This window comes from Solanum dulcamara, chromosome 8 (genome assembly GCF_947179165.1).
Source record: "Solanum dulcamara chromosome 8, daSolDulc1.2, whole genome shotgun sequence".
Lineage (NCBI taxonomy): Eukaryota > Viridiplantae > Streptophyta > Magnoliopsida > Solanales > Solanaceae > Solanum > Solanum dulcamara.
This window is the reverse complement of record NC_077244.1, coordinates 43,331,063-43,403,151: the sequence shown is the minus strand read 5'-3', so window position 1 is coordinate 43,403,151 and position 72,089 is coordinate 43,331,063. Positions and strand designations below refer to the sequence as shown.

At 34.9% G+C, this 72,089-nt stretch overlaps 1 protein-coding gene and 1 long non-coding RNA gene across 3 annotated transcripts; one reads left to right on the top strand and one right to left on the bottom strand.

The window, feature by feature from the left end:
• Window positions 1-36,544: 36,544 nt before the first annotated feature.
• LOC129900865 (protein NRT1/ PTR FAMILY 5.1) lies at window positions 36,545-42,250 on the bottom strand. The gene is made up of 4 exons (XM_055975942.1): window positions 41,997-42,250; window positions 41,388-41,605; window positions 39,242-39,798; window positions 36,545-37,604 (listed from the first exon to the last, which is right to left on the bottom strand). The coding sequence occupies exons 1-4, from the start codon at window positions 42,100-42,102 to the stop codon at window positions 36,740-36,742; spliced, it is 1,746 nt and encodes a 581-aa protein (XP_055831917.1). The 5' UTR covers window positions 42,103-42,250; the 3' UTR covers window positions 36,545-36,739.
• An 11,240-nt stretch (window positions 42,251-53,490) lies between these two features.
• LOC129901012 (uncharacterized) lies at window positions 53,491-55,140 on the top strand. Of its 2 annotated transcripts, none has more exons than XR_008769740.1 (3): window positions 53,491-53,830; window positions 53,928-54,004; window positions 54,606-55,140. It is a non-coding gene; the product is annotated as an uncharacterized LOC129901012 (long non-coding RNA). The 2 variants fall into 2 exon arrangements; XR_008769739.1 differs by having other exon boundaries at window positions 53,496-53,830; window positions 54,656-55,140.
• Window positions 55,141-72,089: the final 16,949 nt, after the last annotated feature.

The window sequence follows — 72,089 nt, the reverse complement described above, 5'->3', positions numbered from 1 at the left end:
GCCATATTGGCATCTTTGAACCTACGTGGACAACATAGTTGGAGACTAGAGGTTGCTATTAGGATTTCTTTGGATATCTACAATATCATACCGGACCTAACTCCACCTTAAAGTCCACTTGGTACTTAGTTATTATCCCAACAGAACCTTCATGAAAACAAAGTTAATTACATCATAAGGAAAGATAATAATAGTATAAATCCATCTTTATAAATATAACATAAGAGTAGCTCATCTATCATCAACATAGTAAAATCATAAGATTAGTTAATCTATCATATGATTCACATAATATGGGTGTAGACCTTTCATCATTACAAATCCTTGTTCATAAAACATCCTTAGGATCTTAGGTCACTCTATCATTAACTAGATTGAAACATCATAGAATCATCATTCAAAACCTTTAATAAATCATTCATAAACCTTGAAGATCATTCAATAAAGCTTTCATTGAGTATAACTTGAAAATCATGATCATAACTCATAAATCATAATTGAAATTTTCATATATCATGAATCCTTTAAATTCATCTTAAAATCATGCAATATGATGTGAATTATGCATAATAAGGCTAATAGCATTGAAATATATCGTAATTAAGAAGACCCAATTCAAATCATAAAATTAGAGCATTTTGATTGAAGAAATTTGAGAGAAAACTTGGGATTCCAGGGGTGAAAAGTGCCCTTGGATGAAGTCCCACACACCTTGACCATTAAGAGCCCAAACTGAAGTGAATTAAAGCTTGACCTTAAAGAAATCCTTCGAAATTTCTTAGAAAAGAAGAAGATTCTTGAGAGGAACCTTAAGAGATAAGATTTTGAGATTTGGGGGAGTTAATGAGAGAATGACAAGGTTAAGGGTACTTTAGGATAGTTAATAGGTATGAATCTAGTCACAAAAATTGTTCCTATTTATTAATAAAATATATAGAATGACAGAAATGACCGTCATTAAAACTCAAATTCAGCACCTGGATGGGACCTCACCATGGACTGTGATGAGAAATATGGTATGTGGTCACCATTGTGGTGAGGGACTTAAACTTCTGAAAAAGGGTCGAGAAAAGTGTGCCCACCACAAGAAAGGTGTGCCCACCACTAAACATTGTCCCCATTTATTAATAAAATATATAGAACGACAGAAATGACCGTCATTAAAACTTAAATTGAGCACCTGGATGGGACCTCACCATGGACTGTGATGAGCAATATGGTCTGTGGTTACCATCGCGGTGAGGGACTTAAACTTCTGGAAAAAAGTCGAGAAAAGTGTGCCCACCACGAGAAAGGTGTGCCCACCACTAAATATTGTCCCCATTTATTAATAAAATATATAGAACGACATAAATGACCATCATTAAAACTTAAATTGAGCACCTGGATGGGACCTCACCACGGACTGTGATGAGCAATACGGTCTGTGGTCACCAACATGGTGAGGGACTTAAACTTCTGAAAAAGGGTTGAGAAAGGTGTGCCCACCATGAGACATAACATGGTCCTTTATGGGCACTACGATGAGGTGGTCATCCGTGATGGTATACTTGAGCTATGGACAAGGTCCTTGCAAGGGCTTCCCACCACAATACCAACCATGTCCAGTGATGGGCAATACGGCTCGTGGTGGCCTAGCATGGTGAGGATATCCTAAGTTTCAGAACTTTCATTACGGTGGCCACTACGGTCCGTACTGAGGATCACAGCTCGTGGTCAGAGACCGTGGTGTCTACCTGGTGCAAAAAGCTGAGAGTTTTTCCTTGGAACCTCCTTTTAACCTCATGTTAAGACTTTTCAACTTCCGGGGTCTTACAATGCATGAATATACTATTGGAATTAAGTAAAAGCATAATTGAATTGACCAAATACAAATTGATCAAACCTAGGATTTAGGAGAAATTCATAAACGAGATTATTGAGAAATCTTTGGGACTCCATGGATGGAAGAGGATCCATGGATGAATTCACACATACCTTAACGGATTCTAGTCCTTAAATTTGAAAGAGGAGACTTGAAGCTTGAATAACCCTAATTCACATTGAGAGGATCCTTGGAGAAGAAGACTTGAGTTTTTTGGGGGTTTTAAGTGAATGAGAGGGAATGGGAGAATTTTGAAGGAATTGGGTACTTCTAGGCTTAGCAAAATACCCCTAAAATGACATATCTTAGGCATTGACAGGGCCCAACTCATACGACCACAACTCTATGGATCGTAGGAGATCCTACGGGTCATAAGAACCCTTTGTAGGTTTTAGTGCACCAAAACTTGAGCTACTGGAATTGCATATTTAACCCTATAAGTCAAGTCTATGGGTTATTTAAAGAGTTACATTTCATAGACCCTCTTCATCAAAAGGGTCCATACATATCAAAATTCTCAGACATCAATACCTATCCTACGAGTCCACTATATGGTTCATCAAATCTTCTACGGGTTGTAGGACTCCCTCATCCTGTCAAATTTTCCAAAACCTAAAATACTTAGTCATGAACTCATTCTACGGGTCCTTCTTATGGGTTGTAAGACTTTCTACAGTCCGTAGGAACCCCTTGTAGAGTTAGTTCACACTTAGACAAATTTCAGACCCTCAATGCCTTTCCTATGAAACCTTTCTATGATCTGTAGGTTGTCTTGTAAGAAGTGGCACCAGCAACTTTCTGTAACATTTACTTCTTGTTTTGGATTTCAAACTCTGGGTTCTTACATTTGGAACCACTCAAGTTCCCTTAAAACTTTTCTTCAACTAATAACTAAAAATACACAACCTTTCTTAATACATAAAACAATGCATAATGAATTGTAAAGTTGCAGCCTTCAACAATACTTAGCAAGTTGGAGTTCATTTGATAAAATAAGCATGAATAATAAATTCAAGAATCATGAATACATAAAGAATCATAATATAAAAGGATAGAGATAGATTGAATATCATGAAGAACATATATCCTATAGTCTATCTCCCTATCGATAGGAACTCCAGGTAGATCATCATAGAAGACTTTAGAAAATTCATTCACAACTAGAACTGACAGAACGAATGGTGTCTCAAAACTAGAGTCTCTAACTCGGACAATGTGATAGACACATCCCTTAGAAACTAACTTTCTGGCCTTAAGGAGATGAAATGACCTTTAGGCACTACTAGACTACCTGTCAACTTTATAAATGGCTCATTTGAAAACTAAAACTTAACAACTCAAGTTCTATAATCGATTGAGGCATAATAAGCATAACGATAATCCATGCCTAGAATGACATTAAAATTCAAAATATCCAACTCAACTAAGTTGGTTGTGGGGTCTTTATGATAGATTAAGATGGTGCAATCTATACAGACTCTCTTAGTAAGAATAGACATATCAACAAGAGTAGAAACATTGAAAGGCTCTCGAAGTCATTTGAGATAGATCCCAAGCTTCATAGCTGTATAAGGAGTCACAAAAACGAAATTTTCACTAAGATCAAACAGGCATAAACATAAAAAGAGAGCACTTTAAGAATACCAGTGATGATTATCTGGCGAATTATCCTATCTTGGCGACTAGAAATAGGATATAGATAGTTTGAACCTACTCTTGTCCCTAAAGTAGAACCCTATTATGCGAATCTACCTCATGGAGTCGTAGCTTATGATTGAGCATTATTTATCCCATTACCTTGTTTCCATATCAAGCAGTTGATGTACCATAGATTTATGGTACTTATAATGCTTTAAACTTAAGAAATTGCATATCTTTTAAGCCTTTGTTAGTAGATTTAATGTTGTTTATTATTGTTTTGCAGGAAATAGGTTATGGTGTTAAAAGATGAGAACATAGTGAATTGCTACTATAAGTTAGCAAGTCTGGAGTTACGATAGGTGTCCATGTGCGGTAGAAGTTTCTACGAGCCATAGAACGAACTGTAGAAGCTGAGCAGTGACTAAAAACAAGGACTTGACCAATGATTGGAAGTTACGAGCTGTAGAAAGTAGTTCATAGAAAAGAGATGAGATGCTAAACTAAATATTGTGACTATGATGGGGTCTACGACTTGTAAACTGTCCTACGATCCGTAGAAAAGAGTCAGAGAACCCTAACCGACCTAGTTTTCCTGCTTTTTCTAGATTCGTTTTATTTAGGATTAGTTGTCTATAAATACAGTTTTGGGGTTTCTATTATATTATGCATATTTTTGGAGTTATAAATTAAGAATAAACTACTTTGGGCTTTAATTTTGGAACTCTTGGATTTTTACTATCGAAGTTTACTTTCTGACTCAATTAAAGATTTTGGTTTTTCATACTCGTTTTGTAAGTGCATGAGTTATTTAGACCAAAATTATTACGAATTGTGATCATCAAATTAGGAGTAGTTAATTCCATAGCTAGGGTTGTGGGATCCATAAATAATTAATGACGTAGACCTAATAAAACATAATTTATGAATAGTGTGCATACATGTATTATTTTTCCCTTCACTTTGATTTCATTTAAACAAGTGCACGCATTAGAACTTGCCTATCCTTACTTGCTGGACCAAGGAGGTAACAAATAAGAAAATGGATTATATAACAAGATTTGAGGCTATCAATCCTCATCTAATAACTTGAACGGATCAAGAGATAGCTAATCCAGGATCACTGATAAGGGTTAATAAAGCATACACCCATAGACGGACCAAGTTGAATGGTGATAATCACTTATTTTCTTGATCAAGGACCTAGATAAAATTAACTTTACGATTCTACATGTAACACACTAGATAGAGATTACTAGTATAACATTCTACGTAGTAAAGAATTCGTGGGTAATACACATATATTAGTTTTATCTCTCATTGAATCAAATCACATGAAATTGTTAATTGTTACTTAATAATTATGATCAAATGTAAGACCCTGAAAGTCAAAAAGTTGGAATGAAGAAAGAATCTTAAGAAACTGAGACTAACCTTAGATCTGCGACTCCATCTATGGATTGTAGCAATCTCTATGACTCGTAGGGATGAGTCGTAGAGGGATAACTTAAGCCTATATAAGACCAATCTCAGAAGAGGTCCCTATGACTCAACATGACTAGTCATCATCTAGTTGACGAGTCACAATAATGACTCATAATAAAATTTTAGAGGCTCAAACTTTACCGGTTTTCAAGCCTACAGAATGAGTTGGGTCTACGACTCATAAACCCATTGATGATTCATAAGAACGACTAGTAAATATAAATTCAGATACTTAAGATATCACGGATTCTCATACTTGCAGGACGACTCAAGATGATAAGATGTCGAAGTTGTTATGACTCATAGAGTCCAATTTGTGGTTCACAAATCCAAGTTTAATGAAGGGAAATATTTTCTTTTCCCCTAGTTTGGTTCAATGTATCTATAAACTTGTATGGCCAAGTTTAAAGCCTATAAACACCCATTCCTTCAAATTTCCCTCCTATTCTAAATTATTCTCCTAAATTTTCTAATGCAAGACTGAGGAATTCTCTCAAGGTTCTTCTCCAAATTACAAGCCAGGGTTACAAGTTTATCAAGTTTATTCTTTAATTTTAGATTGATTTTCAGATGTTTTCTTCAAAGATGTCCTTAAATTTCATTGGTTTCTAAACCTAATTTTTATGAATTGCATTGAGCTATTTCAATTTTATTTTTAACTATTATCAATGATTATTCTAAGTATGGTTTTACATTAATTGCATTATTTCAAGTTGAATTATGAATTGTCATGTATTTAGCTATTTCAATTAGGATTATGAAGCTCAATGATGATTTACATGAATTATGATTATGAAGTTTAGTGATTTTCAAAGAAAGTTTTTATGAATAAAGTTGAGACTTATGAATGAATGATGAAAGTTATGATGATGATCAATGATGATACAAAAAAATTATTATGGTGTGATAAGTACAATTCTCACACAAATTATGATTTAAGATGGTGATAAGAACAATTCTCACCAAAGTTTATGGATTCCTATGAATCACTAAAGTTAATAAGCTACTCTAATGATTATTTTCATGATGAAGTTAATGATGATGTTTTGATATTTTTAATGAATTCCATTGGGATATTGACTAAGCATAGAGAGGAATTTTAGGTGGATTTCAGTCTGATAACGTAGTTAGTTATCCAAGGGAATCCTAGTAGCAACCTAAAGTCCCAAACTACATTGCCCTTGTAGGTTGCCTTTATGGCCTAGCTAGTGGATCCACGTAGTTCTCATGGAGTCTACCTTCGCAAGTAGACTCTCTCTTCTCGATTTGGTAGGTACATTAGATTCCATATTAGAGCTCGCATGATCATAATATGTCGGTTAAAAGTCTTATCCCACACAATTTATATGCAAAGATGTAAGTTCTACTACGAAGTTTTATGATCCATTGACCATAAGTCTCCATGTGCTTTCAAATGCCTTTAAGCCTTATTCATGTTCATTTATAATTGCTCATGCATCTTATGTCATATTGCTCACGTTCTATTACTTTTTATGCATATATCACATACTTAGTACCATTTATGTACTAATGCACATTTTTCCAACATTGTCTCATAATGTAGGGATGGATGATACTCACGCTCCTCACATTTGTGGCTAGAGTTGACATAGCATTCTTGAGTTATGATTGGTGAGTCCTTATTCATCGAGGACCTGATTTCCTTTCTTATGTTTGTTGGAGTTTCTTCTATGATTCGGGTGAGCTAGGAGATTATCCTAAGACCTCACCAAAGTCTAGTATAAAGACATATTTAGACATTGAAAACTTGATGTAGCCCATTTTGGACATTTAGATTGAATTTGCTTTCCTCGAACTTCTATGTTAAGGTGATTCTTCTGCATATTTCTTTATATGTTTATTTACCTTACGTTGCGATGTATGCTAAGATAGATTGGTTGAGATCCTTTGAGTTTTTGATCATGGTGTCACGGCTTGGCCCTATTTCAGGGTGTGATAAACTTGGTATCAGAGCACAATACTTTGGAGTGTCCTAGAGAATCTAACATGCCGCATCAAGTAGAGTCTTGTTCATTAGTATGAAGCGCACAATATATATGAATAGGAGGCTATGAAGCATCTTAGGAAAATCTCACCTCTTTCATGATCTATGACATGCGGTAGAATGGTACTCTAAGCCTTTCCCTCTGACCTTTGTTCTTTGTTAATTTTAGAAAATGCCTCCACAAAGATACCCCACTCGAAGGAATGTTTTTGAAGAGGAGCAACAAGCTCCAAATGACCCCTTGAATGACCAAGCGACTAATGCTTAGTTCTGAACAGGCTTTCAAGTACTTGCTCAAGCCATAACGACACAAGCTAATCGTGAGGTGGTTTCTCCAACAAACCCAAGTGTGGGTACAATAGCTATAAGTGTTCATGACTTCATGAAGATGAATCCTCTGGAGTTTTAGGTTCTAAGGTAGAAGAGGATCCACACGAGTTTGTTGATAGCATTCACAAGATTGTAGAGATCATGGGGATTAACCTAGTAGAGAGGGAGTAGTTGGCTACTAATCAATTGAAGGATGTAGCTAGAATTTCATTTGATTAATAGAATAGTGAGAGGCCTAGAGAGGCATATCCCGTGACTTGGGAAGGATGCAAAGGAGTATTATCACGACTTAACCTATGGCCTAGTCATAACACGGCGATCAGAACCCCAAAGGACTCCAACCAAGCCTCTTGTATATATCATAAGCATACACAAGGTCAAATAAAAGTGAAAATATCATAAGAGAGTCTAAACCATGAATAGTAATCTGAAAATGTCTTATGACAACATAGACTCGTACAGAAGTAGAACTAGATATCTCAAAACATGAGTATGGGCGGGGAATAATACATGTTCCTAGCTTACCCGCAATATACAACGTAAACAAAAGTCTTTTGAAAAGAAAACATAAACCAACTTGAAAACTACTCCTTGATCAATGAGGACTCACCACAATACATTTGGATTGAGAACGCCTACTAGTTACATGGACATTAGGATCTTCAACCTCAACTCCTACAATATGAGACAATGTAGGCAAAAAATATACATTAGTATATTGGAATATACTAAGTATGAGGGCGTGACATGCAACAAAAATCATGGAATGCAAAGGTCAAGTAAAACACATGATAAGATGGAATAAGTAAAGTCATGAGAAAATCATAATTCATATAAATAATATCTTTTGGAAGTATAATTCAAAATACTTATAATTTACATTATGAACCCTAGAGATCAAAATAGGAGAATTCATGGAAAACTCTTCAATTCAATGTAATAACCATCAATTTATATCAAAATAGACTCATGATCATACTTTGAATCATAATTTATGCAATAGGAATAGAGATCATAAAACCCATAAAATATCATATTTTAATTTGATAGAAAATCTTGAGAAATTGATTGAGCTTCATGGATAAAAGGATCCATGAATCAATACCCACATACCTTATGTGAGAACACCAAATAATTGGAAGAACTTGAGAGTTTGATGGAGAAATTGAGTAGATTACTTGAATTATTCAATTGAAATCCTTGAGAGCCTTTTTTATAGAGAGAGATATTTGACAGATGAATTTTAGAAGAATGAATAGAATTAGGGGTTTAGGTGAATTTATAGAGTCGGATTAGGCCTTAAAACATCTAGGTTCATTGAATAATAATTTGGGAAAGGTATAAAATGCCCTTCAAAAAACCTCAACTCGGCTAGAAAACTATCCCAAGTCCGCGACGCGGACCTGTCGCGGATCCTACTATTTTGTGAATTTCTTTGAAAATCTATCTTCTGAAATACGGGTCCTAAAAATCCACCGAGACTATTTTCCTGCAGGTTTTGACCTCCTAATCAATATTTCGAACACGGATTTTCCAACAAGGTTAAGGATGATGCATTACTTGAGAGGCCTATTACTAAGGCATTTCTTAAGGCACTTGTGCATTTTTTTAGAAACGTTACAAGTATTTATTTATCGCTTTTTTCCATTGAAGTTGAGGGAGGCCAAGATACAAGAGTTCATCAATCATGAGCAAGGAGGTATAAGGGTGAGGGAGCATGCCCTCAAGTTCACCCAATTGCCAAAATATACTCCATCCATGGTTGCCGGAGCTCGTATAAGCAAGTTTGTGTGAGGTATGTCAAATTTAGTTTCTAAGGAATGTAAGACGGCCACGTTAATTAAGTAAATGGACATCTCTAGTTTTGTGACCCATGCGGAGCAAATAGAAGGTGAGAAGCTAAGAGAGAAAAATAGGGAGTCCAAGAGGGAAAGGACCATGGTAGTGATTCTTCTCGTGCTAGGTACGGAAGTAGTGGGCATCCACATTTTTGCCAAAGGTATTACGGCTAAGGTTTTTCAAATGTTACTATTCCAAGGTTTGACAAAGATAGGTTTCCCAACCCTAAGCCTCAAGGAGGTTCCCCAATTTCCCAAGTTACTCCGCATTCAAGAAGTGTGGGAAGAACCACAAGGAAGAATATCTAGCGGGTTTGAATGTGCGCTAACAAAATGGCAAGTTGGGTCATCATGATAAGGAGTGTAGGATTAAGGATGGTCGTCCTTAAGGTCAAGTTGCTCATGGAGGTTAAGTTCAACAAGGTGCTCAAGATCAACCAAAAGGTGGTCAATGCAACAACTAATTTTATATTCCTCATGGTATGCAAGGGGTGGAAGAGACTCCCAATATTGTTACTAGTATGTTACGGGTCTTTCACTATGATGTTTATGCCTTACTTAATCCGGGTGTAAATATGTCCTTTATTACTCCTTATATAACCATGAGATTTGATGTTTTCCCCGAAATATTGTTAGAGCCTTTTTTCGTTTATACTTTTGTAGGTGAGTCAATTATGGCTAAAAGAATCTATAGAAGTTGTCCGATTTCGGTTTTGCATAATGTTATTCTATGTGATTTAGTTGAGCTTGATATGACTGATTTTGATGTTATCCTTTGTATGGATTGGCTAGATGCATGCTATGCTTCTATTGATTGTAGAACCCGAGTGGTTAAGTTTTAATTTCCAAATGAGCTAGTCCTAAAATGAAAGGATAGTAATTCCGTGTTAAAGGGTCAATTCATTTTATGCCTTAAAGCTCCAAAAATGATTTCGAAGGATGCATCTACCATCTTGTGAGGATTAGGGATACAAATTATGAAGCCCCTACTCTAGAGTCGGTCCCTATTGTTAATGCATTTCTGGATTGGCTTTGGCATAGACCTTCTTCTAGGTACTCAACCCATTTCTATTCCTCCTTACTAAATGACTCTGGTGAAACTAAAAGAGTTAAAGGATCAATTAAAAGACTATATCCCCATGGGGGACTCCCATTTTGTTTGTTAGAAAGAAAGATAGTTCGCTTCATATGTGTATTGACCACCGGCAATTGAACAAAGTAATCATCAAGAATAAATACCCAATTCTGAGGATAGATGGTTTACTTGATCAACTATAAGGGAGAAGTTACTTCTCTAAGATTGACCTCTGATCTGGGTATCACTAATTAAGGGTGAGGAAGTGTGATATTTCCAAGAAGGCATTTTGAACAAGGTATGGTCATTATGAGTTCTTTGATATGTCATTTGGATTGACCAATGCTCCCACAGTATTTATGGATTTTATGAATAGGGTGTTTAAATAATATTTGGATATGTTCATAATTGTGTTTATTGATGATATATTGGTTTACTCTCAGAATGTGGAGGAACATACCAAATATTTGAGTATTGTATTGCAAACTCTAAGGGAAAAGCGATTATTTGCCAAGTTCAATAGTGTGAGTTTTAGCTAAGGGAGGTTGCATTCCATGACCATGTGGTGTCCGCTGATGAAATTAAGGTAGATACAAAGAAAATGGAAGCAGTGAAGAATTGGACTAGACCATAGTCTCCATCAGATATTAGAAGTTTCTTGGGTCTATCCGGATATTATAGAAGGTTTGTAGACGGGTTTTCCTCGATTTCATCACCTGTGACTAAGTTGACCAAAAATAAAGTGAAGTTCCAATGGTCAGAAGCTTGTGAGAAGAGTTTCCAAGAGATGAAAGATCATCTTACTACCACTCATATATTGACCTTATTGGAAGGGCCTGATGGTTTTGTTGTGCTTTATGATGCTTCAAGGGTAGGAATTGATTTTGTCTTAATGCAACATGGTAAAGTGATAGCCTATGCTTCTAGATAACTTAAGGAGCGTAAAACGAATTATCTGACTCACGACATGGAATTAGCGATGATGGTATTTGCTTTGAAGATTTGGAGACACTATCTTTATGGTGTCCATGTGGATATGTGCGCCGATCACAAGAGTTTACAATATGTGCTTAGGAAAAGGGATTTGAACCTTCATCAAAGGAGATAACATGAATTGTTAAAGGACTATGATATGAGTGTGATGTACCATCCAGGTAAAGCTAATATGGTTGCCGATGCAATGAATAGATTATCCATGAATAGTGTTGCATATGTTGAGGAAGGTAAGAAAGAATTGGTTAAGGATGTGCATAGATTGGCTCATTTAGGAGTTTGTTTGGCTGATTCCAATAATGGAGGTACTCTTGTTCAACATAGTTTTGAATTATCTCTTGCAGCGGATATCAAGGCTAAGCAAGATAATGATCTAGTGATGGTAGAATTGAAGAAGTCGATTGTTGAAAAAGCCATTGAGGCTTTCTCCCAAGGGAAAGATGGTGTGATTCGTTATCAAGGCCGAGTGTGTGTGCCTAATATTGATGGTTTGAGAGAATTGATATTAGAAAAGGCCCATAATTCTCGGTATTTAATTTATCTAGGATCCACCAAGATATATCATAATTTGAAATAAGTGTATTGGTGAAATGGCATAAAGAAGGACATAGCGGATTATGTGGTTAGGTGTCCAAATTGTCAACAAGTTAAAGTTGAGCATCAAAAATCCAAGAGGTTTAGCTCAAGACATTGATATTCCTACTTGAAAGTCGGAAGATGTGAACATGGACTTTATGAAGGGTTTTCCCCGTACTAAGAAACAATATGATTCCATTTGGGTTGTTGTTGATCGAATGACTAAATCAGGTCATTTCTCATTTTCTACCTATTAAAACTTCTTACTGTGCTGAAGACTATGCTAAGTTGTACATTTATGAATTGGTAAAACTTTATGATGTTCCCTTTTCTATTATATCGAACCGAGGTACTCAATTCACTTTGCATTTTTTGAGGTTGTTTCAAAAGGGTCTTAGTACAAAAGTTAAGCTAAGTACCGTTTTCCACCCTTAAACTGATGGTCAAGCCAAAAGGATGATTCAAAATTTTGAGGACATATTGAGAGCATGTGTCATTGATTTCGAAGGGATTTGGGGTGATAATCTACCATTGATTGAGTTTGCCTACAACAATAGTTATCACTCTAGCATCCAAATGGCTACTTTTGAAGGCTTCTATGGGAGAAGGTATAGGTCCCCGATGGGATGGTTTGATGTAGGAAAGATGGTATTGATTGGTCCAGATTTGTTGTTAGATATTATTGAAAAGGGGAGAGTCCTAAGGGAGAGATTGAAGACAGCTCAAAGTCATCAAAATTCCTATACTGATGTTAGAAAAAGAGAGCTCGAATTTCATGTGAATGATTGGGCCTACTTGAAGGTTCTGCCCATGAAGGGTGTTATGCTTTTTGGTAAGAAAGGGAAATTGATTCCTAGGTATGTTGAACCTTATTAGATAGTGAGACGTATTGGAAAGGTGACATATGAGTTAGATTTACCATTTGACTTAGCCATGGTTCATTCGGTATTTCATGTGTCCATGTTAAGGAAGTTTGTGGGTGATCCGAATTCTATTGTACCACTGGAAGACATGAGGAAAATTTAACATATGAGGAGGTTTCGATGGAAACATTAGATTGGCAAGCAAAAAGGTTAACGAACAAAGATGTTACATCTGTCAAAGTGTTGTGGAGAAATCAACAAAAAGAGAGTGTTACATAGGAAGCAGATGCTGACATGATAAAGCATTATATGTATCTCTTTCCTCCCACTCAAGCCTAAAGTAGTAAGTTATTCCTATTCAATCGATTGAATTCCCACGTATTAAGTTCTCCCTATATCATTCATATGAATGCATGTTCATGAAGAATTATTTTTCAATTATGTTTTATGTTTAAGTTTGAAAATCTCATGTTCTATGCATTTTAAGGTGTCATTATATTCACGTTGAGATGATAGTCCTCTTTCAGTGTCTTTTCTATGCTAGTTAGAAAGTTAACTAGCATAGAAAGTTGGAACAAAGAAACAATCTCAAGAAAATGGGGCTAACCTCAGGTCTATGACTCCATCTACTAATTGTAGTAATGTCTACAACTCATAGGGACGAGTCGTAAAGGGAGATTTTGAACCTATTTAAGACCAAACTCGGAAGAGGTCCTACGACTCAACAAGAAGGGTTGTAATAATAACTCATAAAAAGAACTTCAGAGGCTCAAAATTTGTAGGGTTTCAAGCCTGCAAAATGAATTAGGTCTATGGCCCGTAAACCCATTATCAAGACACAAACCTAGGGCCTAGACGTAACACGGTGAATGAGACACCCAGAGGTGCCTCACCCAAGCTGCTTAGAATTCATTAAGCATTTCATTGGTAATGATAAACAAAATAAGAGGAAAATATAAGGGACGTAGGGTCTAAGGGACTTCATGTTAATAAGAGTCAAAACAACATAACATCCTTTACTATGACCAATAATACCTTCTACATTAAGACTTGGTGGGAGCTAAGACATGTCCCTAGCTCACCCTCAAGAATTAGTCAAAAATACCAAACTTAATTTAAATGTCTAAACATAACATAAGCTAGATAAGATAGGAGTGTCGTTCCCAGAATATGGGAACTCACCAAAATAGTAGCCTTCAACGCTCAACATAGCCACAAGGAGAAGAGTGTCCAGCAACGTCGGTCCCTACATAGTGATATTATGTAGGAGAAAGTATGCATTCGTACTTTGAATATACTACGTATGTGACTATGCTATGCAATGAAGAACATAGTATAGAGACATATATAGGACATATGCATGTGTATGCATGCATGAGAAATCAGCATAAAAATCCTTAAAACAATTATTTTGTGAAAAAACAACCTAAACCGACATTACATGGAATCCAACATAACCCCCTACATTGGCATGAGGAGACTACTTACTGGATAGAACTCCTTCAACTTCAATCATTTATTTAACTTTAACTTTAATGGCTAATTCTGGTCCACTAGCCTAAAATACCCGACAAGGGCCCCTATGGTGGCACATAGTTAATGCAACATGAGAATTTACTTAAGGACCCCTTCGGTCGAGCCCCCATCTACATGCTACATTTGGTACTAGGTCAAGTCCCACAGAATGACATTTAAACATCAATATAGCATAAGCATTATGTAAATTTAACATTAAAACATAAATCGGTGGAATAGCTCATTAAAACCTTTTGTTTGATTCAATGCGAGAATTGTCCTTTCACATTGAAACCTTACTTGGCTAAGAAGAGCTTCATCAATCAATCATTTTATAAATACTCCCATTCATAATCATTTACTTCATAACATTCATTAGATTCAAACTTCATTTCAACTTTACTTCATCATAAGAAATAAGGTGGGTTCATTTCGTAAAAAACACTATTCAATGCCTTTAATGAATTCTTGCATGCATGAGAGTAATAGAAATGCATAAAAGATACCTTCTTAAAACAACCCACCATATATATCTTAAAACTCTTTTCAAGCCTTCATATAGGCACTTAAATAATATCATAACTTCATGAAATCAAGAGTCAACATCCATCAATATATGTAAAGAAACCTCAAATATATCATAATCTATGCATTTAAAGTCATCATGTAAAGCCTATAAGATTTCATCATTTCGAATTGAGGTACTAGATTGAGAAAACATTTGGGCTCCAGGGGTGGAAGGACCCATGGATGAAAACCCACATACCTTGCTTGAATTCACTAGGAATTGAACAAAAACCTTGAAGAAGTTGGAAACCCTAGCTTGAATTTAGAGAGGAATCTTCAAGAGACTTGTGAGTTCTTGCCTCGAAAGTTTTGAGAGAATGAATTTAATAGGAGGGGGTCTTTAAGAGAACGGTGTTTTCAGAATTTGAACTTGGACATAAAAATGTCTAGGTTCATTGAACTGAACTTTGGAAAAGACACAATTTCCCTTCATTAAATCTGGAAAATTGGCCCTACAGGATCCTTATACGGGTCGTCATCATAACGATGAGTCGTGGAAATGACCCGTCTTGCAGGCCTGAGAAAAGGGCCTAAAATATAGTCTTTGAAGTTTGGGAACGAGTCATGTAAATGACTCGGTCTCAAGGCAATAACCCATTTCTTTGGCTCGTCCTGTAGATCCCCAAAGCCTGCAAAAGTCAAGCCTACGAAGTTTATGAACAATCGTTACATACGACATGTCCTCTCAGGAATGGTATATTCTTAAGGCTCATTTGGCATAGCCTAAAATATAGTCTCTGAAGTTTATGAATGACCATGGTATACGACCCATTCTCGAGGAAACGACCCATTCTTGGGCTCATAGACTTGGCCCTGAGAGGTCCTTGAAACTTCACCTCTGAACTTAGCTTACGAAAGGTTTCTACGACCCATCTTCTAGAGGACGACTCATAGTGGAAGGTCGTAGAACCTCTCCTGAGGGGAACTCCAATTTTCTTCTCGAATGGTCTCTCTATGACCCAACCTTATGAGCCATCGAAGGACCTACGAGCCGTATAGGGGTTCGTTCACATAGATAGGTTCAAAATTTTGAGACTTTCATCTTTGGTTCCAAATTTCCGACTTACGGGTATTACAATATCTCCTCCTTGGAAACATTCATCCTTGAATAACATTAACTTATCTTGGGAAGGACACAGAAAGAGGACTAGCAACCCAACATGAATAAAATGACACATGTCGTGCATAAAACATGAGATCTTTAAACTTAGCATAAAATATGACTTTAAAATTTAACTTCTTGAACATGCATGCATATGAAGACGTAAGAAAACTGAAACATAGGAGTCGTAAACATTAGGCATGAGTAACTCAGTAACTTAGACTTGAGTAGAATGAAAACGATGAGGGTGATGTTTCATCATATCCGTTTCCATTTCCCATGTAGCACTTTCAACTTGTTGATTCCTCCAAAAGACTTTAATAGATGTAATTTCTTTGTTCCTCAACCTCCTAACTTTCCGGTCTAAAATTTCAATCGGGACTTCTTCATAGGTCAAGTTTTTTCAACATTCACTACTTCCAAAGGGACAATACAACTAGGATCACCCATACATTTTCTCAACATAGACACATGGAACACCGGGTGAAACAAGGCCATCTCCAATGGCAACTCTAACTCATAATCAACCTTGCCCACATGTCTCAATATTTTATATGGCCCTACATACCTAGGGCTCAATTTCCCCTTTTTACCAAATCAAACCATACCTTTCATGGGTGAAACCTTCAAATACACCCAATCACCCACATCAAACTTAAGATCCCTTCTCCTAGTGTTGAAATATGACTTTTGACGGCTTTAATCCATCTTCAACCTTTCTCTAATGATCTTCACCTTCTCTAAAGAATCAAGTACCAAATCAGGGCCCAACAAGGTCATCTCACCTACTTTAAACCAACCAACTAGGGACTTACATCACCTTTTATACAAATCCTCAAATGGCGCCATCTCAATACTTGAGTGGTAACTATTATTATAGGCAAACTCGATGAGCGGTAGATGATCATCCCAATTTCCTTTAAACTCCAACACACAAGCCCTTAACATAGCCTCTAGTATTTGAATGTCCTTTTGGCTTGCCCATTATTTTGAGGATAGAATGTGTGCTCAACTTTACCTTAGTATCGAGGCCCTTTTGAAATAATCTCCAAAAGTGAGAAGTGAATTGGGTATCACGATCCAAAATAATGGACAACGGCACACCATGCAACCTCACCAACTCCCAGATGTACAACTTGGAATAGTCTTCAGCCCTAAAGGAAGTCTTAACTAGTATAAAGTGAACCGACTTAGTCATTCTATCAATAATCACCCAAATAGAATCATGTCGCTTCCGAGTGTGAGGCAAACCCACCACAAAATCGATATTAACATCTTCCCATTTCCAAGTAGGTATTTCAATAGCCTGGGCTAGACTACCCGACCTTTGATGTTAGGCCTTCACTTGTTGACAATTCGGACATTTGGACACAAACCTTGCTATGTCCTTCTTCATGCCACCCCACTAATACAACTCCTTCAAGTCCTGATACATTTTCGTCGAACTGCGGTAAATGGAGTATACAGAATCATCCGCTTCCATCAAAATCAAACTCCTTAGGCCATCCACATCCGGAATGCATAACCGACCTTGATAATATAACAGCCCATCTCCCCCTAGGAAAAAGACCTCTACCATCTCCTCTTTCACCAACTTCTTTAACTCAACAAGCTTTGACTCAAGGTCTTGCTTCGAATTGACATTCACTACCAAAGAGGATTCGGATCATTTTGGACAACCATACCACCATCATTGGTACCGCACAACTTCACCTCTAATTTGGCCAACCAGTGAACATCTTTCACCAACTCCCTCTACCCTTCATCAACATGGGCCACACTCCTTATAGACACCCTACTAAATACATCGGCAACCACATTGTCTTTATCCAGATGATAATGTACACTCATATCATAGTTCTTGAGGAGCTCTAGCCACCTTCTTTGTCTTAGATTGAGGTCCTTTTGGGTGAACACATATTGAAGGCTCTTATGATTGGTATACACATCTACATGAGGTAGTGCCGCCAAATTTTCAAGGAAAAAACCATGGACGCCAACTCAAGTTTATGGGTAGGATAGTTACGTTCATGCACTTTCAATTGTCTAGAAGCATAGGCTATGACCTTACCATTTTGCATTAAGAAACAACCCAAAACAACCTTCAAAGCATCACAATATACCACAAACCTTTCTAATCCTTCCGGTAGAGTCAAAATAAAAGCATAGGTAAGTCGATCTTTCAAGGTTTGGAAACTTCTTTCACACTCATCTATCCATATGAGTTTTGCCTTATTTTGATTCAACTTTTCTTAGGAGATGAGATGGAAGAAAACCCTTTAACGAATCTTCTATAGTAATCGGCTATACTTAAGAAGCTCCTAATATCCGAAGGAGACAATGGTCTAGGCCAATTCTTGGCCAACTCTGTTCTCTCAGGATCAACTTTAATCCCCTCATCGGACACTATGTGACCAATAAAGGCCACCTCCTTCAACCAAACCTCACACTTGCTAAATTTTGCAAACAACTACTTATCCCTCAATGTTTGGAGCACAACCCTCAAATGATCCCTATGTTCTTCCTCACTCTGAGAGTAAATCAAAACATCATCAATGAACACCATAACAAAGGTATCAAGGTAGGGTTTGAAAACCCTATTCATTAGGTCCATGAACACCATTGACAAATTTGTCAACCCAAAACACATTACCACAAACTCAAATTGTCCATACCTTATCCGGAATGCCATCTTGGGAATGTCACACTCCCTCACCTTTAGTTGGTGATAGCCAAACCGAAGGTCAATCTTGGAGAAGTGACTCACCCCTTGTAGTTGATCAAACAAGTCATCTATCCTAGAAAGTTGATACTTGTTCTTTATAGTCACCTTATTCAGTTGCTGGTAGTCTATTCACATTTGAAGCAACCTATCCTTCTTTCTTACAAATAGAATAGGAGCACCCCACGGTGAAATACTTGTCCTTATGAACCCCTTTTCTAAGAAATCATTTAATTATTCCTTCAATTCCTTCAATTTCGTTGGGGCCATTCCGTAAGGAGGAATAGAGATAGGTTGGGTATCGGGGAGGAGATTGATACCAAAATCAACTTCTTTTTTGGGAGGGACACCAGGAAAGACATCAGGAAGCTCATTGACTATAGGGACCGACTCAAGAGGAGGACTTTCGGAGTCAACATCCCTAACTCTCACTATGTGGTAAATGCAACCTTTAGCAATCAATTTTTTATCCTTGAGACAAGAAATGAACCTACCTTCACCACCAAATCATGACCCTCCCATTCAAAAACGAACTCATTTGGGAATGAAAACTTGACTCGACGAGTCCTACAATATATGGAAGCATAAGATGCATGTAACCAATCCATCCCAAGGATGACGTTGAAATCTACCAAGTCAAGCTCTATAAGATCAAAAGGAATGGCTTTATGCAAGAGGGACACGAGGCAACCCCTATAGACATTTTTATGCACAATCGACTCACCCACAGAGGTAGACACCAAATAAGGCTCTACTAATATTTTGAGCAATAAATCAAACCTATTAGCTAAGAATGGAGTAACAAATGCAAATTTGTACTCGGGTCCAACAATGCATATACGCCAAAAGTAAATATCCTTAACATACCAGTAACAACATTTGGTACTTCCTCAACCTCTTTCCTCCCATGTAATACATAAAAATGGTTGGTGTGTTGATCACCTCTTTGAGCTTATTGGCCATCAACGTGGCATTGAGGCCTAGCACCGCCACCACCTCTATAATCCTTGGCATGGTGACCCAGTTTGCCGTATTTGAAGCATGTATTTAAGCCAGCCAAGCACTCCCCCCTTATGGATCCTCCCACACTTCTTACATAGGGGAAAGACTTGGGTTCCAATGTTATCTCTTGGGACCATTGAGTTGGGACCTTTGTCCTTATTGAATTTGGGATGAGGAGTATTGGTGGAACCTTATCCCATGAACCCTTGACCATTTTGGCCTTTGCTATTGCTACCATAACTGGACCCTTGAAGTTTGAGCCCTCCACCATCTACTCTAGCTTTCTTGAACCCTCTAGACCTCTTCCTCAACTTCTCATCTTCGATTTGTTTGGCATAAGTCATTAACCAGGAGATGTCCATCTCCTCAACTAACATGGCCGTTTTGCATTCCTTGGAAACTAAGCTTGAGACGCTAAAAATAAACTTACTCATCCTTGCCCAGGGGTCGGAGACCATAGAGGGAGCATACTTGGAAAAATTTGTGAACTTGAAGGCATATTCCCTCACACTCATTCTTCCTTGACGGAGGTTGATGAACTCTTGGATTTTGGACTCCCTAAGCTCCAACGGAAAGAAACAGTCTAGGAAGGCACTTTTAAACTCTTCTCATTCTATCGGTCCCCTTTCTTCATCCCTCTTAGCAATCCATTGTTCGTACGACACTCGAGCCACACCTTTGATTTGATAGGTCACTAGCTCGGCCTTTTCATTCTGTGTCACACCTATAATTGCCATGATCTGGTACTTTGAATATACTAAGTATGTGAGTATGCTATACAATAAAAAGCATAGTAGAGAGACATATATAGGCAATATGCATAAGTGAATGCATGCATAAAAAATTATCATAAAAATCCTTAAAATATTCATTTTATGGGAAAATGACCTCAACCGACATTTAAGACCATGCGAGCAATTACATACAATCCAATATAACCTCCTACATTGGGACGGGGAGACTACTTATCGGGTAAAACTCCGTCAACTTCAATCATTTCTTTAACTTTAACTTTAATGGATAATTATGGATCCACTAGCCATAAATAGACGACAAGGGCTCCTATGGTGGCACATAATTAATGCAACATGAGACTTTACTTAAGGAACCCTTCGGTCAAGTTGTCATCTACATACTACATTCGGTGCTAGGTTAAGTCCCACGAAAAAACATTTAAACATCAATATAGCATAAGAATTATGTAATTTTAACATCAAAACATCAATCGGTGGAACAGCTTAATAAAACCTTTCATTTAATTCAATGCAAGAATTGTCCTTTCACATTGAAACCTTACTTGGCTAAGAATCCCTTCATCAATCAATCATTTCATAAAAACTCCAATTCATAATCACCTACTTTATAACATTCATTGAAGTCAAACTTTATTTCAACTTTACTTCATCATAAGAAATTAGGTGGGTCTATTTCGTAAAAAAAAACATTCAATACCTTTAAAGAATTCTTGCATGCATGAGAGTAATGAAAATGCATAAAAGATGTCGGTTAAAGGTATTGTCCCACACAATCTATATGTAAAGATGTAAGTTCTACTATGAAGTTTTATGATGCATTGACCATAAGTCTCCATGTTGTTTCAAATAATTTTAAGCCTTATTCATGTTTATTTATGATTGCTCATACATCCTATGTCATATTGCTCACATTCTATTACTTATTCATGCATATCTCATATACTTAGTACCTTTTATGTACTAACGTATATTTTGCCTACATTGTCTCATAATGTAGGGAGGGATAATACTCATGCTCCTCACATTCATAGCTAGAGTTGACTTAGCATTCTATATTTATGATTGGTGAGTCCTTATTCATCAAGGACGAGATTTCCTTTGTTAGGTTGCTTTGACTTTCTTCTATGATTCAGGTGATCTAAGAGCTTTTCCTAAGCCCCCATCAAAGCCTAGTATAGAGGCATGTTTAGACGTCGAAAACTTAGTGTATTCAATTTTGGACATTTGAATTGAATTTATTTTCCTCTGAATTCTATGTTGAGTTGATTCTCCTTCTTATATTTTAATATGCTCATTTACCTTATGTTGCGATATATGCTAAGATGGCTTGGTTGGGATCCTTCAGATTTCCGATCAATGTGTCATGGCTTGACCCTAGTTCAGATTGTGACAACGAATCAATTAATTATTTTTATACAAATCTCCCTCCCCCCCCCCCCCAATTAAGGAAATAATTCAATTACAAAAATAAATAATAAATGATTAACCTAAGTCTAAACCATATTTCTCATTGAATTGACCCTGACCTTCATTATGTCTTATATTTGATCAACTACCCTTTATACTTCTTTAGGGAGGTGTAATTTAGGTGTATCAGCAATCTCTCAGAAAGTGACCCATTTTTGCACACTTGTAGCAATGACTAGAACCATCCCGACACTCTCACAAATGAGGCCTACCACACTTACCATAAGGTGAGTTTAAAGAAGACCCTTGAGCCACACTACCTTGTGATTTAGAATTTTCAGCCTTGAAATTCTGACTTCCCTAAAATATCTTATCATTTCTGTTACTTGGGTAGGTGCACTTGCTGATGATGGTGCATAACTTGATGACCTCTTTTGAAAGACTGAATAGGCTCATGTCCTATCGTCTATGCCTTCTTATTATGATGTTCTTCTCTGTCTTTCTTCTTATACTTCTCAACCTGTTGAGCATACACCATAATCTTAGAGATTTCAATGTTATAACTCAGAAGTGTAGCCTTGCATTACTTCATCACATTCTTGCCTAATCCAGAGATGAATTCATCCTATGCAGCCAAGTCATCATCCTCACCATGACTCTCCTCCCATTGATTGTACTTGATATTGGCTAGATCCTTGACTTGATATGTATTAAGCTCAACTCCCTCGATATCAGTAGAATGTATAGACTTAAGTATCTCCCATATCTCATAAATAAAATTCTGAGGATCATCTTCTACCTTGGACTCAATTAACTCAATTAATATTAATGGATTCATCCTCAAGAACTTCTTGATTCTTGTCACAATTGATGACTCTTTATTACTAGGGTTAGTGATTGGAGTGCCCTAACAGCCTGACTAAGCAGCCACCAACTTTTTGAGCATCTAAATAGCTCCCCTAAATTTTGCCTCTAAACTGAAGGGAGTCTGAGGAGTAGGTCTATGTGGAACCCCTATTGTGCCATCCGTCACTTCTTGAATCCTAATACTAGTGCCCTGATCGATCACAAAAGCTCTATATAGAGTCGGCATCCTGGTAGGTGGAGACATAGCATTCTCATTGGTTCCACTCGGAACCTCAGTTCTAGTCGTGTTCCTTTCATTGGTTGTACACTTTAGACTCATCATCTGAAAATACGTAAACGCATGAGTTAGAAGAAACTTTTATGGATTTAAACTCTACCGCATGAATTTAGAGTATAAACAAAGGGTGATTTATACTAATGTATTATAGCCTCCCTATTATATATGTGGCGTGCTTCACAATGAATCCTTGGGCTGGTTGATTCGGAAGCCACTGATTGTCCCAAAAAAACCCTTTTCCTGGCTGACTAAAGAGAAGAAGATTAAATATGTATTTGGAAGCTTAAAAATGTGCATTTAAAATAATTATATAAATCATCATGTATTATTAGAGAATATCTCTAAATATAAAATAAAATAAAATAATATTTAAACATTTGGAAAAAAATACTGAACTGACTCTCTAACTTTGTCTGTGAGCCTCTATTAACTAAAGTTAGGTGCCGGGACAAGATCCACAGCTACCATAAAATGAACTACTTAACTTAAAACCATAACTACAATGGAGTCCTCTAAAAACAAGGAGCTCTCACCAAAAAGGTTGATGAAGCAATGATCTCAACAGAGTGCTTGTTGATGATCCTGAGCACCTATATCTGCATCAAAATATTACAGTGTTGAATGACGTCAGCACATGAAAAGTACGGTATGTAACAAAATTGAATAAAACAATAACTGAATTAAAATGAATGCTTATAATAACTTGAATGAAAGTGAAGCAAAAAATGAATGATAAAAACGTGTAAAGCTTCACAACTGAGATGATGCAACATAAATTTTGAAAATAATAATTTTTCTTGTTGGGGAATTTCTTTAACTAACAACCATCACTATGAGCCTCGTGATAAAACAACGTCTAGCCCAATTGAATAAACATCCTATATCTTGTTAGAGTATAGGATAACAAAACTGAACTTATGAATCCATCTAAAAATCCCTTATTAGGGGTTGGTGTGAGGAGTCGTCTGAACCAACGGTACAATCCTATCTACACTAGTGGTGCAGGTTATGGGGTTTAAGTTATCTGAATAGGTACCCAAATCAGTGCTCAATTCTGCTCCCTAAATATGCAATATGCTCATATAATATATGTGTGAGTGAATACTCAAAATACTATTTTATAAGTATACTGAATTGAACTTGTAGTGCTTCTAAACTGTGCTTCTCTTAAATTAGCCAAACTCCTTTCGAAACAAAAACATGCATTTGAAACCACTCAAGTTTTCTTAAAACTCTTCTTCAACTGATAACTTAAAATACTCAACTTTGCTTAATTCAAAAAATAATGCCTAATGAATAGTAATATTGTAGTCTTCAAAAATACTTAGCAAGTTGGAGTTCAAGTGATAAAGTAAGCATGAACAATAAATTCAAGAATCATAAATACATAAAGAATCATAATCTTAATGATAAAATTAGAATTGAATGATAAAGAGTAACAAAATTCAAAATTCCTAAGAACTTAGGGGTAGAAACCCTAGCTTTAACTCTTACTGAATGAATTTAGATGTAGAGTGTGAGGACAAACTTAGTCTAACATTATGAATAGCCTTATCTACCTGGAAAGAAAATACTAACTTGAAATGTTGAACTGAGGCTTGAAGGTGAAGAACCTTATCTTCTTCATTGAGAGAACTTAAAATGTGAGAATTTGATTTATCTGAGGCTTGGGAATGAATAATAAAGTTATTAGGCTATAAGATAGACTTAGGAAAGTCAATCGAGGGTAAAACGCCAAGAATACCCTTCTAGGAACATAAGAAGACCATAAAAATCAAAGAAAATAATCTTTTAATGAATCTCATTAAACAAATTAGTGATGGAGGTCCCATCGCTAAAATATTCAGTGGATCACCAAAAGGAGGCTTTTGATCGCCAAAATTAACAGAGTATGAAGGTTTTTAGGACAAGTCCATGATGTAATTTGGTGATATGTCAAACTATTTGACGAGTCGCCAAATCGACAGGTGTCCAACACTATGAGTAGCCTTACATATGTAGAAGGAAAATAATAACTTGGAGCCTTGAATTGACGCTTGAAGGTGAAGAACATTGGCTTCTTCCTTGGAAGAACTTAGAACGTGCGAATTTAATTATCAGAGGGTTGGGTGTGAATGCAAAGTTTATTAGACTATATGATACACTTATGGAAGTTAATTAAGGGTAAAAGGTCAAGAATACGCTTCAGGGAATGTAACAAGACGATAAAATTATATAAAATGACCTTTTAATGAATTTCATTGGCCAAATTAGTGATCTGGAGGTCCCATCGCCAAAATATTTGGCGGCTCACCAAAAGGGGGCTATAGGTCACCAAAATTAAAAAAGTTAGAAGGTTTTGGGGAAAACTCAGTGATAAGACAAACTACTCAGCGAGTCACCGAATTGACAGGTGTCATTGCTGAATTTTTCAGTCCATACATATCCTAGTAAAATAATCATAACTTTCTAATCTGAACTTGGATTGATAAAAAATTAGTAGTGTTGGAATTAAGACTCATATATATATATAACTTTATAGGTATGGGATACCAAACTCTTTATATTCTGACATATATGATCATTTGAAATTGACCCTTATATGAACTCATGTGAAAACTTAGCCAATAAAAATGTTCTGAATTTGACTTGGTGTTAAAGGTACCTTATGACTCTAATACACATCCAATACACTTACTATACTTAGTAAAGGACCTTAAAATACATGTATGACTTAGAATTCATCAGGTTCAAATATATATGCATATGATAAAAGGTTTGGATCTATGCTTAAAAAATGTGGAGCGTTACAACGTAATACTCACTTAAGAAAAGAAGACGGTCCCTATTCTAAAGAGGTTCCAATTACATGATGAGATCCCATAACCTCATATGAGAAGTGGCATTCCACTAAATCTAAATCCAAGTGGAAAGGTCCATATATGGTAATAAAAACCATCTCCCTCTCCCAAAATGAAAAGGATGGGTCGGTAGATACACCCATTGCACATGAAGAGGATAGTATGTAAATCAATTCTTCATCCTCTAGTTAAGGAGATATCTCAAAGCCTAGTGGGTCTGAAGAAGGGTCTGAAATCCTTCAACATATCATTACCTCTGAGTTGAAATGATGAGAGGAGGTATGGAGTAAACAAGAGGTAGAATCAACCAACAGGTTCTCAAAGCTTGGCTCAAAAGAATATTAGATGGCTAATATTTAGTTGTATAACAAAAAGCCTCATTTCAACTTCACATAAGAAAATATAGTTAATCTCTGTAGTTAAGAGGATCATCTAGCAATTTTGTCATACTATGGAACCTGTTAGACCCTCAGCTTGATGGTTCAAGTGGCTCGGGCATGTCTAGGTATTTACATGATTAACTTAGTCAAAGTCCAATGTAATTAGTCAAGATTAAGTTTAATTGACATAAGACCTTGGCAATGTCGTGTCTAAGGCATGCAAGGTAAGAGATGGCTAAGGAATGACAAGGGTTAGAAAAGCTAAGTAAGGCAAGGCTATGATTGTGACAAGTTTGTGGGCTAAGTGCTGGATAAAGTAGCAAATGCTGAGGAGAATGGACCACAATGGCAAGTTATGCGAGTCAAGACCTGGGCACAGTGTAGGTACGTGGGTAGGCATAAAATTAGGCCACCAAAGACAGTGCTTGGAGCTAAAATTTGAAGGATGGTCGCTTATGCCTCACACATACAAAGGCAGTTGGGCGGTTGGGTAATTTCTAGTCATTTTGGACTTTGTCACCATTGTAGATAGACTTGTTTATTTTGAAATGTGAATTGGCCTATCAGTTGGGGATGTTAACTGACTTAGTAGGCACATGCCTAACATATGACTAGGTGTTATGGCATATTTATTAGTAGAGGCAGACTGACATAGGGTCGAATTTTATAAAGCTGAGTTTGTGTGCTTCTTTGTAGCATGATTTTAATACAAAGTTGGGACTTGTTCCTGTACGTGCTTATGTATTTTTGATTTTCTAAGCTTTGGATAAGTGTGAAATGAGATTGAGGGGAAAGAAAAAAAAGGTTGAGTCTAAGTGTTAGACTACCGAAGTGGGTTAGATCATCGTAGATTGACCCCCTTACAACTGGTTTCAGAGCAAAGGTTTTCGACATTAACAATGGTTGGCACAAATAGTTATAATGACTTATGTGAGAAGGTTGCACGATTGGAAGTCATTTTGGGAATGACAGAAAATAATGAGGACATGGTTGATGTTCTGACTCAAATTCAAGGCATTAACGAAGTGATGCATACCTATCATGGGATTTTTGATGGCTAGTTGACTGAATTACAAGATTTTCGTGAGTCTGTGGGTACACAAATTAAGGGCCTTAAGAAGGAAAATGAAGATATGAAGATGAAGGTGACAGTCCTTCATTTGGCTGTTTCAAATCTGCCCAGAGGAGGCAAAGAACATTCCAAGATCAAAGTTCCTGAACCCAAGTCCTTTGATGGTGTTTGTGGTGCCAAAGAACTAGAAAATATTTCTTGTGGGACTTGGAGCATTACTTTGCTACTGCTCATCTCCATCCAAATGACAAGTTGACCATTATAGTCTGTTATTTTTGTGGAGATGCCATTTTGTGGTGGTGTAAAAAGAATATTGATGATGAGAGTGCAAACAGGCCCAAGGTTATATGTGATAAAAACTTAGGGATGTACATCGTGAAACTTCTTGCCAAGTAACTCCTCTTGGGTTGCTAGGGATAGGTTGAAGTGGTTGAAACAAGTGGGATCTATCCAGGAATATGTGAAGGATATCACATCATTGTTTTTGGATATTCAGAACATGTCCAACGAAGATAAGTTGCACAATTTCATTTTCGGTATATAGGGGTAGGTACAGAATAAATTGCGCAGGTAGAAAGTCCAAGATCTACCCAGTGTAATTGCTGCAGCATACGCCTTGATTGATTTTTGATCTACTAGTGTCACTACTAGCCCAACTCCTTTGCCTAAGTCCAAGATAAAGGAGAAGGGTAAAGACTGGAAGAAAGATAATCATAGATAAAACGGAAATAACAAAGGAAAGGGGAAGATGCATGTTGTGACTTCTAGTCATCTTAATCCTGCTGGTGAAAAGGTTTGCTGGACTTGTCAGAAACCAGACCATCAGGAAAGGAACTATCCAAAGTAGGGCAAAATAAATACTCTATTGGCCGAAAAGAAAAAATAGGTAAAGGAAAAGGGACAGGAAATTGTTACATATGTTAATTCTTTGTGTTTCTTAAACACTTTTTCTAGTATTAGTAAAATGGACACAAATGAAGATGTTTTTGTTGATGTTGCCTACATAAATGTTACTAAAATGGTGGATGACTTATCAGACACTTATGGAACTCTAATGTACATTGACATAAAAATTAGGGACAAGAGTGTGATTATAATAGTGGATACTGGTGCGACTTATACTTTTGTTGCCTCGAAGATTGTCAAGGAGTATGGATTAAAGATGACTGATTGTACAAAGAGGATGAAGGCATTCAATTCTGCTGCATAACTAGGCAATAGCATGGCCCTGGATGTGCCTTTAACAATTGGTTACTCGACTTGTGTGCATAATCTGACTGTGGTACCACTTGATGATTCCAACCTGCTGTTGGAAATTGACTTTCTAAGGAAATTCAAAGTTGCTCCTATTCATCATTTAGATTGTCTGATTTTATGGGTAAGAAAGACCTTGGGTTCGTGAAAGGAATCCACCCTTTTGACGAGAAAAGTAAAAAGAACACTAGAATTGTTGCACTACTATCTATTATGGCTTTTGAAAAGGGCTTGAAGAAGGGTGAACTACCTTATCTTGCTACTTTGGTCGAAGTGAAGTCAGATGTATAGATTAAAGTTCTACATATTATTGTTAAATTGCTGGTTGGGTACAAGGATGTGATACCTCTGAAACTACCTAATTAGTTTCCTCTAAGGAGGGAAATTGATCACAGGATTAAACTTATTCCTAGATTAGTGCCATCGGCACGACCTCCTTACCGTATGTCCCCATTAGAGCTAACTAAACTTCGCAAGCAATTGTCTGAGTTGCTTGAGGCAGGAATGATTCATCCTTCAAATTATCCACTTGGTGTGCCTCTCCTATTCCAAAAAAAGCAAGAAGGCAGTCTTAGGATGTGTATTGATTACACATCATTGAACAAAGTGACTTTGAAGAACAAGTATCAAGTGTCACTGACTCAAGACTTGTTGGATAGGTGGTCTAAGGCTAGTTTCTTTTCTAACTTAGATTTAAGGTTTGGCTATTGGAAAGTGTGCATTGCTGAGGGAGATGCCTCAAAGACCACTTGTATTACTAGATATGGTAGCTATGAATTCCTTGTAATGCTGTTTGGGCTAACTAATACCTCGGCTACTTTCTGCAACTTAATGAATAATGTACTTTATAAGTATCTTGATGACTTTGTAGTAGTCTACTTAGATGATATAGTCATATATAGTAGGACTCTAGAAGATCATTTGTTGCATTTGAGAAAGGTGTTGCAACGACTTAGAGAATACCAACTCTATGTCAAGATGGAAAAATATGAGTTTGCTAGTCACGAAATAAAGTTTTTGGGCCATTTGGTGAGCGAAAACCAAGTGTACATGGATCCTAAGAAAGTGCAGGAAATTATAGAATGGCAAACACCCAGCGGGGTTAAAGAACTGAGATTGTTTTTAGGACTTGCAAACTATTATAAAAAGTTCATATGCTATTCAAAGAAGGTTTCCCCATTTACGGATTTGCTAAACAAGAATGTGAAATAGGCTTGGTCAGGCCACTACATCTGAACCAATATTGCGGCTTCCTAATTTTGATCTTCCATTCGAGGTACATATTGATGTCTCTGATTATTCTGTTGGTGGTGTACTGGTGTAGGGTGAACATCCTATTGCATTTGAGAGAAGGAAATTAAATCCTACTAAATAAAGATATTCTACTTATGAGAATGAAAAGGTGAAAGTACTCTATTGTCTTCAAATCCGTAGGGTGTACCTACTTGGGACGAAGTTTGTTATCAAGATGGATAATGTAGCTAATACATACTTCAAAACTCAATAGAAATTAAGTTTGAAGAAAGCTAGATGGAAAGAAATATTTGCTGAATATGACTTCGCGTTGGTATATAAATCAGGCAACCAAAACCAAGTGGTTGATATATTAAGTCGCGGAGAGGTATTTGATGCTTTTTATGCAATTACTAGACTTTAATCTAATTTTCTTGATAAGATAAAAGTCAGTGTTATATATGATTCATTATATGTTAAGTTAATCGATCAAGTGAAAGAGGGTACAGTTAGATGGTATTGGATCGAGTATGATCTGCTCTATTTTAAAGGGGGGAGAATCATTATTCCTCAAGGTTATAGGCTACGAAGAAAACTCCTGAAAGAGACACATGATACTATATAGTTGAACATACAGGTGTTGAAAGGATGTTAGCATTACTGTCCGAAATTATTTTTGGACAAAGATGGAAGAGTACATTGAGGCCTATGTGAAATCATGTCTAGTGTGTCAACTAGACAAGACAGAAAGAAGGAAGGAAGTTGGGTTACTTTTTCCTCCACCTATTGCGAAGCATAAGTGGGCTTCTGTTTCAATGGATTTCATTACAAAAATTCAAAGGGTAAATGACAAAGCATCAATCATGATTATGGTTGACAGGTTCTCAAAATACGGTATCGTTATTGCTGCCCCTACTTTATGTTATTTTGAAATAGCTGCTGAGTTATTCTATAAAAATGTTGTGAAGAATTTTGGTGTTCTATTAGATATTGTGAGTGATCATGATGCTAGGTTTACTAGTCAATTTTGGAATACTTTGGTCAAAATAATGGGTACTTATTTGAAGTTCTCAATGGCAAACCACTCACAAACTGAAGGATGGACTCAAAGAATCAATCATCTGCTTGAAGAATACCTCAGATGCTATGTGCCTGCAAGTCAGAGAAATTGAGTTGAGTTTCTGGACATTGAACAATTCTGCTACAACCTAAATAGGTCATCAACAATCGAGAAGAGTCTATTTGAATTAGTGTTTGGATCCAGCCTAATACACCATTGGAAGTTGCTAAGTAAAAATCCCAAGACAGTTGTCCTGCTGCTAACAGGTATGCTCGAACAAGAAAGAATTGCTAGATGAGGTGCAAGATAGCTTGAGGAATGCAGGAAAGCGGATGAAGAAGTATCATGACAAACAATTGCGTGCTTTGGAATTTCAAGTTGGGGATATAGTGTTGCTAAAACTTGCTCCCCAAATCTGGATGAAAATCAATAGCAAGATGATTCATCATGGACTAATTTCAAAATATGATGACCTTTTTGAAGTCATAGAGAAAGTGGTTGAAGTTTCTTATCGGTGAAAATTACCGGAAAGATTGAAGATTTACCCCACATTCCATGTGATCTTTCTGAATCCTTTTCATGAAGATGATGAAGATCCAACAAGGTCAGCAACCAAGCGTGCTCCTATTGTCATAAGAAAGTAGTTTGAACAACAGCTTGAGAGGATTTTGGATCATAGAACTTTGGGTCAAAGCAAGAAAAATCAGCGAACAGAGTTTCTGGTTCAATGGAAAGAGAAGCCAGTGTGTGATGCTACATGGAAAAAGGATCATCATTATAGAAGTTTGAGGACAAGATCAAGACCTACTTAGATTCTGCCTCATCGAATATGATGAGCTCATCTGGTGGGGGAAGTTTGTTAGACCCTCAGCTTGATAGTTCAAGTGGCTTGGGCATAGCTAGGAATTTACATGATGAACCTAGTCAAAGTCCAATGCAATTAATATTATGGCTAAGACATGCAAGGCAAGACGTTGCTAAGACATGACAAGGATGGGCAAAGCTAAGGCAAGGCATGGCTCTGATTATGACATGATCGTGGTCTAAACAAATTTGTGGGCTAAGTGCTGGAAAAGAGGGCAAAGGTTAAGTAGATTGGAACACAATGGAAAGTTGTGTGAGGCAAAACTTAGGTACAGTACAAGCATGTAGGCAGGCGCGAAATTGGGTTGCCAGAGACAGAGCTTGGCGCCAAAATTTGAAGGCTGCCCGTGTGTGCCGAGGAACATGCGTTGGTGGTTTCTAACCATTTTGGCCTTTTAGCATTGTAGATAGACTTGTTTATTTTGAAATTCAAATTTGCCTATCAGTTAGGAATGTCAACTGACTTAGTAGGCACATGTATGACATGTGACTAGGTGTTGTGGCATATTTATTGGCACAGGCAGACTAGTTAAAGGCAGACAGACATAGGGTTAAATTTTGTAAGGCTGAGTTTTGTGTGCTTCTTTGTGGCACGAGTTTAATACAAAGTTCGGACTTGTTCTGGTACATGCTTGTGTGTTTCTGATTTCGTAGGCATTGCCTAAGTATGAAATAAGATTGAGGGGAAAGAAATAAAAGGTGAGTCTAAGTGTTAGACTGTCGAAATGGGTTAGATCATTGTGGGTTGAGCCCTTTATAGAACCCATCATGGATACCCTTCACTCGACCTCCCAACTCATATTTCTTGACTATTATTTGGGAATACTAGTGCCGTAGAAAAAATTATCTTAGCCTTTGCGGACATTGTTTGATTCATTCATTATTTAAGGGGTTTCTAGGATGGCATATCTTCCAAACAATAGTTTCTCTCTCTAGATACTCAGTTTTGTGGATTATTCACAACAATCTCGAATTATTTTTGTCTTTAATTCTAAGTAAGCAAATATATTTTTTTATATATATTTCTATTTTTTTCTTACATCATGAGTAGCTAAATTTTCTATTGAAATTATGGACCCATATAGGTATAGTGGTCACAAGGTTTTCGTGATTACATGATTTTTTTGTATGAAGAATATCATACTATTTCTCATTTTCTTTGTTGGTTGTGGTTGCAAATACTAACCTACTCCATGATATTCTATTTTTTCTTAGAAAAGTGGTTTAATGTTTGGTAGAAATATTGAGCAAGAACTCGATATGCTAACCCTCATTTAATAGATTCTCTTAGAGATAAGTTGAATTTATTTGACATAAATCATTTGTTATAATCTAAATAACTCGTATAAATTTAAGAAACTCATATTGACATAAATTGTTCAAATCTTGGAAAAGATTGACTGCATGTCTAGACAACCCAATTATCTATAAATTCTTTAAAATCTAGAACACTACATTTCATTAAAGGGGACACAACCTTAATTCTTTCATCAATGTAGTTTACAAGCAATTTAATAAACAACAGTTTTAGTAAAAATTCACAGCCAATATTATCTACATTCACATGATATAAAATAAACTGTAAGTCAAGTATTCATCATATCCATGTATTTTTTCTTATCTATTTTTTATTGGATTTGACTCTAGCCTTATTAAATTACTATATTTACATACAATCACGTGACATCACTTGGTAGATGTAATTTTGAGCCTATCAATGGGGTAAAGTTATTGGCATGGGGACTTGAATTAGTAGATGATATACGAATAATATGTGAGATAAGATTGCTAGTTGTATTAGGGAGGCAACTAGAGAGATATTGGGGTTAAGAGAGGTAACTTTGTTGGGAATCAAGGGGATTGTTGGTAGAAGATGGGAGTGTAAGAAAAAGTGGAAGCAAAAAAGGAGGTGTATGTGAATTTGAAGAAGAATAAGGCTGAAGAGGAGAAGCGGGTGAATAGAGAAAGTTATAAGATGATGAATGAGGCAAAATTAGTGGTTACGGCGGCAAAATTAATAGTTTTTTAACTCTTGTATGTTGAATTAGAGGATAAATGTGGGGATAAGAAGTTGTACAGGCTAATTGTAACACCCCCAAAAATCTTTACTAAGATTCAGACCGTTCTTCGTGTACGTATAGGATCGTACTAAATGATTGTAAAGTGCATACATGAGTTAGTATCAATTCCTAAGAAATTGGAGAGTGTTGGATGTGGTTTAGGGTCATAAGGGACCCCTAATACCAAGCCAAGTCCAAAGAACTCGTTTTGGCTAAGTTTTCGAATGAGTTTGTATAAGGGTCGACTTCCAACGACCTTATCTTTTTGAATATAGCGAACTGGGTGGCCCATGACCTATTAAATTAAAGGTCTTTGAGTCTTCTTTCCAACGCCACTAAGATTGTATTTTTTGGAGTTCGGAGTCAAATGTTATGACTATCTTACGACGGACTATTGCTACAGGAATTTCAGACCTGGACCATAACTGAGAAAAACCTGGGCTTGGCGCCGCAGTAGCGCGACGCACCACTATAGCGCCAGGAACAAGCCTCGGTAGTTTGGTCCTTGGCGTGATGCGCCACTAGTAGATGTGCAGAGTTTTAAAGCCTATTTTCCAGAACCCAGGAAATTTAGGCTTGGCGCTGCAAGGGCGCGATGCGCCACTATAGCGCCAGGAACACGCCTTAGTAGTTTGGTCCTTGGCACGATGCGCCACTATCAGATGTGCAGGTTTTAAGCCTATATTCGACTTGGCGCTGCAGTGGCGCGATGCGCCACTATAGCGCCAGGAGGATTTTAACCCGTTTTTTCAGATTTTTGAGGAGCAAATTGGATATTTTCCCTAATTATATATACACTGATTTGGTCATGATTTGGACCATAATTTTCAGTCTATTGCCTCTCCCAAAAAGCCCTAGACATCCTCTCTTCTCTCTCAATCCATCTCCAACAAGAAATTGCCTTCAAGAATTCCTAAGGTTCAAGCTTTCCATTGAAGACCCAATATCAAGGTTCCTTCAAAGTCTTCACCAAGGTATGTAAGGCTACTCAAAGCATGGGTTGAGTCCATCCATGTGCCCTACACCTTCTTTGAGGTTAAATGTTCATAAGAATGGAGTTTCTTGATAGGCTTATGTCCAATTGAGTCTTTTCATCTATTATTTTGATTCTTGTTATGTTGATGTTGTTGAGTCAAGAAATTTCTATAATCTTCATGTTGGTATGAGTTGTTAAACATACTTTATTGATTTTCTTAAATATGTTGATTATTTTAATTATGTTAATTTTCTTAAATATGTTGATTATTTTAAATTGTTGATTTAGAACCTTGGATACTTGATGAGTCCCGGAAAGATTTGCTAAATGAATAGAGGAATGATTGGACAGGATTGTATGATGTTATAAATGCATTTTTAAATTTCACTTGAAAGATACGATTGAGATTGATCGAATAATTTGATTGGAGGAGGTTTGATTGTGATAGAATTTATGATATGACAAGGTTCTAAATGAGACTTGTCGATATGATTAGATTGAGTTGATTGGATGGAGTTTTATGAGAATTGAGTCTTGGGAGGAGTATCGAGCACCGAATTGGGTAAGAGTAAATAATAACTCGAATCCAATAACTACATCGCCAAACGTAGGAGGAGATTGAACCGTTAAAGTCAGATGCTTCCCAAATTATTGTCCTGACATGATAGGACTTGGTTGGATATGGATCCAAGATTGGTTGATTCGTTCATACCCTGGCAAGGTACGAACGGACGTGGCAACAACGTCGGCTTATTGTACTATCACTGGCTCATAAGTAATGGTTGTCGGATAAGAAAAACTCCCATATAGGTCTTAATAGTACTCTGAGTTGGATTGGGTTGAATTGTATGTGATTGGTCCCGTCTAAATCATATCCCTATTTAGACTTAGGACACTTGATTGAGTTGTTCTTTCTCTTGAGTTGAGATTTCGAGTTGATTTGATTCTTCCTTGATGTTTGTTTCATTCAGCCATTTTACATACTCGTACATTCCATGTACTGATGTCATTTGGCCTGCATCATTTCATGATGCAGAGATAGGTACTAGAGATTATCAACCGACGCACCGTTGAAGATCTCCTCACTTCTAGCTAGTTGGTGAGTCCTTCCAGTTTCTGGAGGATACCGAGATTATCTTTATAGCTTTGTTTTGTTTCCTTTATTTTGATCGTTGGTAGCCATGGACTTGTCATTGAAACCTCCTAAATTGTTGATAGAGGCTTCATAGACTAGAATGTAGTGTCGAATTGTCCGTTTTGACTAGTTTTAATCTAGTTAGTTATTGATTTGGGTATTTGTTTGGCCTTTGGCCCTAAATTATGAATAGTATTCATATTATTGAGTCTTCCGCTGATAGAATATGAATGAATGAAAGTGTGACTGGACCAGGTGGTTCGCTTGAAGGCCAGAAATGGCTTTCGAGTGTCGGCCACGTCTAGGATACCCTCCCGGGGCGTGACACTAATCAAGGTAAGAGAGAAGGGACATAGATTTGGACCAAGTGAAGTGCATTAAGGATGAAGGACGATAATGTATTGGTGGAGGAGGCACTCATTAGACAGAAATGGCAGTACTCATACTTTCATAAACTCTTGAACGAAGAAGGGAAGAAAGACATTGTGCTAAGAGATTTTGAATACTCAGAGAGACATCATGATTTTGGATATTATAGCTAGGTGTATAAAGGTAGAGGACGTTAAGGTTACTATTCGTAGGTTGAGCAGGGAAAGAGAAACCGAGCCAACCAAAATATCGGTGAAATTTTGGAAAAGTATGGGCAGGATAGGCATGCAGTGGTTGACTAAGTTATTTAATGTCGTATTTAAGACGAAAAATGTGCGAAGAATAGAGGTGGAGTACAATGATCCCATTGTACAAGAACAAGGGTGATATTCAAAATTATAAGAGGTATCAAGATGCTAATTAAGACACAATATGAAAGCTTTTTTTATTCATGTTATAACTATTTAAACATGACATACCATGTAAAAATCCCTATAGTAATTAGCTATGGTATGTAATTGACTCATACAGCAGTGAGTTAAAACAGATGGAGATTAATCCTAAATCAACTAATTTACATCAAACGGATATTTATCCTTAAAGAACCTTCCAAATCTAAGGAAGAAGGTCTATGGCTTTGCCTTCCAACTCTGCTAATTCATCCTTCATTTCCCTGGATTCCCTTTTGTAGATATATCTATTGGATGCCCACAAAAAAACTCCCAAATTTAAGGTAGACATGACCAAGAGGAAAGCATAATAGTAATCCAAGTGCGAATCATTCATATTGTCTCCAATCCAACTCTTCCCTCCATTACTCCCAGTAATTTTATCCACTATGGTCACCAAAAAGCTATTCAAGAAATTTCCAAGGCCAATCCCACTAGTGAAAAACGTCGTTCCGAGGCTTTGCATGTCTTCTGGTGACTGATCGTAGAAAAATTCCAGTAACCCTATGGCATTAAACACATCGGCCACACCCAATAGCACATACTGAGGCAACAAACAAAATATTGTCATAGGGACTATTTCTTTAGGCCCGCTGATGTGATGCATTTTAATGACGTGCATCCTTCTCACTTCCATTGCATAAGCAAATGTGATGGCAAGAATTTGAATGAGGAACCCTGTTCCCAGCCTCTGGAGTAATGTGATTCCTCTAGGATTTCCCGTTTTCTTGCGCATAAAAGGCACAAAATATCGATCGTACATGGGCACAGACAATAGCATAGTGAGAGTCACAAAGCTTCCTAATGATGCTGCTGGAATCTGAAATGTTGAACCCAAGTGTCTGTCCAAGGTGGTGCCTTGTTTGACAAAAAGAGTGTTTATTTGTGCCCAAACGGTGCTAGGGATTAAGGTTACTAGCCAAATCATGGCCATTCCTGTGATCAATTTGGCTCCTTCCACCTGAGTCACTGTGCATGGTAGCCTTGACCCTGTATCATTGTCTCGTTTGATTGCAGCTTTGTCCAAGAACCTAAATAAAAACAGAGTTATTTGGCTTATTTAGGAAGTTGATAGATGCTCAATTATATATGGTTTAAGACTTTTTGCCATGATTTGGGACCATGGTTTAATTTGTCATTAAGTATATGCTGATATATTAGCCAATCTACGTTACATTAAGGAAGCTAATGTGGATTTTGTGCGTGCCTTGGATTAAAGGTAATTCATAGAGATAGGCTCATGGTGATGTGGATCGATCAGTTGGCCAGATTCCAAGTCCAATTTGATCGTAGTATAGTAACAGCCAAATTTATGGTGGGTTTTGTTTTAGGTCCCTCATTTATCTATTTTATGCAAGCATCGGAGTATTGTCGTTGGAGTGCTCATATACCCCATATATTTCAATTTGTTTATCTGATTTTGACTTGACATGAAGTTTAAAAGAATAAACAAGATTTTGGATCGTGTGATCTTATATGTAAAATGTATTAAAATGTCTTTAGTCTTAAAAATGTCATGAAAAAGTTGAAATTCAAAAAATATCAAAAAAGCAAAAACGATGAATAATTTTTGAAATCGACAAAAAATGAAATCAAATAAAGAAATAGAGAGTAGTAATTAATCAAATTGGTAACAGTCTTCGACGTTGACACTAGTGATAGCTGCTGTGCTAATGCAACTTGACAAAAAGGAAAGCAACCATTCTTGGAGAACCAACGGTGAAGCAGTGTAAATGATATTACACCTGGCAAATACTGATTAGACAAATTCTAACAAATGAAAAACACTTTGCCAAAGTACTGGAGATACCGTACCATTGCTATCTAGTTGGTGGATAGATTGGGAATGGGAGGTCCCCTTGGTTAGGTCTCTCTCAAATTTAAGGGAGAAGAATCTCTCCCAACATCTCTCTTGTGGTCAAAATTGAAATGAAGTAAGAATTTGACCTCAACTACGGAAATAAAAAAGGACCCAAAAGAAAATTAAAAACGAAAGAAAAAAGTATCCTTATTAGTTTGATCCAGCTTGCAGCAAAAAGTGGTATCTTGAAGTTTTGTCACGGCCTATAAGATTGTCATGATTATTCTCAAGAACTATATGCATCTAATGATCCATTAAGCATATGACGTTGATATAGAAAAAATTATCGAATTACATATCTTATTTTATTATATTATCTAATATTTTCTATCATTTAAAATAATTTCAAAAATTCTCTCTCGAATACATCACTGTTTCCCCTTTCGGATACATCTCGTCCTTTTCTGATACATCCCTCCCTTCTCGGAGGCATCCTATGTATCCGGATATTATATCTCCACTCTGATACATCTTTATTCTCTCTATGATACATTCCTCCCCTATATATCTAGATGTCTGTTGATGTATCTGGAAATCCAGTAATGTATCCGAAATCTATAAATTGTAAGAAATTTTTGTCATTTAAAAAAAATAGCGAAATAATATAATTAACTCTTAACACTGTGGGATTTAGATAAATTACACGATATAAGCACCAACATTTTTAAGTTAAATTTTCCCTAGAAAAATTGCAATCCAGGCCTTTTGTTTTTTAAAGTGTCACGTACAAATAAATGCTATCATATTAACACGTAAAAATGTAGTAATATAAATTATTAAAGGCAATCTCTTTCAATAAAAACTTACCGAAATACTGGAGTGTGATGGACTTGTCGTTTTCCAGTAGTGAAATAGTATTGCATATCAAGTTCATGAAGCTGTGAGGGGTCATTAGGTAGTTCAATTTTCCTGTTGGCAAATGCAACAATAGGAACACAAAGTAGGTCGGTCGCAGGATGTTGAGACTTTCTAACTTTGTGCCTGTAAGTTGGGGTTCCCATGTAGAAAATGATAAGTGAAATTATTAGACCAACAGTTGGAATTCCATACCCTAATCCCCAGCTCATGTTTTCTTGTATGTAAACAAGGCCTATTGTAGCAAGTAAAGCACCACCAAAGGTACTGAACATCCACCAATTGAAGAAGGAAACTTTAAGCTTTTTTTCATGTTGATTAAAATCATCGAATTGGTCAGCACCAAATGTGGATATATTAGGCTTTGTTCCACCTGCCCCAATTGCTATTATGTACAAGGATGCATAGAAGAAAGCAATTTGAGATGTTGAGGCCTTGTTGCATACTCCATTTTCACAACTAGGCTTCAAGAATTTAATCGACACGGCCATTGTCAAAAGGACCATTCCCTGCAGGTGGAAAATTATAGCTAATTGGATCAGTCTATTTTCTTGTAGTGACAGAAAAGAAATAAGTAAATACAAATGACAAAAAAATCGAAAATGATTGCAGTCGCTATCGCACTAAAAAGGACAAAACTTGACTGGTGAAGAAACCGAAACTCTGAAATTGAAGTACAAAGTTATCTCGTTTTCACTCCAGCAGAGCTCATTCTCCTCTAAAACTGATCCCCAAATTAGCCACGTATGTATCTTTTATGACTATTTATAAATTAAATAGGAAAAAATTATTTTAATTTTTTCAAATTATTTCCGCATGTAAAAAAATGAATAACTCATGTAAAAAAGACATAAAATTAATTAAACATAAGTTTGTAAAGGGCTATAAAACCAAATCTTCTATGAATCACATACTAATTGTACTTAGAATTATTTGAGTAATAATAATGAAAGGATTGTCTTGCAATTAACAATAATATGTGGATTATAGTATCGAGATTGTCTACTTCCAAAGATACGTCATCTTTAGATACTATTATCTCAATATTGATAATATATATAATTTCTTATTTCACATTCTGAGCAAATTAAAATAAATAACCTATGCGTAAGTTATTCTCAAATTAATTAATATAGAGTTTATTAGCAGATGCCAAATAATACATTAGTTATGTGAAATATATATCGAAAACCAAACCTTATGCTATTATTTACGTACAGTTACATCAATAATGTAGTGTTCTCATTTTACAAATTAAATATTGTAGTACTAGCTATGAAATTCTATGCCGATATTATTAGTTTTTTCTTACGGGGAATAACCAAACAGCCCCTAAAAAGAAAGAAGAAAAAATTGTTAGAGCAAGGAGTAGTGGACCCATCTCATTGTAATGTGAACCGGCGGAATTATTGCAGCATATATCTCATTATCAATCAATTAAAATTTAAATGAGCATTTAAAGTACACTCAACTCTCATATTTATTCTATAATTAAATATGATAAAATAGTTAGTGGTGCAAGGCTTGGGCAAAGCACCAAGTATATATGTGGTCAACTTAGATGCATGTCATTTTCTAGCCAGGGAAAATGGAATTGTTTAATGGCCCTACTGGAAAAAAAATCCTCCAAATAATTAATTGCCATGGATGGTTGGTAATTATAGTGAATTTTAGGCCAATAAAGATAGACGTTAGTGGTGCAGACATGAGTATATATATGCACTTGGGCTAAATCATGGGAAAGGTTCCTTTTGTAGCTTGCTTCCTAGCTAAAGAATGACAAATTAAAAAGCGTATCTATCACACACGTGACTGAAAGGAGATACTCCTAGCCAAGCTAGGGGCGGATCTACAAGCAGCGGGTGGGGATTTCTGGAAATCCACACACCCATTACAGTAGATCATATAATTATATTGAAAATTATATTAAATCTATAAGTATCTTCTGGTAGGAACCCATAATCTATGCCTCTTCTCCTAGTCCTAGCATTTATAATTTGTGGAATTGATTTGAGAAAACAAAGTCCGTTATATATATATATATATATATATATATATATATATATATATATATATATGGGTGTGGGTGTTTGGTTACCATGACGTAAATAAGTGAAGAGAATGTGAAAGTCCAGAAGCGGCCCAAGTAAGTGTCAGCAACATAAGCTCCAAGAAGTGGTGTAATCCACACAGATCCAGACCAATTATTCACATTCCGTACTGATGAAACTGTGTCTTCATGTAGTTGGCTTGTTAAATACACCACTAGGTTTGAAGCTATTCCATAGAAAGCCATCCTCTCAAATGCTTCATAACCTGTTCATTGTTCATACAATATTATTACTTGACACTTCCAAATCATATTCCAAGAGTTTTAATTTTAATACTACCATTCCCTTAATTCTAAGAATCTCAACATGCCACTCTTTTATGTCTTTATTCATAAACAATTAACATAGATTAGATTCGACAATATAATCTCAAGTAGTGGAGTTGGTCCTCTATGTATATATGGTGAACGGAGATTCAATTATATATTGGTAAACAAATTTATATGTAACATGTTGGATACCCTTTACATAAAGAAAACATTTTATTTATGGCTGTGGCACCTGTCCAGATGCAACAATATATATGAGCTATATTTTTCTGTAAAATAGTATGGTAAACTGAGAAGGAGAATATTAAGAAAGAGAAGGATGTTTACCTACAAGGAAAGAACAAGCTTTCCATTTGCCAGTTTTGTGAGCAAGCACAGGCTGACCACTAAGATCAACGGTGCCATCTTGTGTGTAATCATTGTTAGCTTCCATTACATAAATGTTGGTGTGATGGAATTAAGGAAGTTGAAGAAATGAAGCAGAGGAGGTGGGCTATATGTAGGCAATATAGGTGCTACAGTACAGCTGGGCTGTCATGGACCATACATACTTGTCCCTATCATTATTTCATTCCTCTAATGATAAAATTGTAATAACTTTCGAAACAAGTTATTCCATGATTAATTATATTAGAATTAGCTATCTTGATATAAGGTATGATAATTTATCCCACCATATATATGAAATAACTTATTCCATCACAATAGTGATGGGATAAGTTATCTCAAAATTGTCAATCAAACAAGATATCAAAATTTTATTCCTGGACTATTTTTTTATCCTAAGACTATTTATGTTTATCACTCACACCAAACGACCCCTTAGAGTTAATTTCTTCAATGGCCGACCTGAATATTTTACTAAAGTTATTTTATTTTTTTAAAGACAAGAAAATCACTCAACTTATGAGAATATTCTATTAGACTAGCTTTTATTTTTTTAAGACGACAATGAAGTATCATACCAAAATCACTTTTGTTCACGACAAAACAATTTATATAATTACAATCAAATATTCAAAATAAAGTTTTAAAAAGACCCAGAGCATGCCCAGTACGTAGGAAATTGAGGACATCAAAACGCATAGGGACAATTTTGTGGCAAACAACCCAACAACTGTTAATCTCATGAAACTTAAATTAGTTTCTCATGGTCATTTAATTCTGCCTAAGTATTAGACAAGTTCCCAATTTCACCTTTTAAAATCCAAACTTTTGTCATTCACCTAACCGCACACGAGGGGTTCGAATTTCACCACAAAGTTCCTTTTCTTTCCCCTTTCAACTATTTAGTGATCCAGGGAATGTTTTTAAATATAAAATATAAGGATAAATTATTAATTAAGAGGAAAGGAAGAACAAGACATCACATTATAGGATAGCTCTGGTCTTTAATTCACTTTGACAAGGTACAAAATTTTGTTATATAATTAATATCATTGTTTATCATTTCTTTATTGAATGAGTGATAATGCTTAATACCGTTGGTTTTGATGATTTAACAAACTAAGATAACAGGTAAGGTACCTGATCCCTTTGAAGACTCTAAGTTGATAATGACAGCAAACAATAGTAAAAAACAGATCCTTCCAAATCTGCAGGTCTGTTGTGTGCGCGGCCGAGTTCCTGTGTAGGAGGACAGTTGTCTATCCAATAGAAAATGTGCAACACAATTTATATCATTTATATATACATTCTTTACAATATTTTCCTACTTGGATTTTTGGAATCACTATAAAGAAAAACCATTGAAGCTCATGCTCTCTGAAATCTGCTCTTGAAGAAGACGAAGGACCTGGTAGAGTTATCAGTAGTTTGTTCTTTCTTCTAGAGTCTTGATTTCGTGGTATTAATCTTTGTAAGGTTTACTCGTAATCTATAAAGAAATTAGATCAGTTTGTGTTTGTTTTTTTATCTTGTCAAAATAACTAGAGCTAGTTATGGAGACTATTTGAAGTCTAAGCCAGTTAGAAATCTAGGAATTTTAGCAAGCAATAGAGTTATTGTTTCAGATCTGAGTGTGACAGAGTTGTTGCATAGAGAGGAAAGGGATTGTGAGTACAATTCCTAGATTGCAAGAGTTTGTAATTTAAATCTTTGGCTCAGTTGTTTGGTGAAGATCAGAGGTGAAATCATGTGGGACATGTCGTGATTTTTTTTCCTTAAGAAAGGAGTTTTCACATAAAACCTCGTGTCTGACTTTACATTTCCATTCTTAGTTTTTCTGCACTGTCTTCTGATAAAGAACCTGGTCCCAAGAGTTTAGTGGATGCATACATTCTAACAATTGGTATCAAAGCAGGTTTTTCTGTATTTAATTAACACCAAGAGAAGTTCTTGTAACAATGGTTGCTCCACTTAATTTGGAAGAAGGTCAGTCATCAACTAGACCGCCTCGATTAAATGGTCAATTTTACAGCTAGTGAAAGACTCGTATGCATGATTTTCTCATGGCTGAGGACAGTGAACTTAGGGACATTATTCTAGATGGTCCTTATTTTCCCACAGTTGAAGAAATAAAAGGAAAAATTACCAAGATTGTACCTAAAACTCGAAGGCAGTACAATGAGGCTGATAAGAAGAAGATTGAGAAGAATTACAAGGCCAAAAAATTCCTAGTATGTGGAATTGGTGCTGAGGAATACAATAGAATCTCTGTCTGTGAGTCTGCAAAAGAGATTTGGGATTATTTGAGGATTGCTCATGAAGGAACTGAACAAATAAAGGAATCTAAGGTGGACATTCTAACCACTCAATAAAAAAAATTCACCATGAAAGAGGGAGAGTCAATCTATGACATGGACACCAAGTTTTCTTTTATTACAAATGAATTTCGAAGCCTGGTTGAACCTATTCATCTGAAAACAAGTTAGGAAGATTCTAGGAATTTTTTCCAAGTTATGGTCTAGCAAAGTTGATGCCATAACTGAAGCTAAGGACCTGAAGGTTCTTACAATGGATGCCTTGATAAGAAGTCTTCAAATCCATGAACAAAACTGAGCACAGGCTGGTCTGGAGAAGGAGACTAAGAAGGAGAAGTCACTTGCTCTAAAGGTAAATCCAAGTGAACTCTTAGTTGAAGATGAATATATGAACTATTTGACGAAGAGATTTCATAAGATAGTAAAATCACATGGAGGGTTTGCTAAGAAAGGCAACTCTAGTCGACCTGCAAATATCACAAATTTGAGTCATAAATGTGGCAAGCCAGGGTACTTCATCAAAGATTGCCCAATGCATAAGATGGAGTATAAAGACTATGTCAAAATTGGAGGAGACAAAAGAAGGGACCTGGTCCTTGATAAAAAGGGAAGAAAAGTTGCAGCAACTATGTTGTCAAAAGGCACTTTAGATGTATATTGATGACATAATCTTTGGAGCCACCTCTGAATCCCTATGTTAAGAATTTGCTAATCTCATAGGAAGTGAGTTTGAAATAAACATGATGGGAGAGTTGAGTTTCTTTTTAGGAATGCAGATCAATCAGACACCAAATGAAACTCAAAAAGTTCCACATGATGGATGCAAAGCCCATTGATATTTTCATAGGGACTAATTTAAAATTAGATGGTGATAGGACTGATCCTGCAGTTAATGAGACTATGTATAGTGGCATAATTAGGTCTTTGTTATACCTAACTACGACCAGGACTGATATTGTGTTTAATGTTGGTATATGTGCAAGATTCCAAGCTTGTCCAAAGGAATCACACTTGAAGGCTGTCAAAAGGATTCTAAGATATTTGAAGAAAGTTGGGGACTTGGTTCTATTTTATCCATCAGGAGACTCTTTTGACTTGGTTGGATATGCATATGCAGACTATGCTAGGTACCAGGTTGACAGGAAGAGCACCTCAGGAATGGGTCATTTCTTGGGTTCATATATTATCTCTTGGGGTATTAAAATGCTGAATTATGTTGCTCTTTCAACAACTGAAGTTGAATATGTAGCAGTTATCTCGTGTTGTGCACAACTGCTGTGGATTAAGCAACAACTAGAATATTTGGGGTATGTTACTCAAATAATTCTACTTTTATGTGTCAATACCGATGCTTCAATTATGGCAAAGAATTTAGTGCAACATAAGAGAATCAAACGCATAGATGTCAACATCACTTTCTGAGAGACAATGTGAAAATGGAAATATTGCTATGAAGTTTTGCAGAACTTAGGATCAAATTGATGATATCTTCATCAAGGCTCTGAGCAGGGATCAATTCGAGAATAACAGACTAAAATTAGGGATGTGAAGCTGAACTAATCTAGGTTTATCTAAAGCTCACAACCATCATTGACTATGATTAGGATGTAGGTATCTTTTATCTTTGCATTGAATTATTTTATGAAAGTCAATCTTGTACCTGTACAAGTGTACACTCACAAGAAATAAGCTTGAATAAAAGGAGAATTGTTGGAGCAGTATTAATTATTCCTAACTTATAGAAAGGGACCTGATCCTATCTCAAGGTTAGTATTCATGACATTGCATTGTTAACTGCTTATGTGAACCGCTGTGATTGCCACTTGTCGGCCATTTGTCTTCTGACAGTTGTCCCATCAGTTAAAACTCAATCATCGTGACCTTTTTGAAGGGACCTGACACACCTCTTCCTTTTCTTTTATATACCTTCACAAGTTCCTCATTTTCAAAAATCAAAACCCTATTATGTTATAAGCAAATTTATCTCTCTCTAAAATTTCATCTCTCATTCTTTGTCTCCATATCCTAAGATGTCTAACCCAAGTTTGAAAACTTATGATATTCTTAAAGCCTTTCAAGATATTGATCGTACTGCATTTTCTAGTAGTTTTGACATTCCATATTCTTCTACTCCTCTTTCAACCCTTCCTGCGGGTGAAGTTTCTGAAAACCATGTTCCTGATGCCTCTATTCAAGTCAATGAATAAGAGGTTCGAACCGACTGATGTTGAAGAATCAGCGGATGAGTTGTGGTCCCCTATGGTCTCTCATACTCTAGACTTGAACGAGCCTTATAAAATATCCTCGGATGAGTCTATTCAGCCCAAACTCTCTTTTGAACCTGAGTTATCCCTGTCTCTACCTGGTATGCCTTCAAACGATATTATAGAGCAACACTTTGAAGAGGATCTTCCTGAAAGAAAAGGAACTGAGTCAAAAAATTTGCAATGAGTGAAGAATTGGTAGTTGAAAATTTGGCTACAGAGAGTCTTGCAATCATGAAGGACAAAGTTGTACCTTTATTCTCAGAAGAAGAACCAGGTAATGCCAATCTTCCTTTCTCTAAAGAACCTCCTTCTAACTTGGACAAAACTCTGAAAATTGTCTCATCTTTCATGAGTGCTCTTGACGGTGAGTATAATATGCCTATGTCTTAGGGAGTTAAAAGAAAAATGGTGCATGTATGAATAAAATGGAAGGAGAAAGTGGTTGAGACTCCATGCTCAAAGTCAAAACCCCATCGTACGATAAGGAGCTCTTCTAAGAAACTACTGAGTGATGCTATGAAAATAAGAAAAGAAAGAACCACTAAGAGAAGTAGACGAAGGTTGTCAAGAATTGATGGGACTATCATGGGATATCATTAAAGTGTTTAAAGGAGAAAATGATAGTGAGACTGAATCAGAGAAAGGTGAGAAAATATTGAGAGAATACCAAGGAAGGCTCCTCCTAGAGGGAAAAGAGTCACAAATCCAAGGATAAGAAAGGGATCTGCAAAGAAGGCAGTAAGCAAGAAGATTAAAGGAAAAAGAGAAGAAGTAAAGGAACAAAAGTGGCAAACCAAACGAAAAAGAGAGTCATCCCCAGAACAATCCCCAGAATGGAGAGAATCCTCTCCCAATAATGATGAAATGGATACATATGAGTTCTTTGCTGCATCTGAACCTGAGCCTTTCAAGGGATCAGGTTCAAGTAGTAAAAAGATAAAGGTTGATAAGGAACTATCCCAAGAAGAAAGAGTCGATATTTTGAAGACTCAAAAAATATTAAATGGACAGTTTTTAACACGATATCTGTCACGCCCCGAAAGGGTACCCCAGACATGACCGGCACTCGAAGACCATTGCCGGTTCCCAAGCGAACCACTTGATCCAATCACACATCCATTCATATCAATCAATCAGCAAAAAGTTTAAAATAAAGAAATAATTTAGTGGGCAGCTCAAATCAATACTTTAATTCATATAATAAAGGCCATGGGCCAACAAATCGAACTCCAATCTACGTCGTAAAAAAATAGTTTGACAAAAAATGATTTAAGGAAATAAAATACTCGATCGACCCATCACTATCTAGTCTATAAAGCCTCGATCACTACTATCTAATTGGTGCCAATGACATATTCATGGCTACCTCAAATTAAAATAGAAAGGGCTAACTTGATGCAAGAATACATAAGCGGTGTCCTCCGAATATAGGAAAGGACTCACCAATACGCTGAGTGTATATAGATCCTCAATGGTGCTTCTATTGACGATCTCCTAAACTTGTCTCTGCATCATGAAGCGATGCAGGTCCAAAAAGATGTCAGTACATAGAATGTACGAGTATGTAATATGGCAGAATGAAGGAAGAATAACGTTGGTTCAAATATCTCAAAACGAGAAAGATAAGGGAGACTCAATCAAAGTGTCATAAGTCTAAAATAAGAATACATTTTAGACAAAGACCAATCATAAACCATCCAATCCAGTCTAAGCATGTACGATACAATTTAGTTAAATCATTCAATCTAATCCAATCAAGTACAATCCGATCTAATCCCAATCACATACCGTTAACTCTAAGTCAATCACATATCATCTAATCCAATCCAATCACATATCTAACCAAATCATGTACAATCCAATCAAAATTCATCTAACCCAATCCGATCATATACAATCAACTCAACAATCAACTCAAAGGACTCAACTCAATAAATATGCAAATTAAATTATGCAATGTTTTGCAATTCAACTCAATCATCCACAATCACAATTAAGCACAATCCATTCAATTGGGAGTTTCTCTAACCGATAACTATCACCATATGAGCGAGTGATAGTACAACAAGCCGACGTTGTTGCCGCATCCATTCATACTTTGCCAGGGTATGAACGAATCAACCAATTATGGATCCAATCCAACCAAGTCCTATCATGTCAGGACAATAATTTGGGAAACATCCGACTTTAACGGTTTAATCCTTTCCTACGTTGGCGACGTAGTTTATTGGTTCGAGTATGGACTATACTCTTACCCAATTCGATGCTCGATACTCCTCCCAAGACTCAATATGCTCATATCTAGTGAGTAAAATACTCAAAATACTCATTTAGTCTCATTGGACTCTTTCAAATCAACTCATTTAGTCTTATTAGACTCTTTCAAATCAATTCATTTAGTCTCATTGGACTCTTTTCAAAACTCAAATCAAATCGGGCCTCATTAGACCTTCTTTCGAATCGACTCATCTCAAATCATCATACTCTTCTCTTTAAAATTTATACAATCTCAACTCAATCTCAAAAATCAACATTTTAAAGTAAAAATGCTCAACTCATTTATACTCAAAATACTCATGTTTCAAAAATAATTAAAAGACTTCTCAAACTCAACTCATGCTTAAACTCTTTTTAAATCATAGATGAAAATAATTATTCTTTAAACTCAATAATCGTGTATAAATAGTTTATGCAAAAATGTTCACAAACCATTTATTTAAAACTCCTTCTCAAAAGATCATTTATTTTCAAAATGTTCATAAGACTCCAATCAAATCAAATTACGCAAATCACATATCACATGATCACATTATACTCCAATCCACTTCATCACACAACATCCTCATCAACATAACCTCTTCATCAATCATTCTACATATGTTAAATAACCACCATTCACATCATCACTCATACCATAATCAAAACATCACCATTCACATCATTATCAAACATCATCATTCACATCATTATCAAACATCTTGCTCCAAAATCCTAATTTAATTCTATATTCCATTTATACAAACAAAAGTGACATTCTAGTTCTACCAATGTTTCATTTCTTTTTATGCCATTCACATTCATAACTATCCCAATTCTCATATAACTCAAAATCAATTTCATCAAACTCAAGTAAAAGAATACCTCATTTCACTATAAAAATAATATTGTTTTTATTATACATAAAAATCATCAATTTCATCCTCAAGATAAATTATGACCAAAAAGAAATCTCATCTTGGGTTCATGTGAATGAATACATGAATCCATACTCTCAACAAAGTCAACTCAAGAACATCATTAACACATTTTAGTAATATTCTATAGTTTAGGAAATTTCAAGAAAACCTTCATAGAAGGTTCAAATCTTTCACAACTTCTATCCAACACATCTATGGGCATATGGAAGAACTCAATCCATATTTTAGATTAGCCTTACATACCTGTAAATGAAGAACATCCCACCAAAAATCAAAGACATGACTTGAAGATCTTGAATCCTTGAGCTTTCGGGAGGATTTCTTGTTGGAGATGTTTGGAAGGGAAGAAGGGATGAAGATTAGGGTTTTTGGAAGGTGAGGGGACTGAAAAATGATCCCAAAATTTTCCAAGGCTAATATATATAAATTGGGAAATGCCCAATTTGCCCTTTCTCCAAAAATTTGGGAAAATGGGCTAAAACACTTCTGGCGCTATAGTGGCACGTCGCGCCACTGCAGCGCCAAGTTAAATATAGGCTTAAAACCTGCACATCTAATAGTAGCGCGCCGCGCCAAAGACCAAACTACTGAGGCTATTTTCTAGGTTCTGAAAAATAGGCTTAAAAACCCTGCACATCCAATAGTGGCATGCCGCGCCAGGGACCAAACTACTGAGGCTGGTTCCTGGCGCTATAGTGGCGCATCACGCCACTACAGCGCCAAGCCCAGGCTTCCTGCAGTTATCACCCAGGCCTGAAATTCCTGCAGTACTAGTTCGTCTTAGGATAGTCATAACTTTTGACTCCAAACTCCAAACATTACAATCTTGGCGGCGTTGGAAAGAAGACTTGAAGATCTTTAATTTAATAGTCATGGTCCACCTAGATCATCATATTTCAGAAGATATGGTCATTAGAAGTCGACCCCTTATATGAACTCATCCGAAAACTTAATCGATTGGAATTCTTTGGACTTGATTTGGTGTTAGAGATCCCTTATGACCCCTAAACACATCTAACACACTTCAAATACTTAGAAATTAGTCCTAACTCATATATAAAATTAAAATCCCTTCGGTTCGAGTCTACACACACATGAAGAAATATTCGAGTCTTTGCAAAAAAAAATCTGGGGTATTATAATATCATAGACAAGCCAGGGATATGTGAGTTAGCTGATGCAGCGGAGCTTCAAGAATGGACTCACCTGTTCATAGACTATGTTATAGTGTTGCATGAATTACAGGTTTGAGATTTTTACTATAATGTTGAATTTAAGAATGAGTATGTTCTTGGTGAAATTCTGAATGTAAAATCAGAGGGGATCAGATTTTTCACAGGAATGGGTCGAAGAATTTTGTTCAGGAGTATGGGAAACTCCAAAAATTGAATACAGCAGGCATTTCTAAGAATTTTTTAAAGGGAGTATACCAGTTGTATTTTGAGTTTGTGAACAAGGTAGAGCTTCCTAGGTCTGGGAAGAGGACGGTGGCATCTGTTGTTGATTTGTACATCATGGAAGCTTTGAGTAAGTTTGATGCTATTAACTTGCCAGACCTTATCTTGGAACAAACGCCCAAGATAATCACTACTAAGGATGGCAAGCATGGTATGGGTTATGGGTATTTCCTCACTAGAGTGCTCAATCATTTTAAGGTTCCTCTAAGTGCAGGTGTAAGAGAGGTTCCTAAGAAATCATTTTCTATGAACACTTTAGTTGACTATGAGTGCCTGGAGGGAAAAACTGGTAAGTAAGCATTATATCAGAATTGTTGATCGATTAGACCTAGTTGAAGTATGAGTTGGAAGGTATGACAGCACTGTTGAGTGCTAAAGATACTGAGATTGCAAGGCTTAAGGCACAACTAGCTAAAGTACAATTAGAGGGACGAGGTTCTTCAGAATTGCAAGCACTTAAGAAAGAGAATGTTGCACAGGTCACCAGTCTCAAGGACAAACTATTTTAACACCATAAAAGTTCCGCTGATCATTTGTCCCTCATCCTCAAGTCCCTTACTCAAAAACCCACATTCTCTAAGTGTCTTTTTTGAAACTCCCCTGATTTTCTTGAACTAATCACAGTGGTTTGCATTTTCAGGTATTTAGTAATGTACTGAATATTATCCTTTAACTTGTTATGAATGAATGACTCTGTTTCTCCTGTTATCTTCTTGTTTTATTGCTGATTGACTTGTGATTGTGTTGCCCTTAGTGGCCATGATTTTTCTGAGAATGTGCATACTTTGATCATAGTTTACGACTTTTCCTTTTTTATGATATCAAAAGAGGGGAATATATTATAAGCTAAATGATGATCTAGATTCAGTATTAATGATCTAGAATCAATATTATTGAATTAGTGAGAAAGAAACTAGACTGGTGATGTAAAAAGGTAAATATTGTTGAAAGGGGGAATATTAGTGATAGAGGGAATTGATATTGCTTGTAGTTCTATTCTGTATGTGGTGGAATTGAATGTGTTTAAAAGGAGAATGTTGTAAGGGGCTTGTCATCGTCAAAAAGGAGAAATCGATAATGCTTAATGTTGTTGGTTTTGATGATTTAGCAAACTGAGGGAACATGTAAGGGAACCTGATCCCTTTGAAGACTCAAAGTTGATAATGACAAGATACAATAGTACAAAACAGATCCTGCCAAATCTGCAGGTCACTTGTATGCTCGGCCAAGTCCCTATGTAGGAGGACAGTTCTCTATCTAAAAGAAAACTTCCAACACCATGTATATCATTTATATATACATTCTTTACAACATTTTCCTAGTCGGCATTTTGGAATCACTAAAAAGGAAAACCATTGAAGTTCATGCTCTCTGAAATCTTCTCTTGAAGAAGACGAAGGCCCTAGTAGAGTTATCAGTAGTTTATTCTTTGTTCTAGAGTCTTGATTTCGTGGTGTTAATCTTTGTAAGGTCTATTCCTAATCTATAAAGGAATTAGATCAGTTTGTGTTTGTTTTTTCATCTTGTCAAAATAACTAGAGTTAGTTATGGAGACTATTTGAAGTCTAAGTCAGTTAGAAATCTAGGGATTTTAGCAAGCAATAGAGTTATTGTTTCAGATCTGAGTGTGACAGATTTGTTGCATAGAGAGGAAAGGAATTGTGAGTGCAACTCCTAGATTGTAAGAGTTTGTAATCTAAATCTTTTGTTCAGTTGTTTAGTGAAGATTGGACGTGAAATCCTGTGGGACATGTCGTGGTTTTTTTCTCTCTTGAGCAAGGAGTTTCCACGTAAAATCTCGTGTCTGATTTTATGTTTCTGTTCTTTAGTTTTTCTACACTGCCTTCTAATAAGGGACATGATTTCAGGAGTTTAGTGGACGCATACATTCTAACAATGAACCTAAAGACTAGTTATTTAAAATGTTGCAAGTAAAGATGGATTCACGTTTAAGTTGTGATAGTCATTTGAAAATTTGAAACTGTTGTTGGAAGATATGTCATCCTGGAGATATGAGGTGAAGTAGCAACCACGTTAGATATGCTCTGTCATAATTCGTGAGTATTCTACCATAGATGATTTAGGTATGATTTTAGTGAGGTCAAGAGAGTTTAAACTCGGCTTCAGATTAAAATCTACTACCAGGGGTGTCAAATGGGTGATGTGGACGTGTTATGATATTGACTAGTGCAAATATTACTTGGGACGAGATGGTTTGAACCGATATAGCTACCTAATGAGTCATAATTTAATAGGTGCAAATTAACCTATAGACAAATTTCTGAATCCGAATGATGTTAATATTTAATTTAAGATATGTCAAAAAAGAATATCCCCACCATTCACTCAGATTCCAGAGCTCCAATCATGAGTTGATGACCATGAAGAGATGAAGGGGGGAAATGGAAAAACAATTACTTAGGAAGCCCAACAATAGTCTTTCAGAACAAATCATCCTATAGTTACAGTTGGCCACACAACTATAGCAACTTATCTCCTTTCTAATTGGTTTATCTATTTCAAATCCCACTACAACAGGTAAACCACACTTGAACATTATACTTAATATCCTCAAAATACGATAAATTAATAGATTTCCTTTCTCTTTTTGCTAAGATCTTCTTTTTTCTAAAAGTATGAATTAAATAAAGATTTTAAGCAAGGGAAGCAATATACATTGGAGTGGTTTGGTAGTCGGATTAAATTATGCAGGTATTACAGATATTTATTAATATGTGATATTAGTTATTTCATTTTCTACTGTTCATCATAAGATACTCCCTCTATTTCATATTAACTGAATTTTTAAGTTAATGTACACATATTAAGAAAAATATTCAAGTACAAAATTTGAACCATATTTTCCTCTATTATATTTTTGTTTAATCAGCCTCATAAAAATGATTAAATGTGAAATCATAAATACAAATAGTCCCTTATTGGAGTACAACTTTGTAAATAGCGTAGTTTAACTCGTAAGAAATTACAAAACTTCATTAATGGAAAGGGTAAACATGGAAAAAGATTCAAACATTTCTCTTGAACTTTGAACAATTTAACTATTTTGAACAATTAAAAAAGCTCTAGAAATTCAGTTAATATGAAATAAAAGGAGTAATACACAAATTTTCTCATAACTTATATATGTACTAGTTTCTAGATCCGTTCAATACAAACTTCTTAATACAATATTAATAATATAAAAATATATATGTGTAATGAGTAACATAACCGAACCTGAAAAGTTGAATTAGCTAAAATATATTAGTTAGGTATGTACGTGTGTACTGAGCTAATGTTTTAGTGTTATCAGGTGCAAGCATGTACTATCATCGTATCACACCTAATACTTTGCTATTGTAGTCTATGCCATCTGGAGGGAAAGGAATGACATACGATTTCAAACATCTTCCTTCCAATGTGAAAGAATATGCAAGGAGATTGGACTCCACATCCATGTGAGTGGTAGAGACCTGAAGAGATGGATTGAAGCACTGCAGAAGCTGAACAATATGCCCTGATTTACATGCTTCATTTGGAGGAGGCTACTGATGCTTCTATATTGATTATTTTTCTAGCTAGTGTATAAATTGTCAAGTCTTTCCATTCTCCAGTTTATCTAGGAGAATGTAGTTGGAACATGAGAAAGTAAGTGGTCATCTCTTTCTTCGTTTTGTAGTGTGCACTTTTTTGGGTATTAATAAAATGATAGTTCAACCCAAAAAATAATATCTAAGCTTATGTTGGGTTGTCGAAGACGGGCGTTTTTAGGGAGTTTTCTCGGGTTCACCTGAATTCAAGTTCTTCTTTTGAGATTATATTATATTTTTTTAAAATATTTAAATATAGATGTGTGAATTCACACTCAAAGTATCATATAATGTGATTATGAATGAGTGCACCTCACTAAGTGAGCTTAGAAATTCTATCTTTTTTTTCTTTCTAAAATTGAATAACACCTCTTTAAGTGGTTATTGATAGCACTTTGACATTTTAATTCATTTATTTTATTTTATTTTTTCTTTAATCTTTCAAAATTTTCAAGTCTGTCACAATGGAAATTCCTAAATTTTTCTTAGAAGAGTAATTTTTTTATATTAAACCAAATTTGTATATTAACACTTATAGTACTGGATGATATAGCATATAATTAATGGGTTCAACCGATCCATACCTTCGACATAGAATATAGTTATATAAAAAAATATTGTTTAAATAGATAAGAATTGACTTTTAATCTATAATTTTAAAAGTTTAACGAATTCAATAATAAAAATTTAAAAATTAAAATAATTAAATTTATATTTTAAATTCACTAATAATGCATTCATTCTCTCCAAATCTTGAATAGGAGTACTGCCGAAGAGATAGGTTAGTAACTTGCTAACTACTGGCTGAGAAACTTTAATTTCTTTGTCTTTATCAAAGTTGTGAAATGACTTGTGTACAAATAGGATCTTTTAATGTTAGTGTTCAAACTTTCAATTTCATTACAAAAAAAAATACCAGAATAGTTTCGTGGTCAGAACATAACAATAAAACCATGAAGGATTGAAAGAATTTTGATTAGTAGATAAAACTTATTTTTATCACAAATTTTAAAACCCGTCGAGATTGCAAAACTCGATGAATCTATAATTTGACAATTAATTTTGTAAACGACAAATTTTCGAATCAAAAAAGATAAATAATACAGATCGAAAAATTGGAGTAACAAAGTGTAATATTTGATTTTAAAATATAATGTGTGTTACAATCTCTATGATAATCATCTGATTCTTCTAATAATATGGAATATGTTGAACTTGAATTTGATTTAGAGTTAAGGACTTGAATAGCTTGATTTTGAATCTTTGTCTTCAAACTTGAATTTGAATTATTCGTCACGAACACTTGTATGGTTATGACGAATAATAAACATGAACAAATAACTTGATCTCGAACCTATTGATATTTGACTTAATTCTTGATCTTGAATTTGATTACTTGAACTTTGTAACTTTGTAGAGAATTTGCACCCTTTGATCCACGAGCTCTCTTTTTGCTTCTTATTCTTCAAAAACTCTTCTTCTGAAAATAATGAGGATACCTATTTATAGTTGTAGGGAGTGGTATACCTATGTGATTTGATTGGTCGGTTTGAACTGATCAATTAAATTCTTCTAGTGAAAAACTCTAATTTGATTGATCAGAATATGTCACATGTACATGCGACATTATTCTAGAGGCTCATTTAATTTGACTTGAATTGTCTCATAATTTCAACACATGACATGATTTTAGTGGTTTATTTAATTTGACTTGGATTGCCACATAACTTCAACACGTGGCATGATTTTAGTGGCTTATTTAATTTGACTTGGATTGCCACATAACTTCGACACGTGGCATGATTCTAATGGCCCATTTAATTTGACTTGAATTACTTTATAAATTTGATACGTAGTATAATTTTAGTGGCTCATTTATTTGACTTGAATTGCCACATTATTTGAATTATTTTCTTGAATTTAATATAATCCAAATTAATTTACGAATTTAAATCCAATAAAATTTTAATGGTTACAAATTCTAACGAATCATTTGACCCCAAATCCTTGTGGATCATCATAACTTGTTGATTGTAAAAAAAATTGCAGCATATTTTACCTCAAAAATAATTTAAATCATTTTTAAATGACTCCAAATTTGATATTCATTGTTCTAAACTTCTAATATCAAATCCAACAATTCTCAGTTGTTAAATACAACTCAAGCCTTCGAAATCAATAGATTCACTTTGTCTTTCTTCAAAAAGTTTTTATTCAAAGTCAAAAAACTCCAACAATAGTGTCTTCAATTGTTTTCAATCATACCAATTTAAATCATGAGGAGTAAACAATATAAGCTCAATTCAACATTACCCGCTCAATTCTAGCCAACATAAACAATTGGCCTTCGATACCCTACATCAAAATTTTCAATTTTTTTTTTTTTGGTTTTCAATTCTAGTTGTGTGCTCATAATTTATTGCAAGAAGAAAAAGAGAAGAAGGGACATCCGGTGAAAATTCTTGGCAATGAATAATTAGTTTTGTATAATTTCAAAATTCACATACACGATTAATTTAGATATTACATATCGAATAGGATTTATTTAACACGGAAGCCTCCCTATCAGGAGATAATTTATTCAATATTCTTAAGCTCAAACATCAGACATTTAATTAAGGATGAATAAACTATCTTATCCATCCCACTACAAAAATGACCCTGTGAAGCTGCAGGGCATGATTTAAACTTCTCAATCATATCGTTTCAAAGACTAATTATGCCCACAGTCCCTCCAACAAGGAAAAACCACTATTGTTAGTGGTTGTTAATTAATATGTAGGAATCAAGTCAGTTCAGAAGTCAAATTCATATAGTCTCGTGGCCAATAGGCAATACCAAGCAATAAGACAGACTACTCTCAAGGCCCTGCATCGAGCAATGTAATACAACTTCACTAATTTGACAAATTAACCTTCCACATTAGATTTCACTTGGTAATTAATTAATCCATCACAACGTGTGAAATGGTGGTTGATTAATGATTTACACATAAATAAAATTACAAGGATTGTGTTTATCACTAGGCAGTTATTTAGCGCACAATGAAATTTTAGGGCTTAAGAGTGCTGAGTTATATGGGAGGTTTTCGGTTACAATAGGTTGGATTTGATGTCACTACAACAAAAATAACTTTTAGTGGCAATAATATACACATTAATAAAGAGTGTTAAACCCTTTACCGACATTAGTTAATTGTCATTGGATCTAATGTTGTTATAGGCTTTAGGGACATTTACAAAAAGTGTTAATTGCATCTACAAAAGTATATTTAATGACAATTAAGCTATTGCTGTTAATAAATTGTCGTTAAAGATAATTTTTGGTATAGTGTGATTTCAATTTGTGACATAAATAATTAATCATGTGCCTTGCCATTAAAAAGTGATCAGATATATTGGGTGATTTTTTTAAAAATGAAATCGCAAAAGATAAGCGATTTTTTTGATAAAGAATATATATAACTTTATTTATATTGCATGATATTATCAACCAAGTAAAATGGTTGTCCACTTAAAATGGTGGATAGTTCATTTACTTTTTAAGTGGGTAAATTGTCCACTAATATTTTCCTCCACTTGTAAATATGGCTATAAATATAGCCTTAAACTTCAATGTAAAAACACACAAAACACATAAAAGAAGAGAATTACTATTACTCTCTCTATATTACTACTCTCTCTATTAATACTTTCTATATACATATTCTTTTGTTCTTCTTCCTTTATAAAATTGTCAAGTTAGTTAATTTATAACACGTTATCAGCACGAAGCTCTAATTTTTCAGAAAATTAACTTCTATATCAGGTATATCTACTAAAGAAATTTAATTTTTAAGTTATCTTTGTTACTTTCAAATTAATTTTCATCATGTCAAACTTGTCAAAATTGGAATTTGTGGCACTTGATATTTCTGGTAAAAATTATTTGTCATGGGTACTTGATGCTGAAATTCACCTTACCGCTAAGGGTCTTGGTGATGCTATAATTGAAGGAAATACAACATCAAGTCAGGATAAAGCAAAGGCTATGATTTTCCTTCGTCATCATCTAGATAAAAGCCTAAAAATAGAATACTTGACAGTGAAAGATCCATTTGAATTGTGGAAAGACTTAAAAGGGAGGTATGACCACCTCAGGGCAACGGTATTGTCAAGGGCTCGTTATGAGTGGATGCACTTACAGTTTCAAGATTTTAAAACCGTAATTGAGTATAATTCTGCTGTATTTAGAATAACTTCCCAATTAAAATTATGTGGGGAAACTATAAATGATGAGGACATGTTAGAAAAGACACTAACTACTTTTCATGCCTCTAATGTAATATTACAGCAGCAATACCGTGAAAAGGATTTTAAAAAATACTCTGAATTGATATCATGCCTTCTGGTGGCTGAACAACATAATGCCCTTTTAATGAAAAATCATGAATCCCGTCCCACTGAAACTGCTCCGTTATCGGAGGTAAATATGGTAAAGGCACATGGCCAGTTTGAAAGAAGACAAAATAAAAATTATGGCCACAATAATGTGCGTGGACGTGGCAATGACAGAAGATGATTTAATAGTCGTCGAGGTGGTGGTCAACATAAAAGGGAGAACAATATCAATTCTCAAAATGGCCCTTCAAAAAGTAACTGTCATCGTTGTGGTATGAAAGGCCACTGGAAAAATGAATGTCGGACGCCTGAGCATTTTGTAAGACTTTATCAAAATTCTTTCAAAAGAAAGGCAAATAGAGGTGGTGCCTCTTCTTCTAATGCTCGGATAGAGTCACACTTGGCGTTCGAAAATAATGTTGAGGCAAGGCCTTTGAATAATGATAATATTGAAGCAAATCTGGCTTTAAGGGATGATGATTTTAATGACCTCAATGATATTACTCATTTGGAGGTTGAAGATTTTTTTAAGGATCTTAATTGATGTTTAATTTCATGTTTTTCAATATGTTGTCATGTACTTTGAATTATTCTGTTTTTACGTTTATGTATTTGAAAAAAAAAATTCAAGGCCACATTTTTATGATAATTGTATATTGTTTATCACATTATGCTATTTTACAATGTTGTAATTAATTATTATTAGTGTACTATTATTTAATCTTGATATCATATTGTTACTAAAAATTATATTCACCTTATTTAATGTCATTATACTAATTATTTATTCTTGTTGATGTTTTAGACATTAATAATTTATAATGATTGTATTATTTTTGTCAATAAACAAATTATCTATACATGATGAATAATATTATATTAATATTTTATAATATTTATATTTATTTTTAATACTTACGTATAATATTTATTTAAGGTTAATAAATATATAATTCGATAAACTAAATTATTGTAACATTCATCATAATTGAATCATATAATTTTTTAAATTCTAAATAACCATAATTTAACTTTAAAAAAAAGGGACTTATATTTTTCTAGCAAAATTGTTATTTATTTTATTTCTTACAATGCATTTTTATTTTATGAAGATAAATAAATTTATCAGTCTTCAATTGGATTCAAGATGAATAATGGAGATATATGCATTTTGGATAGTGCCACAACTCATACGATATTAAAAGAAAAGAAATATTTCTGTCATTTGATTATGAAAAAGGTATATATCAATACAATATCTGGTAGTACAAAATTAATTGAAGGCTCTGAAAAAGCAGCCTTATTACTACCTGAAGGAACGATATTGGTAATTGATAATGCATTATATTGTAGTAAGTCTCAAAGAAACTTGTTAAGTTTCAAGGTTATTCGCCAAAATGGCTATCATATTGAGACTCCAAATGAAGGAAAGGTTGAATACCTTTATATTACTACAATAAATATGGAGAAGAAAATTGTGCACGAAAAATTACCTGCACTTTCTTCTGGATTGTACCATACAAATATTGGTATTGTTGAATCACATGCCATTGTAAACAAAAGGTTTACTGATTCTAATGATTTTATCATTTGACATTACCGGTTGGGCCATCCCGGTTATAATATGATGCGCAGAATTATTGAGAATTCACATGGACACACTTTGAAGAATCTAAAAATTCTTCAATCTAAGGAATTCTCTTGTGTTGCTTGTTCTCAAGGAAAACTGATTATCAAACCATCAGCAACTAAGGTTGGGATTGAATCCCCTGTATTTTTGGAACGTATACAAGGTGATATATGTGGGCCAATTCACCCTTCAAGTGGACCATTTAAATATTATATGGTCTTGATAGATGCATTTACAAGATGGTCACATGTGTGCTTATTATCAACTCGCAACATGGCTTTTGCGAGATTGTTAGCTCAAATTATAAGGTTAAGAGCACAATTTCCAGATTATACAATAAAAACAATTCGTCTTGATAATGCTGGTGAATTCACATCTCAATCATTTAATGATTATTGTATATCGGTTGGAATAAAAGTTGAGCATCCGGTCGCTCATGTACATACTCAAAATGGTCTAGCAGAATCATTGATTAAACGCCTCCAATTGATAGCTAGACCATTGCTAATGAGGACAAAACTTCCTATTTCAGTATGGGGGCATGCTATTTTGCATGCAGCAGCACTTGTGCGCATAAGGCCAATAAATTATCATGAATTTTCCCCATTACAGTTGGCGTTTGGAAGGGATCCAAATATATCCCATCTTAGAATATTTGGGTGTGCGGTATATGTCCCAATTGCTCCACCGCACCGCACAAAGATAGGTCCCCAAAGAAGGTTGGGAATATATGTTGGGTATGAACCTCCTTCTATTATAAAATATCTGGAACCTATGACTAGAGATTTATTTACGGCAAGATTCGCTGATTGTCATTTTGATGAATCAGTATACCCAACATTAAAGGGAGAACATAAGCAGTTGAAAAATGAGATAGATTGGAATTCATTGTCACTATCTCATTTAGATCCTCGAACAAATCAATATGAGCAAGAAGTTCAAAAGATGATTTATTTGCAGAATATTGCAAATCAACTGCCGGATGCATTTACTAACCTTCCACGGGTTACTAAATCGCATATCCCAGCTGCTAATGCTCAAGTTCGAGTTGATGTCCCGGTAGGACAACTTGTTCAGGCAAATGAGTCTAGACCACGCTTAAAACGTGGAAGACCATTTGATTCCAAAGATAAAAATCCTCAAAAAAGAAAAGGAATAAATGATCAAGATGATCATAATTTGGAGGCGAGTGCTCAATAAGAGAACAGAGACACAACAAATGGTGATACCACCAAGGAGGTCCAAGTACCTGAAAATAATGAGAATGAAGAAATCTCAATAAGTTATGTCTCGACAGGAAAATGGTGGAACCGAAATGATATTGTGGTCGATAATATTTTTGCTTATAATGTTGCTATTGAAATAATGCAACAAGATAAGGATCTTGAACCAAAATCTGTCGATGAATGTAGACAGAGAAATGATTGGCCAAGATGGAAGGATGCAATTCAAGCAGAGTTAACTTCACTTGAAAAACATAAAGTTTTCGGATTAATAGTTCGAACACCTGAAGGTGTCAAGCCAGTAGGGCACAAATGGGTTTTTGTGCGTAAACGAAATGAAAAGGGTGAAGTCGTAAGATATAAAGCACGACTTGTAGCCCAAGGTTTTTCGCAAAGACCTGACATTGACTATATGGAAACATATTCCCCTGTGGTGGATGCAATTACTTTCAGGTATCTAATGAATTTGGCAGTTCATGAAAAGCTTGAAATACACTTAATGGACGTGGTCACTGCCTATTTATATGGCTCATTGGACCATGACATTTTTATGAAAATTCCCGAAGGGTTCAAAGTGCCTGAAGCGTACAAGGATTCTTGAGAAAATTGCTTAATAAAACTTCAGAAATCCTTGTACGGGTTGAAACAATCAGAGCGAATGTGGTACAATCGTCTTAGCGAATATTTGCTAAAAGAAGGATATAAAAATGATCCAATTTGCCCTTGTGTCTTTATGAGAAGGTCTGGATCTGAATTTGTCATAATAGTAGTATATGTTGATGATTTGAATATTATTGGAACTCCAGAAGAACTTTCAAAGGCAGTAAAATGTCTGAAAAAGGAGTTTGAAATGAAAGACCTTGGAAAGACAAAATTTTGTCTTGGTCTACAAATTGAACATTTTACAAATGGGATATTTGTCCATCAGTCAACATACACTGAAAATATTTTAAAGAGATTTTATATGGATAAAGCACACCCATTGAGTACTCCAATAGTTGTGAGATCTCTTGATATTAATACAAATCCGTTTCGGCCTTATGAAAATGATGAAGAACTTATTGGTGCTGAAATACCATACCTTAGTGCAATTGGTGCATTAATGTATCTTTCTAGACCAGATATAACTTTCTCAGTAAACTTGTTAGCAAGATTTAGTTCTTCACCAACACACAGACACTGGAATGGAATTAAACATATATTCAGATACCTTCGAGGTACCATTGATATGGAATTATTTTACTCAAATGATTCCACGTCACAATTGATCGGTTATGCAGATGCAGGATATTTATCTGATCACCATAAAGGTCGATCGCAAACAGGCTATTTATTTACATGTGGTGGTACAACTATATCATGGCGTTCAACAAAGCAAACTATGGTTGCCACTTCCTCAAATCATGCAGAGATAATAGCCATTCATGAAGCAAGTCGAGAATGTGTTTGGTTAAGATCAATAACTGAACACATTCAAGAAACATGTGGTCTTTCTTTGACAAAAGACGCTCCAACAATATTGTAGGAAGACAATGCTGCATGTATAGCTCAACTGAAGGGAGGATACATCAAAGGAGACAGAACAAAACGTATTTCACCAAAATTCTTTTTCACTCATGATCTTCAAAAGAAGGGTGAAATAGATGTCCAACAAATTCATTCAAGTGACAATTTGGCGGATATGTTCACCAAAGCATTGCCAACTTCAACCTTTGAGAAAATGAGATACAAAATTGGAATGCGTCGTCTTCGAGATATTAAGTGATATTTTCATCAGGGGGAGCAAAATACGCGTTGTACTCTTTTTTCCTTAGTCAAGGTTTTGTCCCACTAGGTTTTCCTGATAAGGTTTTTAATGAGGCAGCACTCAAGGCGTATTATCAGATATGTGTACTCTTTTTTCTTCATTAGGCTTTTTCCCACTGGGTTTTTCCTAATAAGGTTTTAACGAGACACATTTCTCGTGGACATCCACATGTAAATAAATAGCCTGTTTGCGATCGACCTTTATGGGGATCAGATAAATATCCCGCATCTGCATAACCGATCAATTGTGATGTGGAATCATTTGAGTAAAACAATCCCATATCAATGGTACCTCGAAGGTATCTGAATATATGCTTAATTCCATTCTAGTGTCTGCGTGTTGGTGAAGAACTAAATCTTGCTAACAAGTTTACTGAGAAAGTTATATCTGGTCTAGAAAGATACATTAATGCACCAATTGCACTAAGGTATGGTATTTCAGCACCAATAAGTTCTTCATCATTTTCATAAGGCCGAAATGGATCTGTATTAATATCAAGAGATCTCACAACCATTGGAGTACTCAATGGGTGTGCTTTATCCATATAAAATCTTTTTAAAATATTTTCAGTATATGTTGACTGATGGACAAATATCCCATTTGTAAAATGTTCAATTTGTAGACCAAGACAAAATTTTGTCTTTCCAAGGTCTTTCATTTCAAACTCCCTTTTCAGACATTTTACTGCCTTTGAAAGTTCTTCTGGAGTTTCAATAATATTCAAATCATCAACATATACTGCTATTATGACAAATTCAGATCCAGACCTTCTCATAAAGACACAAGGGCAAATTGGATCATTTTTATATCCTTCTTGAGCACTCGCCTCAAAATTATGATCATCTTGATCATTTATTCCTTTCCTTTTTCGAGGATTTTTATCTTTGGAACCAAATGGTCTTCCACGTTTTAAGCGTGGTCTAGACTCATTTGCCTGAACAAGTTTTCCTACCGGGACATCAACTCGAACTTGAGCATTAGCAGCTGGGATATGCGATTTAGTAACCCGTGGAAGGTTAGTAAATGCATCCGGCAGTTGATTTGCAATATTCTGCAAATAAATTATCTTTTGAACTTCTTGCTCACATTGATTTGTTCGAGGATCTAAATGAGATAGTGATAACGAATTCCAATCTATCTCATTTTTCAACTGCTTATGTTCTCCCCCTAATGTTGGGTATACTGATTCATCAAAATGACAATCAGCGAATCTTGCCGTAAATAAATCTCCAGTCATAGGTTCCAGATATTTTATAATAGAAGGAGGTTCATACCCAACATATATTCCCAACCTTCTTTGGGGACCCATCTTTGTGCGGTGCGGTGGAGCAATTGGGACATATACCGCACACCCAAATATTCTAAGATGGGATATATTTGGATCCCTTCCAAACGCCAACTGTAATGGGGAAAATTCATGATAATTTATTGGCCTTATGCGCACAAGTGCTGCTGCATGCAAAATAGCATGCCCCCATACTGAAATAGGAAGTTTTGTCCTCATTAGCAATGGTCTAGCTATCAATTGGAGGCGTTTAATCAATGATTCTGCTAGACCATTTTGAGTATGTACATGAGCGACCAGATGCTCAACTTTTATTCCAACCGACATACAATAATCATTAAATGATTGAGATGTGAATTCACCAGCATTATCAAGACGAATTGTCTTTATTGCATAATCTGGAAATTGTGCTCTTAACCTTATAATTTGAGCTAACAATCTCGCAAAAGCCATGTTGCGAGTTGATAATAAGCACACATGTGACCATCTTGTAAATGCATCTATCAAGACCATATAATATTTAAATGGTCCACTTGAAGGGTGAATTGGCCCACATATATCACCCTGTATACGTTCCAGAAACGCAGGGGATTCAATCCCAACCTTAGTTGCTGATGGTTTGATAATCAGTTTTCCTTGGGAACAAGCAACACAAGAGAATTCCTTAGATTGAAGAATTTTCTGATTCTTTAAAGTGTGTCCATGTGAATTCTCAATAATTCTGCGCATCATATTATAACCGGGATGGCCCAACCGGTCATGCCAAATGATAAAATCATTAGAATCAGTAAACCTTTTGTTTACAATGGCATGTGATTCAACAGTATCAATATTTGTATGGTACAACCCAAAAGAAAGTGCAGGTAATTTTTCGTGCACAATTTTCTTCTCCATATTTATTGTAGTAATATAAAGGTATTCAACCTTTTCTTCATTTGCAGTCTCAATATGATAGCCATTTTGGCGAACAACCTTAAAACTTAACAAGTTTCTTTGAGACTTACTACAATATAATGCATTATCAATTACCAATATCGTTCCTCCAGGTAGTAATAAGGTTGCTTTTCCAGAGCCTTCAATTAATTTTGTACTACCAGATATTGTATTGACATAGGCCTTTTTCATAATCAAATGACAAAAATATTTCTTTTCTTTTAATATCGTATGAGTTGTGGCACTATCCAAAATGCATATATCTCCATTATTCATCTTAAATCCAATTGAAGACTGATAAATTTATTTATCTTCATAAAATAAAAATGCATTGTAAGAAATAAAATAAGTAATAATTTTGCTAGAAAAACATAAGTCCCTTTTTTTTTAAAGTTAAATTATGGTAATTTAGAATTTAAAAAATTATATGATTCAATTATGATGAATGTTACAATAATTTAGTTTATGGAATTATATACTTATTAACCTTAAATAAATATTATACACAAGTATTAAAAATAAATATAAAATATTATAAAATATTAATATAATATTATTCATCATGTATAGATAATTTGTTTATTGACAAAAATAATACAATTATTATATATTATTAATGTCTAAAACATTAACAAGAATAAACAGTTAGTATAATGACATTAAATAAGGCGAATATTATTTTTAATAACAATATGATATTAAGATTAAATAATAGCACACTAATAGTAATTAATTACAACATTATAAAATAGCACAATGTAATAAACAATATACAATTATCATAAAAATGTGATCTTGATTATTATTTTTTTTCAAATACATAAACGTAAAAACACAATAATTTGAAGTACATGATAACATATTGAAAAACATGAAATTAAACATCAATTAAGATCCTTAAAAAAATCTTCAACCTCCAAATGAGTAATATCATTGAGGTCATTAAAATCATCATCCCTTAAGGCCAGATTTGCTTCAATATTATCATTATTCAAAGGCCTTGCCTCAACATTATTTTCGAACGCCAAGTGTGACTCTATCCGAGCATTAGAAGAAGAGGCACCACCTCTATTTGCCTTTCTTTTAAAAGAATTTTGATAAAGTCTTACAAAATGCTCAGGCGTCCGACATTCATTTTTCCAGTGGCCTTTCATGCCACAACGATGACAGTTACTTTTTGAAGGGCCATTTTGAGAACTGATATTGTTCTCCCTTTTATGTTGACCACCACCTCGACGATTATTAAATCGTCTTCTGTCATTGCCACATCCACGCACATTATTGTGGCCATAATTTTTATTTTGTCTTCTTTCAGACTGGCCATGTGCCTTTACCATATTTACCTCCGGTAACGGAGCAATTCCAGTGGGACGGGCTTCATGATTTTTCATTAAAAAGGCATTATATTGTTCAGCCACCAAAAGGCATGATATCAATTCAGAGTATTTTTCAAAACCCTTTTCACGGTATTGCTGCTGTAATATTACATTAGAGGCATGAAAAGTAGTTAGTGTCTTTTCTAACATGTCCTCATCATTTATATTTTCCGCACATAATTTTAATTGGGAAGTTATTCTAAATACAGCAGAATTATACTCAATTACGGTTTTAAAATCTTGAAACTGTAAGTGCATCCACTCATAACGAGCCCTTGGCAATACCGTTGCCCTGAGGTGGTCATACCTCCCTTTTAAGTCTTTCCACAATTCAAGTGGATCTTTCACTGTCAAGTATTCCATTTTTAGGCTTTTATCTTGATGATGACGAAGGAAAATAATAGCATTTGCTTTATCCTGACTTGATGCTGTATTTCCTTCAATTATAGCATCACCAAGACCCTTAGCGGTAAGGTGAATTTCAGCATCAAGTACCCATGACAAATAATTTTTATCAGAAATATCAAGTGCCACAAATTCCAATTTTGACAAGTTTGACATGATGAAAATTAATTTGAAAGTAACAAAGATAACTTAAAAATTAAATTTCTTTAGTAGATATACCTGATATAGAAGTTAATTTTCTGAAAAATTAGAGCTTCGTGCTGATAACGTGTTATAAATTAACTAACTTGACAATTTTATAAAGGAAGAAGAACAAGAGAATATGTATATAGAAAGTATTAATAGAGAGAGTAATAGTAATTCTCTTCTTTTATGTATTTTGTGTGTTTTTACATTGAAGTTTAAGGCTATATTTATAGCCATATTTACAAGTGGAGGAAAATATTAGTGGGCAATTTACCCACTTAAAAAGTAAATGGATGATCCACTATTTTAAGTGGACAGCCATTTTACTTGGTTGATAATACCTAGTACATTCAAAATGGACAGTTGGACACTACTATTTTCTCCACCACTAATCGATTTCTCTACTGACACACTAACACAACGTAACCCCGTTCCCCAATATTTGGGTCACCTTGCTATTTTCTCTTTACATTTCTTATGTTCACACTTGGATGACCAATTAAAATAATGCAAGGTATATATATATATATTAATAATAATAAGGTAAAGGAGATGTATAGGAGCTAGGAACAAAACTTTATATTCAATGGATTTTGTACCATACTTTTTGTACAAAAGATACTAAAAATGATGGTAGAATAGGCAGTGGTCCTATGTATATAATATGGATAATACATAAGTACCCCTTCAATTATAATAGAATTTGTTACGATACATCTTAATTATACATAAGTCTTATTATTCATCTAAATTATTTTAAAGTGTAATAAATATATCCTAAAATTTATATAATACTCACATGAAGGGAGGTGCTTTACACTCGTCTCCACATCATCCTTATGTCAGCGCCATGTCACTAAATCATTAGATCTAAAAAAATTAAAAAATAGTCAAAACTAAAAAAAAAATTAAAAAGTCATCAGATCTAAAAAAATAATTAGAAATCGTCAAATCTAAAAGTTATTATTTTTTTTAAAAAAGAATTTAATTTAAATTGTGTTTTTCATATATTGCCTAAACTAAATCTCTAATATGCAAAAAAAATAATCGAATTTCATGTTAAGTGTTTGAGTAAAAAATAAAAAGAAAAAAAATTCTTCCGATATTATACAAATTGATGAAATATCCGAAAAAAGATCACCGGAAATTTAAGTATGTTGTGAAAAAATATTTATATTTCTAAAAATGATAAAATTAGGCTTTATTTCATAATGAACAAAAGAAATTTTAATTAAAAAGATATCAACTTAAGTTCTAATGATAACTACTTATGTGTATTAATTAATAATGAAAATGTCCAATTGAAAATGGACATGTGTCCAAATTAATCAAATTTTAATATTTATTTTTCGTTTCTCACATGCCTCCAAGAGGGTGAGCACACTCTCTGTGCTACCTCAGTACTGAATGACGTGTTTATTATACTATAAAATAATTTAGGAGAAAATAAGACTCATGTAAAATTAAAATGTATCTTAACAATTTTGATTATAATTAATGAGGTACTTATGTATTATTCCTATATAATATAATAAATATATATAATGGTCATGGTCCTAACTCCCAATAATATAATGCACCTTATAGCCGTGAAGCTGGAAAAAACAACAACACAGAAAAGTTCCCCAACATTATTGTTAGTATTTAGTAATGAGTAAATTCTATGTGAATATATGATATATTGGGAAAACACATAAATTCTATTATAAATTTGTTTGGAAAAGTCATTTACCTACTTTATTTTTACGAGTGACTTTTTACCCTTTTATTCTTATTAAAAGTGACTTTTTACCCTTTTATTCTTATTAAAAAAGATAATGTGGCAGAGAAAATTATATACATTTTTTAAAAGTGGTCAATAATTATAAAGTAATTTCAAAATGATATAGATAGTACAACTATCACTTTCTAATTGAATTCTATTAATCTATTAAAATTTATGTTTTTCTTATATTTCTATTTTACTTCTCTTTTATTTTTCTCTTTCTTCCTTGTCTTCTTCCTGCAACTCCAAATGAAAGATCTCAATTTTATGACCAACAAAAAAAATCAACTTCTATCATTTATCCTTAAACAATTTCTTTTTTATTTCAATTGAGCGCCCTCCCCCTCCCCCTCCCCCTCCCTCAATTTTAAAAGGATTTTATAAAGGAGCAGACCAATGCCATAAAAATGGCGAAATATAGATTTTGTTGACAATGCAACAACTATAAGAATATCTTTTGATGATTTATTAGGAGGTTTTGAAACACACACAAAAGAAAGAGAATGGAAAAGAAAAGATAGAGAAGTGAAGCAATTGGGTTTGGCTGAAAAAAAATTCGATAAATGGCTGTCAGTAAATATTTTTTTTCGATAGTCATTTTTATGAAAATAAATTTATGAAGTAGAAAAAAATAAAATGAATCTTGATATAAAATTTAATTATAGATAAATGTCACTTTTAAAGAAGAGATGCTTGATTATGTATAAAGATTCAAAGTTAATTAGCACAAAGAGGGAGGAAGATGAAGTGAGAAAAAGAAGAAGCAAAAGTAAATAAATTATGTAGTATTACAGGCTATGACGTGGAAAGAGTGGGTAAAACACCGCCTATTAAAAAAGTGATTATGTAATTTTAGAGAGATAATAATTACACTTTTAATAAGAATAAGAGAGTAAAAGGTCATCAGAATAAAGAGTGTAAGTAATTTTTTCAGACACTTATGTCTTTTCCCATGATATATTAGCCAAAGACGAAAACCCCGTATTTAAGCTCCACTACATACATACATATGGACAGGGGCGGACCTACATGCAGCCTAGGGGTTCATCCGAACCCCCTTCGTCGAAAAATTACACCGTATGTATAGAATCAATTTGTTGATTTATGAGTATATATTTAATAATGAACCCCCTGAACACAAGTCAAAGACTTGGTCCAGCGGTAAAGGGGTTCACGAAATTGCAAATTCTGGAGCTAAGTCTGCGGGTTCGAGCCCGGGTAGCAACATTTTTTTTTTCATATTTTAGTTTCAGCCAATTTTAATTTTTATTTGCTTAATAAATGAAACGTCCAACCCCAATATTGTAATATTAAACTATATTATATGTGTTTAATTATTTTACATTAATATTTTAGAGCACAACATAAAATGAATTACACTTTACAATAAATTTTTTTCTATTTTTATAAAATTAAGTAAAAGTTATAACTTTTTTTGAGTTTTCATATTTAAAATTTTAAAAAAAATTCTCTCATACTCATTTTAAGTCAAACATTTAATTTTTATTTGATTAAGGAATAATATGATTATAAGTAAGATTAAATAAATAGGATTGGATTTTGGAAATATTCTCTTATCCTTCTACTACAGATTAGTGACCACAACTTAAGAAAAAATATGCCTTTAACGTACAAATCAAGAATTAAGAAAATCCTCATTATTAAACTTTCATTTAATTATTTCTCTTATTTTAATATATTTTTTTGGATAGTATAATCTTTTGTGTTCCTTATTTAGTTTCAAAAATTGAATAATGTATTTATACAACAATGACGGCGACAGAACCCATAATTAAAATTTTAAAAATACATTTTCTCATATTGATTTTAATATTATGTCAAACGCGTACTTTCTCTATTTTATTGTTAGTGTTGAGCTAAAGTTGAATTTTATCTAGTTGCTTATATTTGATCCGACCCGTTCATATATGACCCGATCCGATCTGCTTATTTGTGGATACTATTAGCGTGTTTACTTACTTTTTTGAACCCCCTCGATGAAAATCCTGATTCCGCCACTGCATATGGATATAGAAAAACTTGTCCAAATATTCATGCTGTTCTATTTTTATGATTAGAAATTCTTTCTTGATTTTCATTAAAAAATTGATCAACTTTTTGGTGGTGGCCTGGTTTAGCCAAAGGAAACGTGCAATGGTTAGATTCAGCATGCTCTTAGAATAATTGTTCCAATCAAAGCGACTATCTACTATGTAAG

Bases quoted from the DNA above. Each gene is read 5' to 3' on its own strand.
- LOC129900865 (XM_055975942.1), bottom strand. From the start codon at position 42,102: ATGGAAGCTAACAATGATTACACACAAGATGGCACCGTTGATCTTAGT. The intron at 41,606-41,996 runs GTAAACATCCTT...AACAATGAACAG, and splicing joins AGCTTGTTCTTTCCTTGTAG to GTTATGAAGCATTTGAGAGG. The intron at 39,799-41,387 runs GTAACCAAACAC...TTCCACCTGCAG, and splicing joins CTTCACTTATTTACGTCATG to GGAATGGTCCTTTTGACAAT.